At 37.1% G+C, this 58,167-nt stretch overlaps 1 protein-coding gene across 8 annotated transcripts; it reads right to left on the bottom strand.

Moving 5' to 3' along the window:
* Nucleotides 1-22,899: 22,899 nt before the first annotated feature.
* LOC127427649 (ran-binding protein 3-like) lies at nt 22,900-53,687 on the bottom strand. Of its 8 annotated transcripts, XR_007894965.1 has the most exons (20): nt 53,625-53,687; nt 52,366-52,449; nt 51,209-51,264; nt 51,083-51,119; nt 50,868-50,954; nt 50,450-50,521; nt 48,640-48,705; nt 48,369-48,461; nt 47,374-47,480; nt 44,842-44,952; nt 44,044-44,144; nt 43,868-43,943; nt 43,633-43,741; nt 41,869-41,993; nt 41,659-41,779; nt 29,753-29,895; nt 29,446-29,623; nt 26,250-26,354; nt 25,871-25,985; nt 22,900-25,369 (listed from the first exon to the last, which is right to left on the bottom strand). XR_007894965.1 is itself a non-coding variant. In XM_051675351.1 (18 exons), exons 2-18 carry the CDS (start codon nt 52,379-52,381, stop codon nt 26,311-26,313), a joined length of 1,542 nt encoding a protein of 513 aa, XP_051531311.1. In that variant the 5' UTR covers nt 52,382-52,449; nt 53,625-53,687; the 3' UTR covers nt 22,900-26,310. The 8 variants fall into 8 exon arrangements, 4 of the variants coding, with proteins under 4 accessions (XP_051531311.1, XP_051531312.1, XP_051531313.1 ...); XR_007894964.1 differs by having other exon boundaries at nt 25,871-26,354; XR_007894963.1 differs by having other exon boundaries at nt 22,900-25,985.
* Nucleotides 53,688-58,167: the final 4,480 nt, after the last annotated feature.

The raw sequence follows: 58,167 nt of genomic DNA, 5'->3' as shown, positions 1-58,167 counted from the left end.
TTCTCTGGGACCAGGAAAAGAATTTGGTTTATTAATGAATTCACTCACATCTATGGCAGACCGATTAATCTAAATGGTTAAAGTTGCTGTCTTGCACTCAGCAAGCAGATGATTGACCCTTTAAGCCGCATGTAAGTCTGATCATTAGAGCACTGATGTAATTACAGGAAAGGACTTAAGCTTTCACAAGCACCCGGCCTTAAAACTCATCAACCTATGTGCTTACAAAGGTGTACACAATTTGTGCTACTGTAACAAATGTAATAAAATGTACACACACACACATGTTGGTGTGGCTATCCTTATGAGGACTCTCCATAGACATAATGATTTTTATACTCTACAAACTATAGATTCTATCCCCTAACCCTACCCCTAAACCTAACCCTCACAAAAAACTTTCTGCATTTTTACATTTTCCAAAAACATAGTTTAGTATGTTTTTTAAGCGATATGAATTATGAGGACACTAGAAATGTCCTCATAAACCACATTTATAGCATAATACCCTTGTAATTACCAGTTTGTAACCTAAAAAAAATGTCCTCATAAACCACCCAAACCCACCCACACATACACACACACACATATTTTGTTTTTTTATATTTTGTTTTTATATTTTGTATATATATATATATATATATATATATATATATATATATATATATATATATATATATATATATATATATATACAGGTATATATCAGATTCAGAGATTTGTGCAATAAACTCATGTACTTTGACATAATGCATAATGCATGGTATATGGTTGAAATAATTTTTTAGCTTGCTGAAATAGAAATACTGCTATGAAGTGCTAATTTCATCCTAGAAGATATATAATACCCTCCTGTATCCACATTTTTGATCAAATATTATATGGAATTAACTCATGGTGCAAAACGACAACTGAATAGATTTATCTACTTTCCAATAATGTTCAGGCAATATCTCATGAGCAAGCGTGCTGTACTTAATATCAGCGTGATTGTGAGTGTAATATTGCTGTATTAGTTAATATCGGGTAACAGACATTTCAAACATAATATTTCTAATATATCTTTAATATGTCTTTACAACAAAATAGTTTGCTCTCAATGTTGCGAACCAAAGTAGTGGAATTGTACACAGAGAAGCGAAGAGATTCAAACAATGACACGTTTTAAGTATTGTAAAATCCATTAATATCTAATAATCTGTCACTCTGTGGTTAATCTTATTTGTTCTTTTACTTTCTTTGGAGTGATTGTAGTCACAAAGAGTTTATCTGACCTCAGTCACCACCCACAACCCGACACAGCCTTTCATTTCGAGCACTGTTGGACCCGGTTGACCAACTGCAATAAACATTGATGCAATGCATCTATATAACAATTTATGTATATTTATTAAAGTGTAAGTAATGGTTTGTTAATTTATTCAGATGTAGAATCACTGACTTAACAAGAACATATTATTTATTTTTATTTTTGTGCCAAAAAAGATCTAATATGTATTATATTCGATATATAACTGTTTAATAAACTGTATCAGCTTTAAAAGCAACCCTGTGTGATTTATGATTTGTTTATAATTTCACTTTGTGAAAAATGCAAATGCAATTAAACTACAATTCAAACAATAGCAACCCATTACTAAATAGTTCGTGCAATCATTTAAAATGTAAGCAGATGTTATAAGGGAAGATGGGGGAAGATGCTCCCCTTAAGAAAGTTTTACTGATAAATTGTAACATATTTTCATATGAGTTTAGGAAGTACAGGATGATGATGTATCATCCTAAATATTATTATGAGGGAAAAAGGAAACATCTGCTAATTTAGTTTAGTAAACACACACACACACAAAGAAAAACACTAAGATGACCCCCTGTAGTAAACATATCCTAGCTGTAATCAAATGCATTGCCTAGTAATACATTTGTTACAAATTACAAATATTACAAAATACATCTGATTTTTAATATTTAAAAACATCTGTTATTTACAATATTGTACATACTACATTAAATAGGTATTCGAATAAATACGAGTTGCATGATTTATCGCATGCTAGCTTCCTTGTCCAATCAATGTTATTAACCTCATAAATGTGCAAATAGAAACCCAGGGTTTACAAATGTAGTGTGAAAATCAAACCCCTGACTACCCAGGATAATATAAGTAGCCCAGTGTTTAAAAATTACCTTGGGTAAACAATTTAGAGTGTGAAAAGTCCATTAGAGGATGAAAATAGATCAATTAGATTGTGTTGTCTGTTCCTACAAAATGATTGTGAGAGGATTGATGCATTAAAATAACACTGTGATTCCATTTCTTTCTCAGATTGTCCTGAGCAATGGCGTTATGCCAAACCTGCCAACGATATCCCAAGAATTTTACTAAGCAGGAAACATGACTTTCAACAAGGTGATTTTACCAAATATTTATATTCTTTGCAAGGCATAAATATGGTCAACGAGTGCAAGATGTAGCGAAAACAGAGCACTGGTCCAATAGGCTAAGTACAATTTACATTAAAGGAATAGTTCTCCCAAAACTTACAATTCAAAGTCCAATACTCTATGAGGTGAGCTACCATGCAAGCTAATCGCATTTGAATAAGTGTATATATGAGGTGGGTCTGTAATGCAAGTGTTAAAATGTATAGTTTTTCAAATGATGCATTGGAGTAAAAATGTGTCGATATCATAACACCAGGGTCTGGATAATAGAGAGAGAATTTTTCACAAAAAAGTAATGATTTCAGTGAAATTGAATAAAACACAGCGGGGCAGATTCTCTAAACAGTTGCGCCACTTTTGCGCGTGGTATTTCAACACAAAAACCTGCATCTTATTCACTGACCACCCACAATCTATTTGAGCAGGCGCAGCCAGCACTGAAATTGCGCTGCATCTTGAGCATTTAAATTAAGTCATTTTCATTCCTTTCCATGCAAACACGCCTCCTTTCTATGTAAACTAGACTTATTGTAGATTGCGCTTGATTCACAAAAGTTGCCTGGCACAATTTAGATCACGCTATTAGCGCCAAATGAAAGTAGGCAGTAAAATAAAGTTTATTTAAAAGAGATGTTTGTGAACATTTTCAACTGATCATATCAGCAGAAAAATAATCATCAAATGATGAAGAAGAGCGTTTTAACTTGGCATATATCCAGATATGCGGTGTCATCAAGCACACGTTCTACCTGTTTAAGAAAGCGATGATCCAGGTGTCTGGATTAAAGTAATGCTGTACAGTCCCGGCAGGGTGTGTCAAATACGGTGGTCTGCGGCATCCTCCGCTATATTGCGCTCAGAATCGGAGCTCAAAATCAGAATTGCACATGCAAATTGCGCTCAGCAGCGATATTGTGGGCACGTTTGCAGTTTGTACCATTGCCTGATCTGCATAATTTCTTTAGTGAATCGGGCGCTTAACAAGGACAGAGAGCACATGCAAAAAACAGTGCTATTACCGGCCGCAATTCATTCTTAGTGAATATGCCCCACAGTTGTTGTAGCGCCTGTAGAATTTATTTCACCTGTAAACTGCAGGGAATTTTACCTGGAGACACGTATAACAAGTTTCGCATAATATATTAAGAGTCATGTTTTCACTATGAGACCAGGTTGGGTTAAATCTAGAGATCGACCGATATAGATTTTTTAAAACCGATACCAATTATTTGTATGTTTACATATCCAATAACCGTGTAGGATTTTATATGTAAATAATTAGTTAAAAAATATTGCCCGTGTTCGGCCACCAATAAATGTACGATAAATGACAAATGATCAGATTAAAATGATCTGATTACAAATTCTCCACCATTAAATATGTAATCCAACAGTCTCGTTGGATTTGCTCACAACTTATATGTAAGGAATTTTAGCACAAGAATGGAATTATGATTAATTCGGGGAATATTGAAAGAATTAAGGTTTACGTCTGATCACTCTGCGACCAGCGCTGAGTTGATATGACGCATCTGTTAACTCTTTAGTGTATTACAATTCTCACGGCCATTGAAAATAATATCACAAATATATTGAAATATTGTTTGAGCACGGAGCGTAGATCTTAAGAATCAAGTGACGAGTTACTTATCAAATTATTTGAAAGTCAGCTTCTCTTTGAATACAAACAAACTTTATTGAGAAAACTACAACATAAAACTAAACTAACACGCATCAGACAAATATGAACAGGTTAATGAGTGAGTTTTGACAGAGAATGAATGGAAATAATCTGTAACAGGAAAATGAACTATATGGAGTCTATAGGCCTTGCCTTAAAACCACCAATACTTAATTTAGTACTCTATGATTTGAGATCAGGTTACTCAAATTATATTAAAGAAACACCAGCACTTTCAGCGAAAGTTTGGAGGAACTGTCCTTGCATTACATTGTTTGAAGTCCTTGACGTCCTTTGGCTTGACTTGTGTGGAAGTTCTGAAAAAGTTGGAGGGTCAGTTTCGTCAGAAATCGACTATGCATGCTGGATTGATGATAGCAAATGATGATAACTCTTGGAACTCGATTTCCGAAGAGAAAGAGGTTACATTTTGGAGACAAGCAGGTGAGCGCTGAAGAGTGCAAAAGAGAGGACGGAAGGAAGAACGGAAGAGCGAGAGAGTGAGAGGTGGTCAGGCATGGATTTTTAACCCTTTCAGTTTGGTCCAACCCTGAAAAGGCTCTAAGCCAATCAAATGTGTCTTTACAATGTCACAAGATCACCTCTTTCCCTCATTTTGTAAAGGTGATTTACAATTATTTGTGTAAAGGCCTCTTAAAATTCCCACTCAAAAAGGTAAATGTTTTAATCATACATTTTATATTTTAAATTCTAACAATAAAATTAATTCACCCATTACTTTCCTCATGGAAAGACAAACCTTCAAATACCAGACATGATACATTTGCCCTGAATAATAGTTAACTATTTCGACATGGATAATACAAGATAAAAAAAAATCATAATCACTAATTTATCAGTTATAAATGTGATTACAAGTCATAACACATATTTTAAGGTTTACATCAGGCTATAATAATTTGTGTAAGATTAATTTTTACTAAAAAAAACAGACTGTGTTGTGGAGTGTAGAATGATACAATGGAGTCTTTTGATAGTGTTATAGTTCATACTATATATACACAGTTGAAGTCATTAAAACTAATTTAACCACTCCACAAATTTAATATTAGCAAACTATATTTTTGGCAAGTCGTTTAGCACATCTACTTCGTGCATGACAGGAGTAATTTTTCCAACAATTGTTTACAGACAGATTGTTTCACTTTTAATTGACTATATCACAATTCCAATGGGACAGAAGTTAACATACACTGTCACATATTGTGTGTAGTAGAGATGAGGTGAGGGATCAATATGCAGGCTTTTAATGAAGGCAATGATGAGGATATCAAACAACGTGAAGAACAAATTAACCAAATAAACTACACACTAATATATGAATGTTACACAGAGGAGAACTGACCAAGGAATGAACAAAACATGAGGGTATTTATACAAAAGTAACTAATGAGGGAATGGAAGGCAGGTGAGGATGATGAGAAACAGATGGAAGTGATGAGGGCAGTGAATCATGGGAGATGTAGTCCAGGGGGAAACTTCAAAATAAGAGTCCTAGGAAAAACATGAGGGAGAACGACTGTGAAATACACTAAGTAAAGTTGAAGTCAGAAGTTTACATACACCTTAGCCAAATACATATAAACTCAGTTTTTCACAATTCCTGACATTTAATCGTGGAAAACATTCCCTGTCTTAGGTCAGTTAGGATCACTACTTTATTTTAAGAATGTGAAATGTCAGAATAATAGTAGAGAGAATGATTTATTTCAGCTTTTATTTCTTTCATCACATTCCCAGTGGGTCAGAAGTTTACATACACTTTGCTAGTATTTGGTAGCATTGCCTTTAAATTGTTTAACTTGGGTCAAACATTTTGGGTAGCCTTCCACAAGCTTCTCACCATAAGTTGCTGGAATTTTGGCCCATTCCTCCAGACAGAACTGGTGTAACTGAGTCAGGTTTGTAGGCCTCCTTGCTCGAACACGCTTTTTCAGTTCTGCCCACACATTTTCTATCGGATTGAGGTCAGGGCTTTGTGATGGCCACTCCAATACCTTGACTTTGTTGTCCTTAAGCCATTTTGCCACAACTTTGGAGGTATGCTTGGGGTTATTGTCCATTTGGAAGACCCATTTGCGACCGAGCTTTAACTTCCTGGCTGATGTCTTGAGATGTTGCTTCAATATATTGACATAATTTTCCTTCCTCATAATGCCATCTATTTTGGGAAATGCACCAGTCCCTCCTGCAGCAAAGCACCCCCACAACATGATGCTGCCATCCTCATGCTTCATGGTTGGGATGGTGTTCTTCAGCTTGCAAGCCTCACCCTTTTTCCTCCAAACATACCAATGGTCATTATGGCCAAACAGTTAAATTTTTGTTTCATCAGACAAGAGGACATTTCTCCAAAAAGTAAGATCTTTGTCCCCATGTGCACTTGCAAACAGTATTCTGGCTTTTTATGGCGGTTTTGGAGCAGTGGCTTCTTCCTTGCTGAGCAGCCTTTTTAGGTTATGTCGATATAGGACTTGTTTTACTGTGGATATAGATACTTGTCTACCCATTTCCTCCAGCATCTTCAAAAGGTCCTTTGCTGTTGTTCTGGAATTGATTTGCATGTTTTGCACCAAACTACATTCATCTCTAGGAGACAGAATGCGTCTCTTTCCTGAGCGGTATGATGGCTGCGTGGTCCCATGGTGTTTATATACTTGCGTACTACTGTTTGTACAGATGAATGTGGTACCTTCAGAAGTTTGGAAACTGCTCCCAAGGATGAACAAGACTTATGTGTCAGTTTCTAGTAAAGGTGCAAGTGATTTAGAAGCACACATTAGCTCTGCGAAGCATAAAGAGTCAGCAAAAGGTGAAAGTTCATCAGGTAAATTAACGGTCTACTTTTTGCGACCAGGTCAAATTGTTATCACATTGCTTCATTTTCCATGGCCATTCTAAATAATAGTAATAGTAAATGAAGGTACACTCATGGCATCAAATATTTTATTTTAGTAAATGGACATTTAAAAGAATGTTGGAAATATTTATTTATTTATATATGTTTAAGTTATGCTAATAGAGTGTCTTTTTCAGTGTATTAAAGTTTGAATTCATAGTAACACTGTTTTGAACCCTATTCAACCTCAACCCAATTTTTTTTTTATATTTAAATTTAATTTATTTGTTATGTCATATTTATTTTACAAAGAACATATTCAGCAGAGAAAAATGTGCAAAAATGTTATATTACAATAATAATCACACCATGTTTTTTTTATATAATAACTACAACAACAATAATAATAGGCAAAATAATTTGACAACATCTGATTTCAAACGGAGAACATAAATGAACGACAAGGAAGTCTACCAGTATTGCATGTATGTAATCTTCCATTTTCAACTACAGTTGTAAAAAGTTTAGGTGCTGATAAAGCTGATTTTGTTGTTTGTTTTAATGAGCAGCGCATCTGCAGTGTATCTTACAGCAAATGACACACAAATCTCATCAATGCTCTCATTGTCACCAAACACAAAGCTATTTTAGAGTCAAGTTATTGTGAGTCAAGTATTTTGCCCCATTAATGTCTGCGTTTTCGCTAAACTTTTAATCGAACAGTGTCACAGAGCTGTATTTACACAGAGCTGTAATTAGGGATGCACCGATACCACTTTTTCTCTTCTGATCCGATTCCGATACTGGAAATGTCAGTATCGGCCGATACCGATCCCGATCCGATACCAGTGTTGTTTTTTTGCATAATCAGTTTAGAATATCTATAGATTATTGTGTGGCACTAATTGAGTACTCTTTAATATGTAAAGAAACACAAACCTCTAATTACACAATATTTCAATATAAATGTATAGCTTATTAAGAAACACCTTATTATTAACTAGTATATTGAATAATTAACAGTAATCAGTCCAGTCTTCAGTAGAATTTTTTTTTTATGTTTCAACTTGCATCTGGACTTTAAAAGATTTAGATCTCTTTTTTTTTTTTTTTTTTCAATTTAGTTGTAAGGCATCAGCCCACTTTTCATTCACACAGTTATTTTTTGGAACCCATTCAACTTAAATATTGTTATAAATTGTAAACAAATACTAATGATGACAATAATAATAATAAATTGTTATTAATATTATTATTATTGACTTTTAACTTTAAATACAACAGTAAAATATTTAAATTGTGCACTTTTTAAACCCTCATGCTTTTATTTTGACATTCTAAACGCTCCAGGAAGTCCTGTATGTGTCTGTTTGTAGGCAAGTTCACAGTAGTTTAATTCGCTTCTCATTCAAATTCTGGTAAAATGCACCTCTGTGCCGTTAGATCTAAATTTAGATTTAAATGCATATTATATGCGAACCGAACTATTGAGCATCTACATCTGAGATGTTGTTTGTGAGTAGCGCTCAAATATTGCGCACCGCTGTGAAGGCTAACAATAGCCGCGGGTGTGTGTGTGTAAACAGAGCAGCGCCATTCACTATCGGCTTTGAATAAAATTCATGAAATATATGACCTGCTTTAATGGTGTTTTAATGATTCTTTTTTTTTATTTTTATTTTTTATTATTATTTTTGGAGCTTGACATTATGACTAACACACAGTATCGGATTTGGATCATGCTCGTCAGACAGAGACCCGATCCGTTTAAAAACGTCAGTATTGGAGCCGATACCGATCCAGGTATCGGATCGGTGCATCCATAGCTGTAATCACATAGATGATGATTCTTAGCTAAATAAAGTTTAATAGTAAATTTTTATATAATTTAGGGAATTTTAAATAAGTGGATCTTGTCAAAAGCTGCGCTGGCATATGGTGGCAACTTTACAAGACTAATAAAACACAGCCAACTGAGAGTTAAATTAAACTGTCATATTTCCAACATGCACTCATCCAAGGCTCTTCGAGTTGATTAATGTGAAGTAATGTTTGGGACTTTGCAGGATTTGTCTTTACGTGAGCTCGTCTCCGTTTCTTAGCGCTTAAAACTACACACCAAGCATTTATGTAACACATCTCACTAGAGCATGAATGGCAGTTATGTTTAATAAAATTGTCACCTTGCCAGGTTGTGTGTGCACCTGTGGAGGACCGTGGCATCATCGTTCCCTGTCTGTTTTGTCAAAGCGGGTTTACGTTTTGCCCTTATGTGTTTCAGGTGTTGTTTGCATGCTGAATCAGCGTTTCCATGGGAACCCTGATTGTTTCCATGGGAACGCTGATCATTACAACCTTCAGCTGTGAGCGACACCTGCCCCGTGTTTGTTTCTCTTATTTAAACCCCCGCGTGTGTCATGTCCGATGTCAGATCATTTTGGTGTATTGTGATTGTTTGTTGTCTGTGGTCATGTCTGACGCGTTCTCGCTTGTGTAGTTGGAGCAGGCTCGTGTTTCTGTGGGTTGCCTGTCTGCTTGCATTCACTCTCATCAGTTGGAGCCCAGGACTGCGGAGCAGGAGTCCTCGATTTCTACCCGCGTCTCGGGAGATTCGTCTGGGCTTTGCTGCTTTGAGTTTGAAAAGGAACTTTTGTGTTTTGATTAATAAATCCTATTGAACTGTTTTCCTCTGCTTTTGGGTCCTGTCTTCCCCACATCATGACAATATGCAAGTCCATTTTTACCATAAATTCTCCTCCCTGCCTAGTAGGTGGCAATATGCACAAAGAATGTGAATTGCCGAAAACAAAAGAAGAATGTGAAAGTGGAGATTTATAGTAAAAAAATACTTTAATATTGATCAGTTCCTCACCCACACACATCATATCACTTCTGAAGATATTAATTTATCCACTGGAGTTGTACAGATTACTTTTATGCTGCCTTTTTGTGATTTTGGAGCTTCAAAATGTTGGTCACCATTCACTTGCATTGTGAAGAAATTTTCATTTTTGGGTAAACTGTCCCTTTAACTGGCCCAAATCTCACACACATTGGCCCAGGACCATAAGGCCATCCTTATTGTTGAGCCCTTTTGGGAGAGTCTTTTAACACTGGGTCTCATTTATGACTGGAAAAACTTTTCTATTTTTATATTGCTTATCCAAGGATAAGGTAGAGTTATGTTGTTCTTGCTGTGTGCAGAGGCAGCCTAATGCAGCATGGCCTATAATCTGTAATATAAATTAAACAATCCAGGCCTTATTTTTAAACATTTCAAACACAAAAGTTAATGTATCAACAGAAAGTGCTGTACTGATTGGCCATGTGCTGAGCGCCCTCGGTTGTCCATTGAGAGAATTGCAAAAGGTGGCTTCAGACTTTCTAGACTTTGTAATGAATATCCATAGTACATGACTTGTACCATTTTTTGGCTTGATGGATGATCACACTAGGTAACAAAACTCTGCTTCCAGGAACAGACTTAGGTAATTTGGACGCTAAACTACTTTGACCAGTGAGTGTGTTACGTTATCTTCTCAACACAAACATAATCAATCACTGCCAGAGCCGTCTGTTTGCCTTGACTCTATTCTACAATTATACAATGTCTGAATCAAACTGGTCACTCGGGTGAGCCCAGAGAGACTAAACATGTTGTGAGTCATTTCCTGTACCGCATCAAGTTTAAAGTACCTGCAATTAAAGGTTCTTTGTGCTTCGATTGTGTTTCATTTTAAAGCATTCTGTGTGACTCTACTCTGCATGAAGATGTTTTCAATCAAAACACTGAGCTCAAATGATCAAATTTTGACTCATTTCGTTGTTTCTGAGTCTCTCCTGAGTTTTTCCTATTTGCAATATCAAAAGCAATATTTTTTGGTTACCAGTGCCACTGAAGAAATGCCCTCTTCACAATCAGCCTTGATTAATTTATTCCATGAACAAAGGTGTCCAGTATTAGGAGGATTACTGAGATAAATCCAGTATTTAGCTGGTCGTGTGATCTCAATATGGCATCCCACATGAGGCAGCACAGCTCCATGTTTTTATTAGGCTACTGAAATGACTGTCCCATGTGTGTGTACATGACTTTAAACATATTTTCCAAAAGTACTATTCATTTCTTTGGGTGTAAATCTTTGTTAATGAGGAAAAAATGAGTAGACCTTTAACAACTGTCTACGTCAACATGCCTATGTACTGTTCTGAAACTTGGCCTGTCCAGTCTCAGTTAGGATAATAAAGAGAAATTTATATTCCTTGATTCTTATGTTTTCCAGTGAGTGAATGTGTGAACGTCACAATGCAATGCAGTCCAGTTTGCAAAGAGGCTGTTACAAACCTCTACGGTCATGTTGGAGAAAGAATCGGCACTGGCTTGTACATTTTTGTTTTTACTCGCCAGACTTTTGACATATAAGCATAATGCAACTGAGAAAGATATTAAGCAAACCCAGAAAGGGGTCTCTTCATATACAGTATATGACTTCATGCAATATAGTATGCAATATTGTACATTTTATTTTATATTTTGTCTTATAATTTTAATCACATTTTAACTTGCTAAAAATGTACAAAGTTCACATTCTATCAATTTATATGATGTCATGAAATTGCATTTTTAATAATGATACAAGCTATTGTCACTGTTTGAAATTGCATACACATTTTTAACAAAATATTCACAGGGTTGTTACCTAATATTGAAAATGTAATCTTGGGCCATTTTAAATTGTCCCACTTTTTTTCTTTTTTTTTTTTTTTTGGAACCCAGCCAACCTGTATAGCTATCATTATATTATAATATATTATGCAATAGTCAAATACAGTATTTCTGCCTAAAATTCTTCACACTTTAACACATTATTTTAAGGCTCTCTGATTAAACCACAAGCCCTTATTTCTAATGAAGGAACACTTTGAGATTTTGTTTCTTGCATTTTATCATCTCCACAGAAATTGAGTAGGTGGGCTTCTCCTCTGTGTCACTGTGTGTCATTAACACTGTGTGACTGAACCCACAATGACAAGGAATATTTGCCATTACATGGTCATTCAATTAAAGTGAAAACAGAGCACTTTGTGTTCACTGTTAAATTAATCAGTTTAAACCTTGTTTAAATTTTCACAGGAGTTTGGCACGAGCATCGGTATATGGTGCACACATCAGAGCACTTGAGACACGGTTAATCTTCATGCGCTTTCGTAGAGCTGCTCTGGTGATGTCCGCGGTGCGGTTTAGAATTCAACTAAATGACACAAATTAATTTTCCTGCACACTCATGAGACAGTATGCATGGAAAGTCGAGGCTGATCCCAGCTTCTTAATCAGCTGCTTTTTATTTAGTAAAAGGATCGCGGTTCTTCGACACTACACAACTCAATCACTGGTGAGTGAAATGTTAATATTTACTAGCCAGTGGCTAATAACGGACATATTTTAGTCACATAGCGCAAAATTTACTCGCATATGCAAGTGATTTACATGCAATATAGAGGGCTGTGTTATAAACTATATTGGACCTGACAGCAAACCCGCAGCCTGTGTGTAAGTGTAGCACAGCACTGTAATTAATTTCACATGCAAAGAGGGTGTAAAGAAGTCTCCTTTTCCTCCTTTATCTTACAACTGCTGTTTTATCTCATGGAAAGAAAAAAAAAACACCAGCAAATATTAAATCTCAGCTTTTCCCATTTCAGCTAATTCTTTGTTAATTGGAAGTGACTCATTAAAACACATTGCAGTTTAGCATATAAATCATGGTTGAGACTGTGGTGGAATGTGAGCAATAGGCTTCCAACCAGTTACCAGACTAATGGAACAGGAGCCAAATCTCATAAAACTGTGTTAAGATATGCTATTTAAAACAGTGTTTCTTTTCTAAAAGCTCTTGGATACATTAAATGCAGTAATCTAACTGTATCTACAACCCCAATTATGAAAATGTTGGGACTGTATGAAAAATGCTAGTAAAAACAAAAAGGAGTGATTTGTAAATTATATTCACCCTTTGCTATATTGAAAGCACCACAACAACACATCATATTATGTTTTTTTTTTTTTTTTTTTTAAATGTACAGTAATTTCAAATCAGATGATTGCAACACACTCCAAAAAAGTAGAGATGGGCAGTTTAAGACTAATAACAATCTGAGGCGATGTGAAACAGGAGATGGTGAGGCAATTGTGTCATAGTATACAAGGAGCCTCCAAAAACAGCCTAGGGATCGTTCAAGACATGTCAATTTGCCAAGAGATGCTTCAGCAAATAATCCAGCACTTTGAGAACAATGTTCCCCAAAGACAAATTGGAAGGATTTTGGGCATTTCATCCTCTACAGTGCACAATATAATTAAAAGATTCAAGGAATCTGGTCAAATCTCGGTGCGTAAAGGGCAAGACGAAAACCACTTCTGAATGCGCGTGATCTCTGATCTCTCAGACGTCTCTGTCTTAAAAAACATCATTCATCTGTATTGATATCATTAACATGGGCTTGGGATAACTTTAGTAAACCTATGTTAGTCAACACCACTCGCCGCTGCATCCACAGATGGGCTTGTTCTCATCTTAGATGGAAAGTAGAACAGTGTTATTTGGTCCGAAGGGTCCACATTTCCAAAATGTTTTTGAAAAACACAGCCGTCGTGTTATCTGGGCCAAAAAGGGAAAGGATCATACAAGCTGTTATTAGCGTCAGGTCCAAAAGCCAGTGTCTGTATGGGCCAGGGGTGTGTCGGTGCTCATGGCATGGGTAACTCACGCATCTGTGAGAACACCATGACAGATATGTACAACTTTTGGAGCAACATGTACTGCCATCCAGCACAGTCTTTTCCAGGGACGTCCCTACATTTTCCAGCAGGACAACTTCAAACCACATACTGTCCGGATTTCAAGTGCATGGCTGTGTAAGCAAAGAGTGCGGGTGCTAGACTGGCCTGCCTGCAGTCCTGACCTGTCTCCAATTGAGAATGTGTGGTGCATTATGAAGCACATTAGATGGCGATGAAGACCCTGTACAATTGTGCAGCTGAAGACCTACATAATGGATGAATGTGGGAAAATTCCACTTTCTAAACTTAACAAACTTGTGTCTTCAATGCCCAAATGCTTATTAAGTGTTATTAGAAGAAATGGTGATGTTTTACAGTGGTAAACACTCGACTGTCCCAACTTTTTTAGACCATGTTGCAATCATCTGACTTGAAATTACTGTACATTTAAAAAAAAAATAATTTAATTCACAGGGTAAAACATCATATTGTGTGTAGTGTAGAGCTTTTAATATAGCAAAGGGTGATTAAAATTTACAAATCACATTTTTGTTTTTATTAGCATTTTTCATATTGTCCCAACTTTTTCAGATTTGGGGTTGTAGAATATATATATATATATACGTACGTATATTACATTTCCTTATAATATTCAGCAGTGAGTTAAATAATATGCCTCCAAAAAAAAACAAAAAAAATATTTAACTGACTCCTTGGCTCTTGGCGATTCATCCAGGGAACATTTTCTGTGGTTCACCAGATTTGTTTATGTGGGGACGGTGAGGAAAGCCACAGTCAGTGGTGAGAGATGCTGCTCATGTACCTATTATGCTCATTGGACATGACTGAGTCAGTGTACACAAACTTACATTTCAACTGAATCCATAAATATTTTAAAAAGAAGCTAAATGTGGCACGGAGGCTTCAACCACCTTATTGTGTCTGAAAGAGCAAAAACGAGGAGCTAAATTTTTAATGGAAACACATTTGCACCTGAACTCCTGTAAATTTTCAGCTTTCTGAGAACCAATAGTTACTGGACATAAAATTTGTGCATGTGGATTTTGCTTGTTTGCATTGATGTCAGTTAATAAGTAACAAAAAAAATAGTACAGTTAAAAATGTGATCACTTTAAGCTCAGCGCCTTGTTTGAAGGGATAGTTCACCCAAAAATGAAAACTGTCACCACGTTATGATATTTTATTATTTGTCTCTGAACCTACTAGATCTTTGCCTTGCCTCCACAGAATTATTAATTCCTTTTCCAAGTTCTCAGGATACAAAGTTAATTGTGCTGAATCCAAAGCTTTGGCTTTGACAGCATACTGCCCAGTAACGGCTTTTCAGCCGGGCGCCTTCCAGTGGCCCAAACAGGGCATTAAGTATTTGGGGATTTTATTCCCAGCAAATTTGTCTGATTTAGTTAGTGTTAATTTTGACCCTTTAATAAAAAGTTTCGAGCGATGTCAGCAGGTGGGCTTCATTACATTTATCGATGATTGGTAAGGTTAATGTTAACCTGCTACAATCTCTCCCTGCAGATGTCCCCCTCTCTTATTTCAAGGAATTTGATAGCATAGCGAAGTCCTTCATTTGGAATGGTAAAAGTCCCAGATTGCATTTTAATACGTTACATAGGCCGATAGATAAAGGAGGGCTAGGCCTACCCAAGATTTTGTTTTATTACTATGCGTTCAGTCTCAGACATTTGGCTCATTGGTCACTTCCACCTGAGAGAGCCCCTCCCTGGTTTGTTATTGAACAGGCAGTTCTTGCCCCTATTTCGCCATTACAAAGTATCTCTATCAAACTAATCGGAAAAGTTAAGTTTCACCCCGTTATTTCGCATTTACACTCGGTATGGACTAAAGTGTCCAGATTGTTTAAATTGGACACTTATTTAAATGCTGCCTCGAGCATATGGCAGAACCCAAGACTGTGTATTGTCAAGTCCCCTTTCTGCTGACCTATATGAAAGTGGAGTGTTGAGATCATTTGAAAACTTGGTCCAACATTTTGGGATCCCCAGACCAGAGTTTTATAGGTATTTACAACTGCGTCAACTGCTTTGCACTATTTTTGGGAGTAGCACACATCCCCCTAAGGAGGCAGATGCTTTGGGAGAGGTGATTGCGGCTTTTGGAAAAGGTCATGAGGCATCAGTGTACTATTCCCTGTTAATTCAGAGTCTGGGGGACGGAGCCTTAACTTCTCTCAAGAGAGTATGGGAGAAAGATTTCAACTTGGCATTGGAGGAATGAGTGTGGGCTAAGATTCTTAAAAACGTTAAGTCTGCATCTAGTGATTCAAGGGTGCGTCTTATACAATTCAAAATTTTGCATAGATTTTATTGGACCCCCTCTAGACTGTATAGGCTTGGTCTTAAAGACACACCCACCTGCTGGAGATGCCAATCAGAGGATGGAGACATGGCCTGTGTTTTTTGGTGGTGTGTCGAGATCCATAAATTCTGGTCGAAGGTTCAGAATTTTGTGTGCGATGTGGTGGGCACTCAGGTTTCATTTTGCCCCAGACTTTGTGTTTTGGGCGATGGGGCAGTCATCGATGTGGGGGATGGCCATATAGGGAACTGGGTTCTGACATGTGTGATGATTGCCAGGCAGGTTATTTTGAGGGGTTGGAGGTCAGCTGGTGCACCCCCATATCTGGAGTGGTGCACGGAGGTGGGGAGGGTGGCAGCTAATGAGGAGGTGTCATCTAGAAGACGGGGTGGCTTGGATTAGTTTGTTCGGAAATGGGGCAGGTATTTGGAGTTTTTGGAGGGCTCTCGGGTGGGGTGTGGAGAGAGTAGTGTATTATAGTTTGTATGATTATTATGTGTATGTATGTATGTATGTATGTGTATATATATATATATGTATATGTATTTATGTTTGTATATGTATGTATGTATATTGACCACAGGGTTGTTTTTTGGGGGGGGAGGGGGGGTTGTGGGGTTTAAATGTTGATTTTATATATTATATATATATATATGTTTACATTTCATTGTAAAAAAAATTAAATAAAAAAAAACAAAACAAAACAAAAAAAAAAAAACCTGTCACCACGTTTATCATAGAAACTGTTGTCATAGATATTAGGCAGAATGCAAGCTTTAGTCACCATTCACTTTCATTGCATCTTGTTTCCATGTAATGGAAATGAATGGTGACTGAACATGGCCTTGTGTTCCAAGGAAATAAAAGAAAGTCATACGGGTATGGAATAACATCACTTTTGGGGTGAAATTTCTCTTGATGAGATAATTGCCTGTGCACATGAATGAAACCTAACTGATGTGATTTTTGTGGAATATTGTATATTTGTAAAGACTTTTCTACAAATGGATCTTAGATGTTTATTGTCCTAAAGCTGTTAACATGAGACACTTACATTTCTTTTGAAATGTTCAAGGGAAAGTATTCCTCACATTTCACCTAAAATTCTGCATTCATCTGGCCACACACATGCAAAAACCATAACAAAATATCACAACCTCACTGTTAAAATAAACTCAACTGAAGCTTTCCAAAATGAGTGAAGAATTTCAAAAGTGTGAAAGCCTCAGTGGGAAGTAAAACAAAAGCCATTTAAAGTAACTTCTCTGTGCAACTCCTATAATAAGTTTAATATTTTACACACTAAAATGTGTTTGTCAGACAAATTGTATTGTTGTTGTACCTGTTGATTCTCAGATCACTTAATCATTTAATTTTATACAGTATATGCTCATATAATTTACTTATTATGTAGGGGAGACTTGGGCTAGTTGTCACATGGGAAGTTGTCACAAGTGCATTATCTCAGTTTACTCTAGCAGTGGTTTTGTGTGTTGTTTCAAACATTTACATTTGAATATTGCTGTTCTCCAAACTAAAATTCCAATATCATATTTTTGCTATGACTTTTGGGTAAAGTAGTGAACACAATAAAACCACAGTGGGATACATTAAGGCAAGGGTCACCTATTCAATAAAGGTAGACCATATTTAATAAAGGCAGAACCAAAACTGTGTTCACAGGTCAAGGTTTATGTAAAATGAATGTATTTAAAGTGACCCAAAAATGAAAATTCTCATCATTTACTCACCCTCATGCCATCCCATATGTGTATGACTTTCTTTCTTCTGCAAAACAAAGATTTTTAAAATAATATTTCAGCGCTGTAGGTCCATATAATGCAAGTGAATGGTGACCAGAACTTTTAAGGTCCAAAAAGCACAAAAAGGCAGCATAAAAGTAATCCATAAGACTCCAGTGTTTAAATCCATATCTTCGGAAGTGAAATTACAGGTATGTGTGAGAAAAAGATCAATATTTAAGTCTTTTTTTTTTTTTACTGAAAATCTACACTTTCACTTTCACATTCAGCCACCTACTGGCTGGTGCTGGTCAAAGGTGGAGCTTGATAGTAATAAATGACTTAAATATTGATCTGTTTCTCACCCACACCTATTATATCACTTGTGAATATATGGATTAAACCACTGGAGTCCTATGGATTACTTTTAAATCAAATCAAATCAAATCACTTTATTGTCACACAGCCATATACACAAGTGTGATGGTGTGTGAAATTCTTGGGTGCAGTTCTGATCAACATAGCAGTCGTGACAGTGATGAGACATTTACCAATTTACAATAACATCAAATTAACACAACACAATTTAAACATCTGTTATACACATAATTACACACAACAATATACAAATAATAACATACACTGTACAGTATACAATACGCACTATATAGATACACATTATTCAATAAAAATAAAAATAAAAATATATAAAAAAGTATATATATATATAGAATGTACAGTATTGTACTGTATTGACATTCAGGCTGTCGGTTGATAGTCAGTTGTTAAGAGAGAACATAATATAATAATAATAATATAATTTATGACAGTCCGGTGTGAGATATAAGAGTAAGGGTAATAAAGTGCAGTGCTGATGTATTTTGATCGTGGGAGATTTTATGCTGCCTTTATGTCCTTTTTGGACCTTCTGAGTTCTGGTCACCATTTACTTGCACTGTGAGGACCTACAGAGCTGAAATATTCTTCTATAAATCATTATCTGTGTTCTGCAGAAGAAAGAAAGTCATACACATCTGGGATGGCATGAGGGTGAACTATCCCTTTAATGACTGAGAGGTTGGGGCAAGCTGTCACATGTGTTTTAAATGTTATAAATGTATACAATTTATTCAATACAAATTTTGCTGGTTAAAACAAAGGCTTGATATTTCTGTATGTTACCTTTCACATTTTTGTTTCATGAATTATGTGTTTTGTCATTGTTTTACAGTTTAAACTTTGCTGAAAAGCCTATTGGGGCAAGTCATCACATCAGGTCAACTTGTATCCATCCATCCATCCATACTTGAAGGTCTGTGCCTATGCAGAAATTGATTTTGAAAAATACAAAATGAGAACTATTAAATGAAATGAAAAGTATGACAACTAGCCCCAGTCATCTCTATTTTATTTACAGTACCTTCAGAAATTATTCAGTCTCTAACTGTGTTGCAAACAGAATGCATATTCAAATGCGATTTTCAAATAAGATCCATAAAAGATTCTCTATAATATTGTAATGATGTAGATTTATTTAATAGTTTTGTTCAACTGCTTGATTACATAATAAAGGTGCTAAAGTAAGGAACTAAAACAGCAGATCAGATAATGCTATTGTGGAAAACAGCTGGTGGTTAGAAATACACTTTTAAGATCTGGCCACATTAGGTGAATGGCTAAGAAAGCCACTTCTCAAAAAGATCTACAGTATATTAGATTGCACTTTAAGTGTATTAATCCCATAATGCAATATCTGAAACCTGCAATTCATGGTTTGTTTATTATATGGTAATGGCCCAGAGCAATACTTTAAATATCATAAAGATTATGAAGGTTTATATTCTGAAGTACTTCCTGAAGGAATTAGTTATGATTATACTATAATAATAATAATAATAATAATAATAATAGAAATGCAAGGCTTAAATTCCCATTAAAATGTTAGTTTATTAATATTCATTTGAAAATTATATAAATATAAAATTTTACATATAAAATTATATGTAGTGCAAATGAAGGGAAATTACTACAATGTCTGGGCACATTTCCTTTACAGGAAAAATGAGCTCTCAGAGCAATTAGGACATTTTAATAGGAATCAAAACTACTAACATTTTCTGATATTCCTTAAAAAACATTATCCTCCTCCTTATGAGTTTATTAATTGTTTAAACCAATAACAAAAACACAAATTAACACAATAACATGACTAACTTAAGGTCAGTAAAAGTATATTTCTCTCAATCCTGAACATAAGACTACGATTCTTACTGAAAATGGCAGCATGAACAAATGTTCCATTCTTTTAACTTAATCTGTAACTTGATCAACCAACAAATGCAGTACAAATCTGTTGAAAACAAAGTCCACTGCCAAAGAGGTTCATGTGTTTCTTAACAATGTAATTTTAATACTGGCCTAATCCAGCTAGCACTTCTCTCTGGGCCTCAGATACGGCCATATTAACCATGAGGAAAATTCCTGATGACAGACAGGCTAAAAACATTTTGCTCAAATGGCTTAGCAGTTGCAGTTTTACTAATCGTACAGCTTTCCCATATGAAAAGATCAAGTGTTACTGCCCTCCAAGACGCATTCAAGGCAGACCACCTCAGGACTTGTTATATATTATATATATTGCATATATTGCAAAAAACAGAAGATCGAATTTATATGTTTTACGAAAACACGTTTATTAGGGCAAGTGCAAATAAAATGTGCATGCTCAAATACCTACCATAACAACTTTATAGGAATGATATGTGTTCAATACAAGTTAAGCTCTTCAGTATATGGACAGTATCTGTGATGTGCTGTTGATGACCACAGAGAATTTAGACTCGTCCCTTAGTTTGTAAAAAACAAAAATTGTGTTTATAGTATAATGCACTTACAATGGAAATCTTTGGGGCAATCCAGAGGGTTAAAAAGCAGAAATGTACCACTTATATTTTTTTTTGAAAGCACTTGTATTTATTATTTTGGACATAAACGTGTTCTTTGAGCTGTAAAGTTGTCTAAATTGTCCTTTAAGCAGTGGGACTACTGTTCTTGTCAGATTAAAGGGATGAGGATAATCATTTACTCACCCTCATGCCCTCCCAGATGTGTATGACTTTCTTTCATTGGCTGAACACAAATTATGATTTTTAGAAGAATTTCTCAGCTCTTTTGGTGCCAAAATTTTGAAACTCCAAAAATCACACCAGTCAGCATTAAATAGGACTTAAATATTAAAGTTTTTCTCACCCACACCTATCATATCACTTCTGAAGATATAGATTAAAAACACTAGAGTCGTATGGATTACTTTTATGATGTCTTTATGTGCTTCTTGGAGCTTCAAAATTTTGGCACCCATTCACATGCATTGTATGGACCTACATAGCTGAAATAGTCTCCTAAAAATCTTTGTTTGTGTTCTGCAGAAGAAAGTAAGTTATACATATCTATGGCATGAGGGTGAGTAAATGATGAGAGAATTTTCATTTTTGGGGTAACTACCCCTTTAACTTCTGGTTATGGATTTTACTCTACATAAACATTAGGGCTGGACATTGATACAGATTTACAGATTCGATTCTGTTTCACAAGCTCTCGATTCGATATCGATTCATATGGATATACATTTCAGTTAAAATATCCATATTGATTACATATGAAAGAAATTATCACCCAGCTGTAGCTGTTAATCATTCAGGGGACCTTCTATTAGGTACATTAAGAAAAAAATATATCTCGCAAATTATCTTTTATTTGTTTATCATCATTTTGATCATATTTTAGCTTTTTATAAATGTTCAAACCCATGTATTCCATCAATAAATATGATAATGTATTGCATATGTTACATGTTTATTGTTTAATGCATAATTTAAAAATCTTTTGTTATTACATTGATTTGTAAAACACATGCTATAAATCACTACTGTCTCTATAAGAAAACTGGTAGTCTGTAAATGAGAGCATATTAACAAGAGAGGATTCAAATGGCTTCTTTGTAGCTCATCCTTGCTGTTCGTGATTAGAATTAAATGTTTATTTTTTTGTTTTTGATCAACAAGTGAATAAGAACAGAAAGGGTTTTCAAAGAGACATTTATCAAAGACAAATGGATTGTGTGGATCTCGTCTTTGGACACGCATTACAGGGAACAACATTTACTCTCAACATGCAGTGAAAGTTTTTCTTTACCAGTATACTACTCAATCACAAGTGAGTGAAATCTTTACATTTACCAGCCAGTGGCTATTCCCAGACATTTTTAGTCACATAGTGCAAAATATGTCTCACATGCAAGTGATTTACTCACATTGTAGAGATTTGTGCATATAGTAAAAGAACGATCTTGAGATTTAAGAATCAGTTGTGCTCAAATGAAGATCACGATGCATCAGAAATTTTTACCCAGTATTTTACCCAATATTTTTACCAAGTCCTAATAAACAGTTGCCTTCTTGATTACTGGCTTTACATGACCATAAAAGGAATTGAACGATTGGGTATTTCTTTGCACAGACAAGGTTAGTAAGCAATTCTATCACATTAGTCTCATGTGAACATGCATAATGTTTAAGTTTTTTGGCTCTAGTGTGTATTTTAACATTTATCCTGGTACAATGCCTTACCCTATGAACTTTCATTGTAAGTGCATTACTGCACAGTCAAAATGATTTACTATATTACTTGACAGCATACATATCCATAGAGCTGAAGCTGCAATGAACCTGAAACTTTCAGAGACATACAGGGCACAAAAATTGTGTGTTTATGTGGAAATAAATTTCACATTTCAGGAACCACCAGCTAGAGTACAGAAAAAGAAGGAAGAAACTTTATGAAACAAACCGTCTGATTTAAATACAAAGGCTATGTAGGTTTTCACGAGGCAGAAGAATTTGTCTATTTAAAGCAGCAACAGATTTCAGTGCAAGACCTTTAGATGTGAGGGTTGAATAGTAAGAAGTGTTTGTAGAGATCCTTCTAAACAAAATACGACTAAGATGCTGGACGGCCAAAGAAAACTTCTAGGGAAAAAAGGACAAGATTATTTGAACATTCCAGGTTTAGGTTTTATAATGGTTCAACTTGCCACATGGTTCATGGAAAACAGCAATGTCTATTACTGACCACACTGACAACAACATTTGACAATCATTACACTTTTCCAAATTATGATTAGAAAAAAAAAAGAAAGATAATTATCCCAGTGAAGTCAACAGATGCTTAAGTCCAACAGCAGCCTAGCCCTTCTAAATCATCTCGAAATCACTTCCATCAGAGTGAAATTGTATATTAAAACCACAAGACCAGTGCAGTTGAGTGGTTCTGGACCAGAAATAGCACCCGTGTGTTCACAGTCTCTCTGAGGTTTACACAAACAAACCAAAATGGAACAAAAAAAGACCAGGAGTGTGTCCTGCAACACACAATGTAAACATTTACAGCAATCAACTCTTCCTACGCAAACATCAGTTTCGTAAACCTTTAGCTCTGCCAATTTGCATGCTGTCATATTGATGGGAAACATCTAACAATAGAAAGCTTTTATGGACATATAGAGGCCCCCCCAAACATAATTGTACACTAAGGTCACACTTAAAAACAAATTAATGTCTTTGCAATTTATAACTAAATATCAAACCAAGTGTCCTTTTTGTAAAGAACTATAGCACCAAACACATTTGCAAGCAAAACATTTCATAAAAAGTATTTATAAATTACAATACAATATGTAGATTGTTAAAAATGGAGACAAAAACTATTTCGTTAATGTGATACACATAATGTAAAACTACACCTGTGGTTAATCTGCTAGAGCACTTGTGTGAACTGACTTCATACATCCACTAAAATCACAGTAGGACCAGTTGGTTTAAAGTACAGGGAAGATTGAATTAACTGGAAAATGGAAAAGCTCAATTCTAAAGGTCTAGCATAATTTGTCTCCAGATGCCACTTGGTTTAATCTTGTTATCTAATGCAAAGCCATTTAGACACTTTTAGGGGCCAAATGTACACATTCATTCTGAAGTGGAGCAACAGAATGTAATGTTAAGAGCAAGAGAAAGGACAACATAAATATGAATACAAAACAACAATAATTAGGTGCTATAGTTGGTAAAAAGTAAAATAAAAAACACTAAAAATCAATGGAAACGGGACTAAAAAAATACAACTTCAAATTTCCCTGCTAAATTTGTCTACTTAACATTTTGACCGACATATCTACATATATCTCTCGTTTTATTTTGTACAATATTTTAATTAAAATATGTTTTCACATGAACAGCTTTTTAGAGAGTATACTACTATAAAACTACTTGGGTAACCTGTTCCACTGGTTTAAACACATTTAGGTGAAAAACAGCTACACATTACTGAAGGATATTCATGTCTACCCTTTCTTCTTAACAGTCAGACTGTCAGATGCTATGCATCCTGCTCTTCAGCTGCACAAAAGGTCCCTCCATCTACATGGAGAACTGGTGCATCTTATTTAAACACATTTCAGGATACATGAATAGAAACAGTCCCACAATGTACTACACATTGTTTTCCATTGACACATTTTGTATTATTAAAATATGCTACAAATGAATACCAAACACTGGCAGTGTATTGGGCATTGTTCAGCAGCATACATTATTCAGTGGGGGAAAGCCCTTTTTTGACTTAACTGCGTGAGAGTCACACAAGTTGTTTGGCAGTAATGTGCCTCATGAGTCACGAGTCTGATCCACACTGGATGATCAGCTGCCTTCAATAAATGAAGATGAACTAGGTTTAGTTTCTTCCAAAAAATCTTGAAAAAGTATAATAAGTGAATCTCACAAATAATTGTTTGAGGCATATTTCACAACAGAAGCAAAAGAAAAATGAAATAAATCAATAAATAATAATAATTTAAAAAATCATCCTTTCCGGACACAATTATATTATCATTACATGTTTTTTTTTTTTTTAATCAGCATAAACTAAAGGTAGTACAACAAATACTACTGTGATGTGTATATATACTTTAGAATCAACATATTATCTATATGTTACATTACAGTTATAAGACTCATTTTTTGTCACATTAGGTTACTCAGAATGGGGGGAGGGGGCAATGTGATTAATTGCCATAAAATTGTTTAAATGTTTTATTTAAAATAAAAATATTTTAAAACATTTGCCGATTTTCAAATAATTAAATAAATTCTAATCATTTATAATTAATAATTTATTTTATTTTTGGGGTGAAATACTAGATTCATCCAAATAGACCTTTTGTAAAACCACATACACAGATGCGATTCAGTTCTTTCCAAGAAAATATTGCTCAACCTTTTTTTAAAAAAAATCCCTAAAACCCTAAAAACCTACAGATCTGTAATGTTGTTAACAAAATTCCCATCGATACAGTGAGAACCAAGCTTATAATTTACATTTTGCTGATCTAATGGTGGAAGCTCCTCATTCAACAAAAAAATATTTACGATGAAAACCACTGTATCCCCACCACACAAACCAACCTGTAACAGACAATATGCAACTTATTTTTTTACAATAAGAATACACTTCTATAATAAGATATTTTGCTATAAACTTTTGTCTCCTAAACTATGTACAATACTAACTCTAATATACAGAACATATTAATAAAAATATAATTACTATAACTGTACTACACTGTACAACTGTTCCTTTTGTGTGAGAGCTGTGGCCTTAACATGAGGTTCACTCCTCTAATAACCACCATTTAAACTAAGAGTCCAAGTTGGAGTTACAACCATACTTTAATGATGATTAAAAGCAAAAATATATCTGATGTGCAGCACAAGTTAAATGAAGAGACAGAACAAATGTGAACTAAACGGGTTCTACCTCAATTCAGGGCTGCATTGTGAAGGTTCTGATTCTGAACTATTTCTAGACCTCAAGGTAAGAGCAGTTTAATTGGCAATCTGCTTTCAAAATTGTACATTCTACAGTGTCACACAAGTAAGCTACAGAATAATATAAACGTGACTTACGGATCCCATGATTTATCTTAAGTAAGAGATATTATGTTTAAGATCTAATGCAGTGCAGCTTCATAAGGGAGGATTTTAACGATGCAGGTGGAACTGAGCAGAGCATTGATGGAAGCTGAAATGGGAAAATACACATCCGTGTTTTGTACTGTATGAAAAAAATATCAAACCTCACACAGAAACAAACTGCTCGCATTTAGAATGATAATGTGACTGTTCACTCAAACTAAAACTAAGAGCTTCTTGTTCTCATCAATATGATGATGTTGAGAGTGTTACATGTCCAGTTCTATAAATAAAAAAATAAATAAAACCAATCTAATAAACTAAGGAGCGCACAACTACAGTATACCCACGGATTAAGTTTAGAGATAAACACCTGCATAGTAAGAGGACTGCAGTGAGGCATTGTGGGCTTGAAATCAGTAGCAGATTCAGCACTAATTGTCCCCTGTGGATGGATGCACACCTGCCTCTGGATTACCTGATGAAGAATAGGCACATAACAGTTTGCATAGTTAACTGGGTAGTTGACAAATGGACTGGAAGTTTTTTTTTTTTTTTTGTTAAACTTCATATATATTTGTAAAAGTTAGATGCTGTAATTAGTCACCTTTTATTTTAAATGTATCCCCACTTTTAATTAACTTTTTTTCAAAAAAGATTTCCATTTGGTCCTGAGGTGTCAAATGATTCTTTTTAAAAGTAAAAAATATTATATGTAGCCTCTCAATTAATGAGGTCATAAAAGCTGCATGCATAATTATAAAATAATTAGCAAAATGCTGTATAAATTAGTTTTAGATGTAGTATAGCTGGTCACATTGGCTATACAGTTACTGTTAGACTTCCAAATGCTAGCATTCTCACAAATAAGTAAAGCTTTAAGTTATTTAATGCTTATTACTGCTGAAAATTCTCTTTCTCTTTTCTTAACTAAAGAGCTTGAAAATGTCTTATTTACTTGATGTTGGGGTTTTGGTTACATGTTTAAAGATCTCCAAAACATGTTTAAAAACATGAGTTTCTGTATTTCACAGTTCATGGGGAATCCAGTCACAGTCACAAAGCTGAACAATTTCCACATTTTACTCCAAATAAATAAACTAAAAATCACTACTTGTTAAAAAACTAAAACGCAATTTGAATTATTGAATGTTTATAAACAAAAACAAAGTAGAAACTGAACTTATCTTAAAGGGGTCATGACATGAAGATTCAAATTTTTCTTGACCTTTTGACATGTAAGAGGTCATTGTATTATAAAAACATACTGTAACTTTCAGAACTCAAAACTTCCTTCTAACTGCAAAAAGAGCATTTGTTGAAACCAAGCTGCCAAAATGACTCTCTTCTTCCTCCACATTGTGATGTCATACTGTGGTAGACATTTGCATCTGACCACCTCTACAAAATCACATTAACTCCTACTTTACCTCATTACTTCCGTAGCCCCGCCCAGTTGTGGTGAGCAGTGAGATGGCAAGGAGTGAGCAGGTCTCTCAAGACCAGAGAGACAATCATTACAGTGGGCGTTTACTGTCAAGTCTTAAAAGAGAAGCAAAACCAAAACTGAGCGTTTCTTACAGAGAGTCAGAATGAGGGTGGAAAATGATCATGTTTTACAAATATATGACTGTTTTTTATGCAAAAAAAAACTTTACTAATATTACAAATGAACTAGGGATGCACTGATACCACTTTTTCTATTCCAATCTGATTCCGATACCTGAAATCTCAGTATCGCCCAATACTGATCCCGGTGTGATTCCAGTGGGTTTTTTTTTCCATAATCAATTTAGAATATCTATCTCTAATATCTCTGTGATACTAACTGGGGGTACTCTTTATATGTATAGAAACCTAACCTTTAAAGGGATAGTTTACCCAAAAATGAAAATTCTCTCATGATTTAATTACCCTCATGTCATCCCAGATGTGTATGACATTCTTTTTTCTGCAGAACACAAATTATGATTTTTAGAAGAATATTTCAGCTCTGTAGAATGCAATACAATGCAAATGAATGGGTGCCAAAATGTTGACGCTCCAAAAAGCACATAGACATTATAAAAGTAATTCATACGTCTCCAGTGTTTTAATCCATATCTTCATAAGTGATATAATAGGTGTGGGTGAGAAACAGATCAATATTTAAGTCCTTTTTTGTTTGAAAGTCTTCTCCCTGCCCAGTAGGGGACAGTATGCATGAAAAATGTGAATCACAAAAAAACAAGAATGTGAAGGTAATCTGTTTCTCACCCACACCATATCATATCACTTCTGAAGACATGGATTAAAACACTGGGGTCCTATGGATGAATTTAATGCTGCCTTTATGTGCTTTTTGGGGCATCAGACTTTTGGCACCCATTCACTTACATTGTATGGACCAAAAGAGCTGAGAAATTCATCAAAAAAATCTTCATTTATATTCTGCAGAAGAAAGTCACAAATCTGGGATGACATGAGGGTGAGTAAATGATGAGAATTTTCATTTTTGGGTGAACTATTCCTTTAACTACGCATTATTTAAATATAAATGTACAGCCTATTAAGAAAAACTTTATTGTTATCTAGTCTACTGGATAATGTTGCAGCAAAATTAACAGTGATTGCAGTGAAAGTCTTCAGTAGAAAAGAAACCAGTTTTCTTTGCACAACTTTTTCAACTTGTATCTGGACTTCAGATTCAGATCTTTTTTTGTTCACTTTAGTTGTAAGATATCAGTCCACTTTTTATTCACAGTTATTTTTTGGAACCCAGTCAACTTAAATATTGTTGTAATTTGTAAACAAATAATAATGATAATAATAAATGACTGACTTTTAGAATGTTATAATACAAGAGTAATATATGTATATTTCAGGCATGCACCTTTAACTTTAAAACCCTCTGGCTTTTATTTTGACGGTCAGAGTGTCTCTGTTTGTGCTAGTTCACAGCAGTTTAATTAAATTCTCATTCAAAATCTGGTGAAATGCTTCTCCAGCACCATTCTCAATGCATGTTATAAGTGAACCGAACCATTAAGCTTTTTTGTTTGTGTGTGGCACTCACATATTGCACACCGCTTTGAGAGCTGCGAGCACATCAACAGCATGCATGTGCAATGTATATGTGTCAACAAAGCCGTGCCATTCACTCACGCGCTGCACACGCATACTATTTATTTACTTAAACACAGCCTTTTGTGATTCATCGCAGGTCTTCAAGTGGCTTTGAATAAAATGCACAAGTCAGATGACCTACTTTAATAGTGCCATTATGGTTCTTTTATGTCATTTTTGGAGCTTGACAGTAACAAACATGACTAACACACGGTATCAGATTTGGATCGTGCTCATCGGACTGATACCCAACCCGTCGAAAAACATCAGTATCAGAAACGATCCAGGTATTGGTGCATTGCTAAAATGAATCTCAAAGAACATATTAAAAAAATAAATAAAAAAGGCATGTCATGACCCCTTTAAAATAGAGTTTTGTTCTGCACCACCTTATCAAATGTAGAGGTAGTTGCTACAACACCACACTGAAAGCACTTATCTTTTGCTTTGGTATGAAAGATTACCTGATGCAGGTGTAGCTACTGCAGGGGGTGTGCGGGACTCATCGTCATCGCTGAAGCAGATGACCTCACCCCCAGGAAAAGCTGGTGGGGCATTAGACTCTTTACCATCGATGTTCCGCAGTGCCAGAATACGATGATGCAAGGCTGCATACAACTGGGCAGCATCCTTAGAGCTGGACTGAGACAAGAGATGAGACCACATAAGACCAAAACACGAACAATAACACAAAACTTGAATGAATCTATTCACAGTCTGTCATTACAACTCAGATCTGTGTCAGGCAAGTAGTTAACTGACAAATCTTACAGAAATTAGGAAGACTTTGACGCCCTGCTCCTCTTTGTCCATAGCTGATATTCTTAGACTCTTCTCACTGGCTTTATCCACCTGCATCTGAGACCAAAGCTTTGTGTTGAGGATCACTCGAAGACTTCCCTGAGTCCTCATGACTGCAACACACAAACAAAAAACAACACTCGGGTCAGCTCTCAGTAAACAGAAACACTAAGCCATGTGCACAAAAATCTGATTTTTTGGCTGACTCAAATCCGTTTAGGTTTTTGTAGTCTGAACAGGACAAAAACACATCAAATCCGATTTTTACATTACGATTAAAATCAGATTCAAGGATGTGTTTTGGAATTCCGGTTTTTCCGACCTTAAAATGTGACCTGCATGAAATATGGAGGGGGTGTCAATGTCCTGTCCATTCTCGATAAGCATTTTTCACCCCCCCCAAAAAAATATTATATGGATAATATTTTAACTTGAAATGGGTCAACTTTGACCTGAACACAACAGTAGGGTTAATGTGTGTTCACAGAATACTGAACTGGGGAACTTAGGAGCCTGGGAACATAGGACCCTGGGAACATAGGTAGGCTCCCATCAGGACTTCAAGTCAAGACAGGTTTATTTTAATTCATCAAGAGAAATAAAATGGTTGGATATAAAACAGGTTTGAACCATTGCCTCAGTTGCTCACAGGTTAAAAATCGCTAGCTGCAATTCCAGCATTACTGACGTGATATTTGCAGTGAAATCGTGAAATTTATCTTCACATACTGTATATCTAACCGTTCATCTGTATAATCATAAAACCCTGCAGATACAGTGCAGATATTTGAAAATGTTCAGTCTAGACCAATTTTCCCCCCGTTTAGATCGGAAAAATAACTTGGGTTACAGATGTAATAAAAATGGACATGAGTTTTTGGGCCCACTCTCTGTAAAAACTGAATTTAAATGCACAATCCAGAAATAATACTAGCCACACGATTAAGAGGGGTCAGCACTCCTAAGAATATGTAATATTAAATTTACCCTAACTGATTCAGTGTGTAGCTTCTCATTTCTTAAACAACCATGTCGGAAGACGTATCCTGTAGTGTTGGGTTCGAGTCCACCTTAGACGAGTCCAAGTCAAGTACGAATCTTTAAACAATCGAGTCCAAGTCCAAAAGGGGCCGAGTCAGACTCAAGTCCGAGTCTTTAAACAATCGAGTCCGAGTTGAATCCGAGTCTTTAAACAATCGAGTCCGAGTCCAAAAGGGGCAGAGTCGGACTCAAGTCCGAGTCTTTAAACAATCGAGTCCGAGTTGAGTCCGAGTCCAAAAGGGGCCAAGTTGGACTCAAGTTCGAGTCTTTAAACAATCGAGTCCGAGTTGAGTCTGAGTCTTTAAACAATCGAGTCCGAGTTGAGTATGAGTCCAAAAGGGGCCGAGTTGGACTCAGGTCCGAGTCTTTAAACAATCGAGTCCGAGTTGAGTCTGAGTCTTTAAACAATCGAGTCCGAGTTGAGTCAGAGTCCAAAAGGGGCAGAGTCGGACTCAAGTCCGAGTCTTTAAACAATCGAGTCCGAGTGGAGTCAGAGTCCAAAAGGGGCCGAGTCGGACTCAAGTCCGAGTCTGTAAACAATCGAGTCCGAGTTGAGTACGAGTCCAAAAGGGGCCGAGTTGGACTCAGGTCCGAGTCTTTAAACAATCGAGTCCGAGTTGAGTCTGAGTCTTTAAACAATCGAGTCCGAGTTGAGTCTGAGTCCAAAAGGGGCCGAGTCGGACTCAAGTCCAAGTCTTTAAACAATCGAGTCCGAGTTGAGTCCGAGTCCAAAATGGGCAGAGTCGGACTCAAGTCCGAGTCTTTAAACAATCGAGTCTGAGTGGCGTCAGAGTCCAAAAGGGGCCGAGTCAGACTCAAGTCTGAGTCTTTAAACAATCGAGTCCGAGTTGAGTATGAGTCCAAAAGGGGCCGAGTTGGACTCAGGTCCGAGTCTTTAAACAATTGAGTCCGAGTTGAGTCCGAGTCCAAAAGGAGCTGAGTCGGCCTCAAGTCCGAGTCCGAGTTGAGTACGAGTCCAAAAGGGGCCGAGTCGGACTCAAGTCCGAGTCTTTAAAAAATCGAGTCTGAGTCCAAAAGGGGCCGAGTCGGACTTAAGTCCGAGTCTTTAAACAATCGAGTCCGAGTGGAGTCCGAGTCCAAAAGGTGCCGAGTCGGACTCAAGTCCGAGTCTTTAAACAATCGTGTCCGAGTTGAGTCCGAGTCCATAATAGGCCGAGTCCGATTCCGAATGAATCTGTTCATGAATCTGAATTCAAATTGTAACCGTAAAATCGACATCAATATTTTAAGCTTATTTTAAACTTCACAACTAAGAAAACACAATTGTCAATATAAATGTAACAAAAACACCTCTATATTTTATGATTAGATTCCTGCTGAACAAAATTCAAAGTAGTTTCAGAATGAAAGCATATGCTTTAGGAGTATGAAGACAAAACTGTCCTTCAACACAATTCTTATTGTGTTCTGTTGACATTTCAATTATTTTGTTGCTTTTTGCCCTCCACTCAAACACAGACTAAACAAAGTGAAAGCTCAATCAACAGCATTTGTGGCATAATATTATCACAAAAATTAATTTTGACTCGTCCCTCCTTTTCTTTAAAAAAAGCAAAAATCTGTTACAGTGAGGCACTTCCAATGGAAGTCAATGGGAAAATTAAAGTGAAAGTGGCAGAAGTTTAAAGGCAGAAATGTGAAGCTTATAATTTTATAAAAGCACATCCATTAATTCTTCTGTTAAAACTCATGTATTATTTGAGCTGTAAAGTTGTTTAAATAGTCATTTTTACAGTTGTTTTAGGTTGTTGACATTACCACATCATGGCATGAAGTTGAAAAACTGGTAATAACTTTACACAGAAAAGGTTAGTAAGTGATTTTAAGTGATGTTTACGTGCAGATCCTTTATGTCTTATGGCTAAACTTTTGAAACAGTGAGTATTTTAATGTTCAAAATTAGCAACATTCGCTTCCATTGTAAGTGCCTCAGTCACATCGATTTTTGCTTTTTTTAAAGAAAAGGAGAGACATTATGCCACAAATGCTGTCGATTGAGCTTAACTTGTACTGAACCCGGAATACTCCTTTAAGTGCTTGTACTTTGTAAAAAGTGCAGTTTAGCTGTCTGAATGTGACACTTGTCTGATTTACCTCCGTTCTCGTGGGGAAAAAGAACATTCAGAAAACACCCTGCTTACTTCTTTCAGCTCGCTGTTGAAATGCATTTTTGCATTATTTTGGGCATTTGCGCTGACTGACAGGCCGTTTCAGCGGATTTGCTGAAGACTAGAATTAATGTATCTTCAAATCAACGTGCGACGCAACAAAATATATTTTCTTCTCCACAAACGATACCAGAGACAATAGCGAAAAATTTAATAGTGAGATTTAATTTAAGAAGAAAGAAATCAGTGACCCCACCAAAAACCGGGACTGTCCTGTGTAATAAACCGGGACGTTTGGTAATCCAATCTATAATTAAAACATTTCGATGCCTATTAATAACTTCATATTTCATTGTGCATTTTATTGTGAAAAAACTGTAAAAGAACATATTTTAAGAAGCTCGTAAATGCTTTTAAAATAGAAAAACAATAAATAGGTGCTGTTTATCTGTTTTTCAGAGTTGCAGGCTGCTTTAGTGTGTGTCTGTGTGTCAAGAATTATTGTTAACACTTTACAATAAGGTTTTATTTGTTAATACATTAAAATACCATGAACTAACAATTAACAATGTTTTACAGCATTTTTTTTCATCTTTGTTAACGTTGGTTAAATAAAATGTTTCATTGTTAGTTCATGTTAGTTCCTAGTGCATTATCTGTTAACATATACAACATTTGATAAAAATTAACATTAACAAAGATTAATAAATGCTGTAGAAGTGGTTTTAATTGTTACTTCATTTTAACTAATGATTGGGGCGGGGGGGGGGGTCTTCTCTGCCGCCCACTTTGCTTGGTACATTTTCCTGCTTTTTTGTGCTTAGCTGATCACATGCCTGCACATTTTTCTTAATGCGCCTCAGTCTGAACTGTCAGATCGTATTTCATGTGTTTTTTCTACATTCGTCTTCCGCACTGATTGTTTCCTCAGGTTTTGCGATGAGAAGGCATCTACTGTAATGTGAGTTCAAAATGACCGTTTTATTACATCTTTCAGTTCTCCGAAATGGTTGCAGTGGAAAGTAAAGTCTTTGAGGGGAACAGGGCATAGGGATGATCACTTCTGAACACTTGAGCATTTTGAGGGCTACAATACAGGACGGGGGTTCCCTTCAAGCATCTCACCATCCGACCCTTTAAGCATGCTTCAATACGGGACATTTCGCTGCCTGCTAAAATACAGGACAATAGGCGTCCCATATAAGATGTCATAATTCTGCTCAAAATAAGGGACGTCCCTCACCTAAAACGGACAGCTGTAAACCCAAGCACCAACAAACATTGCATATGCCACCTCTCCTGTTTCATAAGCTGTCTGTGATGAATGCTGTCTGTTTATATTTGAACACAGCCCTCATGAAAAACATAATCAATGGCAAAACTTTCATTGCTAAACTCTAATGCATAGTGAACATACATAAGTTTGCATCGTTACTATGACAACTAATGTGAATGTACAAGCAAAAGCGACTGCAGTCTGAACAGAAAAAAAAAAATCTGATTTGAGAAAAAAAAAAATCTCATTTTCCCTAGTGTGAACAAAGCCTGAGGATTCTTAAAGGGGTCATGACATGCCTTTTTATTTTAATATGTTCCTTGGTGTTCACTTATAATATTAGTATTTATTTTTTTACATTTAATATTTAATAGAATTTTTCTTATAATATTAGTACGTTTTTTTTGCACAAAAAAACAGTCATATATTTGTAAAACATGATCATTTTCCACCCTCATTCAGACCCTCTGTCAGAAACGCTCGGTTTTGGTGCTGCTTCTCCTTTAAGACTTGACAGTAAACGCCCACTGTAATGATTGGCTCTCTGGTTTTGACTGACCTGATCTCCTTGCCATCTCACTGCTCGCCACTGTTAATCTCGTCAACGAAATCACTGACAAAAACGTTCGTTGATGAAGGTTTTTTTTTATTTCGATAACGAAGACGAGAAAAAGGCGCATCATGATGATAATGAAATGATTTTATTCAATCATACTGTTGACGAAAATATGACGATAAAAATGATACTGAAAGATATTAACAGAGTAAGATATAAACAGAAGGAAAAACATCTTGAGAATCTGTATAAAGAAGACAATAGATATGGAATCATTTAATCTGTTAATCCAGTATGTGAGATTTATCAATATATCCACAACATTTATGGAACAATTTACATCTGCACAGTGAAGCAAATGAACAGTTGAACTTGAACTAAATGATGCGCTAGTCAGAATATGCATAATTTGCATTGCGTAACTTGCACTGTGAATACGCGGTTTCTATAAGAAACGTGCTACACGCAATGAAAAATCCTTCCACGGAAAATGAAAACCATCATGTAGAGCAAAAGCCATACAAATAGGCAAGTTTATACAAAGAACGTTTTATTTTTCTCTACATGATGGTTCATGCCGCTGACATCAGTTAAAGGTAAATGGCTCTTAAAAATAAGATGGTTTCTTTGATATGTCCCACACAAAAAGTTTAAATAAACAGGAAGTCACTGATTCTTGAGATAAGGGACCGGGTTGAGATAAGGTTTTGAATCTTAGTTTTTATTTTTTTTAATCCTACATTTATTTGAAATGGATATATTTATCAACAAAGGTCTCAGCTAACAAACCATGTAAGGGAACAGGTTTTTATAAAAACACTTTTTTCTTAAAACTGACATTTATTCACTTCATAACACATCTTACTGTGATTTGTTTTGATTGACACTAAATAGCATGCTATTTTAATTTAATCCATCCAACAAGAGTGTAAAGTCTTCTTTATCTAATAATGCTGTTCAGGAAAGAGTTAAGTGATAAAAAAATACATTCTATTCATTTTTTTGTTTTTTCTGTTTCCACACTATTCTGAAAATGCTGACGGAGTTGACAAAATGGAATATTTTTCCATCTTAACCATGTGTTGTACACTGGAACCATTTTTCCTCAGTCGGAGCTGCCTCTATAACTTAAACTCAAATGCCAAAATTATTTTACAATTCTTTACAGAAATGATGACAGTGGGATGACGGAGCTGACATGTTGAAGCTGTGACCACACAGACTTCAACATTGTTTGTTTAAAATATTAAAAAACATAAAACTTACCAGAACGGGGGCCTGGGTAGCACAGCGAATAAAGACGCTGACTACCACCCCTGGAGTCGCGAGTTCGAATCCAGGGTGTGCTGAGTGACTCCAGCCAGGTCTCCTAAGCAACCAAATTGGCCCGGTTGCTAGGGAGGGTAGAGTCACATGGGGTAACCTCCTCGTGGTCGCTATAATGTGGTTTGCTCTCAGTGGGGCGCGTGGTGAGCTGTGCGTGAATGCCGCGGAGAACAGAATGAAGCCTCCACAAGTGCTATGCCTCCGCGGTAACGTGCTCAACAAGCCACGTGATAAGATGCGCGGACTGACAGTCTCAGACGTGGAGGCAACTGAGATTCGTCCTCCACCACCCGGATTGAGGCGAGTCACTACGGCACCACGAGGACTTAGAGCGCATTGTGAATTGGGCATTCCAAATAAAACAATTTTTTTTAAAAACTTACCAGAACGTGTCCTACTGTTGCATCCACCATGAGCATGAAGTGGTAAAGGGGTACTAGGAGTTATAGCTGACCATGACATTGTCTGATTTTTTCAGGATTATAAAAATCAGACGGAGTTGATGTAAAGTGAGGACACAACTTTGATAGGCAGTTTTTATTTTTTTTTTAATGGAAAATATAAAGTTTACTTTATGTATTGTTTCATATCTTGCAGATCCATACCTTTCATTTCATATTTATATTTATAAATTTTGTTTGGCAGTTTAACATTGTGACCTCTTGCTGAGGACAGGTTAAGATTCATTTGCTTCCAAGTATAGAGCATGCATGTAAAACAATTAAAATAAAATTATTTAAAAATATAAGTAATAAATGCTCTGAGTATACACATTTCCTTTAGATTTAAATTTTACATTATTTATTTTATTTATTTTTTTTTACATAAGAGAGGACTTTTGTATGTAGGACATGTTTTGTCCCTTATCTCAAGATCAGTGAAATATGTCAACACAAAAAAGAAGTCATTTTATAGGGTCTTTAAGACCCATATTTGAAAAACGTATGTTTTACATAGTGATAAACAAAATGCTTTGCGAATATTTGTAAAATAAAGGTTTTATGTGATGATAGATTTATATAAAACGGTCGGGCTGATTAACTGGTCGATACTGAGCTATTTTGAGATTAACAGCATTGTCTGATAACCATGCACACTTGGTCAATTAACAGGAGTATTAGCTCCCTCTTGTGACATTTCCAAACTGCAATCAGCCTTGTCAGTGGATGATAATCGGTTTTCAGTTTGTTTTTCTTTGTTTTTTTGTGAATTGTCAGTAAACGTTGTTTAAAATAAGTGTATACATTTAATTTCAGCAAAAATGTGTGTACATTTTATTTTTTATCATTAAATTACATTAAATATCCTGTATATTGGTCATTCGTTAACCCAACTCTAAATTGACAGACCTATAATTCTATAATATTAACAGCCAATGGAAAACCCAAATGGGTCAACCGATGGTTCATGTTGCTAAATTATGCAAAATGACGACTTCATGAAGACATGAAAACCACAGTTACGAGTGATAAGATGGCACGAGATGCCAGCTGTAGAAGTGGTTTTAATTGTTAGTTCACGTTAACTAATGATTTGGGAGGGGGGGGGGTCTTCTCTGCCGCCCACTTTGCTCGGTACATTTTCCTGCTTTTTTGTGCTTAGCTGATCACATGCCTGCCCATTTTTGTTAATGCGCCTCAGTCTGAACTGTCAGATCGTATTTCATGTGTTTTTTCTACATTCGTCGTCCGCACTGATTGTTTCCTCAGGTTTTGCGATGAGAAGACATTTACTGCATTCCAAATGGCAATAATGATGGCCATGCTGTATAGTTACAAACAGAATTTTCAATAAAAATTACTTAAATGTGAGTTCAAAATGACTGTTTTATTACATCTTTCAGCTCTCCGAAATGGTCGCAGTGGAAGGTAAAGTCTTTAAGGGGAACAGGGCATAGGGATGATCACTTCTGAACACTTGAGCATTTTGAGGGCTACAATACAGGACGGGGGTTCCCTTCAAGCATCTCACCATCCGACCCTTTAAGCATGCTTCAATACGGGACACAAAGCCTTCAATATGGGACATTTCGCTGCCCACTACAATACAGGGCAATAGGCGTCCCATATAAGATGTCATAATTCCGCTCAAAATAAGGGATGTCCCTCACCTAAAACGGACAGCTGTAAACCCAAGCTCCAACAAACATTACATATGCCACCTCTCCTGTTTCATAAGCTGTCTGTGATGAATGCTGTCTGTTTATATTTGAACACAGCCCTCATGAAAAACATAATCAATGGCAAAACTTTCATTGCTAAACTCTAATGCATAGTGAACATACATAAGTTTGCATTGTTACTATGACAACTAATGTGAATGTACAAGCAAAAGCGACTGCAGTCTGAACAGAAAAAAAAAATCTGATTTGAGAAAAAAAAAAATCTCATTTTCCCTAGTGTGAACAAAGCCTGAGGATTCTTAAAGGGGTCATGACATGCCTTTTTATTTTAATATGTTCCTTGGTGTTCACTTATAATATTCATATTTTTTTTTTTTTACATTTAATATTTAATATAATTTTTCTTATAAGATTAGTAAGTTTTTTTTGCACAAAAAAACAGTCATATATTTGTAAAACACGATAATTTTCCACCCTCATTCAGACCCTCTGTCAGAAACGCTCGGTTTTGGTGCTGCTTCTCCTTTAAGACTTGACAGTAAACGCCCACTGTAATGATTGGCTCTCTGGTTTTGACTGACCTGATCTCCTTGCCATCTCACTGCTCGCCACTGTTAATCTCGTCAACGAAATCACTGATGAAAACGTTCGTTGATGAAGGTTTTTTTTTTATTTCGATAACGAAGACGAGAAAAAGGCGCATCATGATGATAATGAAATGATTTTATTCAATCATACTGTTGACGAAAATATGACGATAAAAATGATACTGAAAGATATTAACAGAGTAAGATATAAACAGAAGGAAAAACATCTTGAGAATCTGTATAAAGAAGACAATAGATATGGAATCATTTAATCTGTTAATCCAGTATGTGAGATTTATCAATATATCCACAACATTTATGGAACAATTTACATCTGCACAGTGAAGCAAATGAACAGTTGAACTTGAACTAAATGATGCGCTAGTCAGAATATGCATAATTTGCATTGCGTAACTTGCACTGTGAATACGCGGTTTCTATAAGAAACGTGCTACACGCAATGAAAAATCCTTCCACGGAAAATGAAAACCATCATGTAGAGCAAAAGCCATACAAATAGGCAAGTTTATACAAAGAACGTTTTATTTTTCTCTACATGATGGTTCATGCCGCTGACATAAGTTAAAGGTAAATGGCTCTTAAAAATAAGATGATCTCTTTGATATGTCCCGCACAAAAAGTTTAAATAAACAGGAAGTCACTGATTCTTGAGATAAGGGACCAGGTTGAGATAAGGTTTTGAATCTTAGTTTTTATTTTTTTTAATCCTACATTTATTTGAAATGGATATATTTATCAACAAAGGTCTCAGCTAACAAACCATGTAAGGGAACAGGTTTTTATAAAAACACTTTTTTCTTAAAACTGACATTTATTCACTTCATAACACATCTTACTGTGATTTGTTTTGATTGACACTAAATAGCATGCTATTTTAATTTAATCCATCCAACAAGAGTGTAAAGTCTTCTTTATCTAATAATGCTGTTCAGGAAAGAGTTAAGTGATAAAAAAATACATTCTATTCATTTTTTTGTTTTTTCTGTTTCCACACTATTCTGAAAATGCTGACGGAGTTGACAAAATGGAATATTTTTCCATCTTAACCATGTGTTGTACACTGGAACCATTTTTCCTCAGTCGAAGCTGCCTCTATAACTTAAACTCAAATGCCAAAATTATTTTACAATTCTTTACAGAAATGATGACAGTGGGATGACGGAGCTGACATGTTGAAGCTGTGACCACACAGACTTCAACATTGTTTGTTTAAAATATTAAAAAACATAAAACTTACCAGAACGGGGGGCCTGGGTAGCACAGCGAATAAAGACGCTGACTACCACCCCTGGAGTCGCGAGTTCGAATCCAGGGTGTGCTGAGTGACTCCAGCCAGGTCTCCTAAGCAACCAAATTGGCCCGGTTGCTAGGGAGGGTAGAGTCACATGGGGTAACCTCCTCGTGGTCGCTATAATGTGGTTTGCTCTCAGAGGGGCGCGTGGTGAGCTGTGCGTGGATGCCGCGGAGAACAGAATGAAGCCTCCACAAGTGCTATGCCTCCGCGGTAACGTGCTCAACAAGCCACGTGATAAGATGCGCGGACTGACAGTCTCAGACGTGGAGGCAACTGAGATTCGTCCTCCACCACCCAGATTGAGGCGAGTCACTACGGCACCACGAGGACTTAGAGCGCATTGTGAATTGGGCATTCCAAATAAAACAATTTTTTTTAAAAACTTACCAGAACGTGTCCTACTGTTGCATCCACCATGAGCATGAAGTGGTAAAGGGGTACTAGGAGTTATAGCTGACCATGACATTGTCTGATTTTTTCAGGATTATAAAAATCAGACGGAGTTGATGTAAAGTGAGGACACAACTTTGATAGGCAGTTTTTATTTTTTTTTTTATGGAAAATATAAAATTTACTTTATGTATTGTTTCATATCTTGCAGATCCATACCTTTCATTTCATATTTATATTTATAAATTTTGTTTGGCAGTTTAACATTGTGACCTCTTGCTGAGGACAGGTTAAGATTCATTTGCTTCCAAGTATAGAGCATGCATGTAAAACAATTAAAATAAAATTATTTAAAAATATAAGTAATAAATGCCCTGAGTATACACATTTCCTTTAGATTTAAATTTTACATTATTTATTTTATTTATTTTTTTTACATAAGAGAGGACTTTTGTATGTAGGACATGTTTTGTCCCTTATCTCAAGATCAGTGAAATATGTCAACACAAAAAAGAAGTCATTTTATAGGGTCTTTAAGACCCATATTTGAAAAACGTATGTTTTACATAGTGATAAACAAAATGCTTTGCGAATATTTGTAAAATAAAGGTTTTATGTGATGATAGATTTATATAAAATGGTCGGGCTGATTAACTGGTCGATATTGAGCTATTTTGAGATTAACAGCATTGTCTGATAACCATGCACACTTGGTCAATTAACAGGAGTATTAGCTCCCTCTTGTGACATTTCCAAACTGCAATCAGCCTTGTCAGTGGATGATAATCGGTTTTCAGTTTGTTTTTCTTTGTTTTTTTGTGAATTGTCAGTAAACGTTGTTTAAAATAAGTGTATACATTTAATTTCAGCAAAAATGTGTGTACATTTTATTTTTTATCATTAAATTACATTAAATATCCTGTATATTGGTCATTCGTTAACCCAACTCTAAATTGACAGACCTATAATTCTATAATATTAACAGCCAATGGAAAACCCAAATGGGTCAACCGATGGTTCATGTTGCTAAATTATGCAAAATGACGACTTCATGAAGACATGAAAACCACAGTTATGAGTGACTGTTAGCAGGCATAGATAACCCAGGCCTGTTACAGGTTAGTACTACATTACCCAGTCTGGACTGTAAGGTGCCGTACTCAGCAGATGCCATATCATTGAGCCTTAGCACTCCACATCCTCTTTCCACCCAAGACTGAGACACCATCTCAAACACAAACAACTTGCACTGCATCTGAAAACACACACCACACCACCGCATCATCTTCTCATGTGTCTTTATCATGCTCATGTGTATTGATTTGATCTGAGGGTTGCTCTTACCTGTAGCACATTGCTCTCAGACTCCTCTCCTGTCTTGACCTCCACTCGCTCTAATAAACACTTCTGAGTTTTGTGTGCTTCATGCCGTGCTGCAGACTCTTCCAGAGACTCTTTTGTGTTGTCACCTACAGCGCATTAGAGAATATTTTGCAAACTGCAGCACAAACTTTACTTACAGTATGTCTTAAAGGGATAGATAACAAAAAAAGGTAAATTGTGTAATTATTTACTCATCCTCATGTTGTTCCAAACCCATATGACTTTCTATCTTTCAAGAAATAAAAGATTTTAGAGAATGACAGCCTCAGTCACCATTCACTTTAATGGAAAGAGCAGCATCAACATTCTTCAAAATTTCTTCTCGTGCTCCACAGAAAAAATACAATTTTAAAAAGCATGAAGGTGATTAACCCTTGTGCTGTGTTCCTCATTGGCTACCACTCCTTGTGTTTCCAGGTCAAAATGACCAACCCAAAATGATTGTTTATAAATTTCTCATATTGCAAATATTATCACAAGACACTGCATTATATCTTTTTTCTTTCTAGTCTTTTTTAGTAATTATGATCCTTTTTTGAACTTATTTTAAAAATATATATATTTTTTTTATTGGTAGACAGATTAATTAAACTGAGCTTATACCTGGGCCAGTGGGAGACACTCCCTGCAGGAAAACAACAACAATAATAATTACGTAATAAATTAATAACAACTTACCTGATCTGAACAAAATAGGTGTCGCTTTAAAGCCTAGAGTCTGTCCTTTACAATGCATATAGCTGATCCTACCAATTCTTAAATAATGCTTTTTAATTTGCGGACAAATAAGAACTGTTTCATTTTCATCATTTGCAAATTTGTTATCATAACAATTATATTCAGAGTTGAGGTGAAACCATTAAAAAGATGAGATAGCCATGCATTATATATAGTTGGAAATTAGTAGAATGAGCAAATTTGTTTCACTCACAGGCCAAACAGCAGTGAGTATTAATGTACAAAATTCTCATTCACACATAAATATAATAAACAGAAGGGTTTTTTTGTCACGTTTTTCCTTATAAATTCCCGAAACATACATATAACACAGACAATGACGTATCGTAACAAAGCAGACTATTCCGATTCAAATGAGCCCAAGCACAACATAATCTGGTAAGAAGATCTTGAAATATTCCTCAAAGAGTGTGCATGGAAAGACGATGCATACAGTGTGTGTGTGTAGTTGTAGGTGTGTGCATGTACATGTCTGAGGACTTTGTGTGTGCAAACACACATCCACATATGTGCTCATCTAAAGGATTGGGATGCTCCTGAACACTTAATATTTCTGCATTTTGTAGTCTAATCACTTCATTTCCAATGGCCGGCCATTTTTGACAGGGAACACAAGTGTAACAAAAGTTAAATAAAAAACAATAAAATGTAAAGAAAATGGTCCATTTTTTTTTTTTTTTTTTAAGATACCATATGTGAACAAAGTCAAGTGACAAGTATCACATGACAAAACATATTTCGGTAACATGGTTTCAATGTTTGTTGGCGTTCTGGGTTTTACCCCACAGTGAAATGTCACTGGTCTAGTATCTCAAGTCACACAACTAAACATTAAACATGAAATATCTTCGGGATGGCTGTAGTTTTGTTGATTTGTGTGTTATATCATTTGAAGTGAGGACCGAAAAAATTGATTGTGTGCTGAAAACTTGTGACTTCACACCTCAATCTCAAGTTTGTTTCTGTGACAAAGTCTGGAATACGTACTCTTCTCCAGGCTGTGATCTTGTGAGGAGGAAAGCTGGCTGAAGAACCCGATGTCTGGCTGTGGCTCGCTGCTGCCCCCTGTCGGTTCAGAGCTGCATTTCGGCAGTGCCTGTAGTCGTGAGATGAGGGTGTGACTGAGTAATAATCAAGGTCTGGAACTATGATCTATGATTTGCTTGAGCAAGCCAAATTCTGTCAAACACTTCAAGGTTTAGTAAGGAATTTATTGCTTTACCAAAACACGTTCCAACATGTTCTGTCCAAAAACAAACTTCGCACAGTTGGCATTTCTGTTGTCAGCTTTCTGATCACTACAAGAAAGAATATCGGTGCCAAGATCTGTTACAGGTTTATGCCTAAGGAGACCTGTAAAAAGCCTTTAAACAAGCATAAACATTTACACTGCAGTACCTGAAACTGATGTACTGTAAGAAGTAATTTGTTTCCTCTGAATTTTCTGCTGAAGGACAATCTGTATTTTCCCTCTCAGACAAGTCACAGCTTTTACCCACCTGTAGAATAAAGAATCGAAAATCTAACTTAAAATAGGAAAACCACCACAGTCCATTCTTTACATTTAAATAATTAAAATGATCCGCAATAATAAAACATTAAAGATACCATGAAATCGCTTATCAAGCGAGGTTTTCTTTCCAATGTGTACTTTTTCCTATTTAAACAGATAGTTGGGGCTGAAAAAGGGAAAGACTTGTCCTTTTTTTTAATGACCAACAGAATTAAGTTGTGAACCACGATTTGCTACTTGCTAATGCTAGTTAGATGTAAGTGGTATTGAGCACCAAGTATACTTTGGTTTTGACACTAACGCTAGCATATTCATCCAAGGCAAATTATGTACATTTCGCCATGAACAGAATGCTGAACACTGAAGTATGATTTGGGCTTTAGGAGGAGGAACATTCTTATTCCAGAGAGTATTTTATGGGACAAAAAGGTAAGAGTACAGGAGACATCAATACTTTTTAGTAAGTTTTCAGGATAGAGAAACACTGTCGATTCTAAATACGTATTATTGCTAATAGTTTTAGGCACACGCTAAAATACACATAGATGACCTCAAGGCCAGAGAACATGGACTAAAACTACAAAACTTGAATTTTGATTTCATGGGGTTTAAAAATCAGATTTGCAGAAATTTCAATGAATGAGTTAATAACACAGAGAATGTCAGATTCAGTTGAATCAAACCTTCGCTCTGTCCTTCATATTCTGTCCAAATACAAACGTGGACTCAATCAGGGCACCATGTTCTATGGGTTTGTCGCACATTTTTTCACCAAAGGTTCTGCTGTTCTTCACCTCAAGAGACAGAACAAAAGGCAATTTAAGTTTAAACGTATTGCCAGATTGCATGTATTCTCATCACATTCATGAGATTTAACTAGAGTTACTGGGTCAGCCAAAATAACTAAGACATTTAGAACTAGATGTCAGTTTCTCTGTAAGCCAAAGCCTTGTAAAATAACACTAGACACATCTGCCCTTTGGACCGTATCCCATGCTGTGTTCAAGCATGCAGATGTTGGCAAATTGCAGAACAGTGGTTCTCAACTGATGGGTTGCAGATCTGTTTTGCTAGGGTCATGATGAACAGCGTAAAACAATCCTAAATGCAATGAATACAATGCAACTAACCATACAATTGTGCATAGTTAGGTCAGCAAAATAAATAGGCTTATCAACTTTTAAAAGGGAGGTGAAATTTACATTAAAGATGCTCTTATCCAGAGTGACTTAAAAATTGCTTTAATGTCACATATGAGACTGATGTAATCAACGGATTACAAACATGCAATGCTATCTGCTAGAAAAATACAAACAAGTGTTGCAAACAAGTAAATCAAACCTAATATGGATACAATACATCCAAATGTTTAACACATCATTAGATGCTGTTGTCAAATGTGTGTCCAATCAGACTCTACAACATTTTGCAACTATTTTAACTGGTTAAGCCTGCCAAATTAGGCCACTGCCATTATGGACATATGACATGCTTTCATATATTTTGATAATCGATTAATCTGTAATTCAGTCAAGATTATTGAAGGGGAACACTTCATTAGGTTGACAAGCATGTGCTCAGGAAAGTGTTTGATATAAAGTGCACATACAGTATGCTTTGGACAACTTGAGTCATGCACCTTTTTAGCTACAGCTTCCTCTTTCTATTTTTTAATAGAAATGTATTTTTCACTACTGTAATATGACGTCTCTGATGGAGGCTTTTCTAGTCACAGTGCGCATATCCAACTAATCAATAACGAAGTTTGTTTTCAAGTAATTTTTATTTGTATAGCGCTTTTCACACTTTTCACTAGCTGTTGCAGCCCTAGTAATATTACTAAACCTCCATGTTTCACAAAGAACATTTTTTGTTTATTTTTGTACAATAAACACTTTGTCCAATGTAAAATCTGTGTCCTGAAAAAAAAAAATCCCAGTTGAGTACCACTGATGTGGATTCTATAAAGCACAGAACATAAACATTATGACATACACTCACCAACCACTTTATTAGGTACACCTGCAGTGTGTTGTAGTGAGCAGAATAGCATCTCAGAATGCACAACACGTCGAACCTTGAGGTGGATGGGCTACCAAGTCGGGTTCAGCCAAGAACAGAAAGCTGAGGCTGCAATGTTTCTGTTCTTGGCTGACAGAAGTGGAACCCAACGTGGTCTTCTGCTGTTGTAGTCCATCCACCTCAAGGTTCGACGTGTTGTGCATTCTAAGCTGCTATTCTGCTCACTACAATTATACAGAGGGGTTATCTGAGTTACCGTAGCCTTTCAGGTCAGTTCAAACCAGTCAGGCCATTCTCTGTTGACCTCTCTCATCATCAATCAAGGCGTTTCCATCTGCAGAACTGCCACTCACTGGATGTTTTTGGCACCATTCTGAGTGAACTCTAGAGACTGTTGTGCGTGAAAATCCCAGGAGATCAGCAGTTACGGAAATAATCAAACCAGCCCGTATGGCACCAACAAGCATGCCACGGTCGAAACCACTGAGATCACATTTTTCCCCATTCTGATGGTTGATGTGAACATTAACTCAAGCTCCTGACCCATATCTGAATGATTTTATGCATTGCACTGCTACCAAATGATTGGCTGATTAGATAATCACATGAATAAGTAGGTGTACAGGTGTTCCTAATAAAGCAGTCACTGATGTAGTACTATCATTATTTTGGCATTTCTTTTTTTTTCCAAAACAGCTTACAAGAACTTAGTGCTTCTTGTCACATAGTACTTGACACCAATTATTTTAAGAATGATTTGCCAACACCCCTAGAGTCACGAGTTTGAATCCAGGGTGTGCTGAGTGACTCCTGCCATGTTTCCTAAGCAACCAAATTGGCCCAGTTGCTAGGGAGGGTAGAGTCACATGGGGTAACCTCCTCGTGGTCGCGATTAGTGGTTCTCGCTTTCAAAGGTGCGCGTGGTAAGTTGTGCGTGGATCGTGGAGGGTAGCATAAGCCTCCACATGCGGATTCTCCGCGGTGTCATGCACAACGAGCCACGTGATAAGATGCGTGGATTGACTGTCTCAGAAGCGGAGGCAACTGAGACTTGTCCTCTGCCACCTGGATTGAGGTGAGTAACCGCGCCACCACGAGGACCTACTAAGTAGTGGGAATTGGGCATTCCAAGTTAGGAGAAAAGGGGATAAAAAACATGACTAGGAGTACAGCGTGAGTCAGTCATGCCTTACCGATGACATGTCATTATCCTCTATGCCAGCATTCGAGACCTCTGAGTTACTTTCACCTTCTGCTTCTGAGGAGTTTGTCAGTCCATTTGCACTTCTATTGCTTGTGTCTGTGGAGAGATTAAACAACAGAATTTAGTGGTTTCAGATTATTCAGGGTTCGTACAGCTTTATAAAGAGTGAAATTCAAGCACTTTTACAGGACTTTCAAGGTACATAAATCATCTTTTTTTTGTCTGCACCTCGAAGCTTTAAATATTATCCAGTTCTAAATGTTACTTAACAAAAATGCAATGCTAAACAATCATCCTATGTGATTTCAAACACTGCCCAATCTATCAAAAATTAAAGTTTCAAGAATTCCTTTACACCCACAGCTTAGACTTAATACTTAATTTTATGATCACAATCAAAGACTTGCATTAACACAAAAATACAGTTGGCAACACTGGTTAACTACAGGAAGTGGTTTACCGTGGGGAAAAATAAATCCTAGTTACTGTAATTACCCATTACATTCAATGTGTGGTTTTTTGCACTTCAAAAAAAAGCAAAAATTCTAGAACTGATATTTTTCACCAGCCATTTAAATAAAGGCTAAATGAAGACCGGTTTGAAAAATACAAGCAATTTAGTGACAAGATATGAGATGCATGTGTAATCTGCACATGTGCAGCAGAAGTAAATTCAGTATGATGGAACTGTTTTCCTCCACACAAGTATAAGATGCGACTGCAATTATCAGACCGATTAAATGTCATTTTAACTGATGTATTGAATATTATGAGTGATTTCAGCTGTTCTAACAGCTAAAGTATGTAAGGGATAATTGTACAGCCAGGCTTAGAACATAAAACACTGCTTAACAAAACAATTTTAATTCAAGCATATTTCAAACCTTGAAAACATAACTTTGAAAATATATATTTTTTTTTTTACCAATTTTTACTGATATTTTTCACTTGATCTATCTGAGTTGATATTCATTATAAACTCACCGCTCCGAGGGAGAGTTCGGGCCGGTGGGGCTTGCAGCACTGGAGGTCGCAGGATGCTGCGCTGAGCTTCTTTGGGTTTGGGGTTCGGGACACCTGAAACAAATCAAACATGATTGCTAATAACACAGCAGGAATGGTCAACAGAAATGGAACCCCTCTGGCTGCAACTGTCAGGTCCTGAGAGTTCATATGGTGAACCTTATGACAACATCAACACTGGACATTAATCAACAGTCTGTGAAAAACAACAGATGTTTGAAGACTGACTCACCAGCACTTGGAGCCTGGCCGTGGATCAATGTGGGGGGCTTCAGACGAAACCCCACCGTCTTCTCCTCTGATTCAAAGAAGAAAAACAGAGAGGCAAAACCACAAAATTTAGATCTTTAATACGATAAAAGGTGAGGACATGCACAAGTACAGTGCATCCGGAAAGTATTCACAGCGCTTCACTTTTTCCACATTTTGTTATGTTACAGCCTTATTCCAAAATGGATTAAATTCATTATTTTCCTCAAAATTCTACAAACAGTACCCCATAATGACAACGTGAAAGAAGTTTGTTTGAAATCTTTGCAAATTTATTAAAAATAAAAAAACAGAAAAAAAAAAATCACATGTACATAAGTATTCACAGCCTTTGCCATGACACTCAAAATTGAGCTCAGATGCATCCTGTTTCCACTGATCATCCTTGAGATGTTTCTACAACTTGATTGGAGTCCACCTGTGATAAATTCAGTTGATTGGACATGATTTGGAAAGGCACACACCTGTCTATATAAGGTCCCACAGTTAACAGTGCATGTCAGAGCACAAACCAAGCCATGAAGTCCAAGGAATTGTCTGTAGACCTCTGAGACAGGATTGTATTGAGGCACAGATCTGGGGAAGGGTACAGAAAACTTTCTGCAGCATTGAAGGTCCCAATGAGCACAGTGACCTCCATCATCCGTAAATGGAAGAAGTTTGGAACCACTAGGACTCTTCCTAGAGCTGGCCGCCCGGCCAAAATGAGCGATCGGGGGAGAAGGGCCTTAGTCAGGGAGGTGACCAAGAACCCGATGGTCACTCTGACAGAGCTCCAGCATTTCTCTGTGGAGAGAGGGAACCTTCCAGAAGAACAACCATCTCTGCAGCACTCCAACAATCAGGCCTGTATGGTAGAGTGGCCAGACGGAAGCCACTCCTCAGTAAAAGGGACATGACAGCCCGCCTGGAGGACTCTCAGACCATGAGAAACAAAATTCTCTGGTCAGATGAAACAAAGATTGAACTCTTTGGCCTGAATGGCAAGCGTCATGTCTGGAGGAAACCAGGCACCGCTCATCACCTGGCCAATACCATCCCTACAGTGAAGCATGGTGGTGGTAGCATCATGCTGTGGGGATGTTTTTCAGCGGAAGGAACTGGGAGACTAGTCAGGATCGAGGGAAAGATGAATGCAGCAATGTACAGAGACATCCTTGATGAAAACCTGCTCCAGAGCGCTCTGGACCTCAGACCGGGGCGAAGGTTCATCTTCCAACAGGACAACGACCCTAAGCACACAGCCAAGATAACAAAGGAGTGGCTATGGGACAACTCTGTGAATGTCCTTGAGTGGCCCAGCCAGAACCCAGACTTGAACCCGATTGAACATCTCTGGAGAGATCTGAAAATGGCTGTGCACCGATGCTCCCCATCCAACCTGATGGAGCTTGAGACGTCCTGCAAAGAAGAATGGGAGAAACTGCCCAAAAATAGGTGTGCCAAGCTTGTGGCATCATACTCAAAATGACTTGAGGCTGTAATTGGTGCCAAAGGTGCTTCAACAAAATATTGAGCAAAGGCTGTGAATACTTATGTACATGTGATTTTCTTTTCGTTTTTTATTTTTAATAAATTTGCAAAGATTTCAAACAAACTTCTTTCACATTGTCATTATGGGGTATTGTTTGTAGAATTTTGAGGAAAATAATGAATTTAATCAATTTTGGAATAAGGCTGTAACATAACAAAATGTGGAAAAAGTGAAGCGCTGTGAATACTTTCTGGATGCACTGTACACTTCCAATTACATTTGAAAATCCAAGTATTACCAGGTTCTGAGTCTGAGTTTGCAGTTGGTGATTGACAAGAACTGGATGGCATGAAAACATTATTCTTAGAAACTGCAAAGAAAAGAATGTGTCAAAACACCCTTAATAAACTGTACAGATCTGTGATCATTGCATGGCTTTCTAGAATATGTGATTCTGATTGGTCAATCGTGGCATTCTGCAGTCAAATATTTGTGTATAATGATGACTAAACCGTATAATTACAGTCCTAGGTAACCGATCTCCAAACTCAAATCATTATTTCATGTCCTTTTATTTATTTATTTGGTAAGCAGTCATGTAAGAAACGGGATAATGTACAGTTAGCCGGTCATTATCTCAAGGCAATCGGGTCCCTGACGCAAAGTGGAAGTACATTATCCCACACTTATTTTCTAGATGTAAATCCCCGGATTACCAGAGTGAGCGGGTGGGAACTGTGTGAAAGACGATGTTCTTCCTCTCTTAGCAGCAGGGCAGTAACTGCCATCTTCTTTATCAGAGTCTGGGACAAAAACAGAGAGAGAAATATAGATTACATTATAAAGATGCTGGAAGTAGCATTTTTGTCCAGAAATATCTCACACTTTACATCAATGTTTTCCGTAGACAGCAAAAACATTCAAAGCTCACCCTCTCCATCCTCTGTGCTGGATCCCTCCGCTGACCGCTTGAGAGAGAATCAGTGTTTTAGAGCCAATATTGGACAGGTGTGATTAGGTCTGAATCATGCAGTAAGCACAGATATGCTGGTCTTACCTTTTGTGCTGTATCCTTTTGGAACACAAAAACTGGAGGAGCAACAGCAGGTTTCTCTGAAAGTTCAAAGATTTTGAATTTTTCCATCATACTGAATGGACACAATACTATATATGATGCATTTAAAAAAATGAGCAATAAGAGACTTTTATTTCTAATGGTCCTTGCTATGAATCCACCTGAGAACTGGATGTATAAATATGTTAGTTTAATACTTCAGAATAAGTAAGCCTCTGCCCAGTCATTGCATTGTTCATGTATACAAGACTAATTGTTTTCATAAACAAAGGCCAGAAGCTGAAAGAAATCAGTTCAGAACAACTGATTATACATCCTCACAGGTGGACTCAAAAACCGAAAACCCAACTGAAACACTTCTGGCATCATTTGCCTGTGTCTATTTTTATCTTATCGTGAGGACAGCTCCCCTTGCCGAGTTGTATGACTGACTTTCTATAATTTATATTCCACAGATCTCTGCCAGTTACAGGCTTTGATGCTCCAAATGACCCATGTAAACCAAACGTTCAGCCGAGTATTACTGAGTGAATGATTCTGAGAAAGCAAATCAGACTTTACTAAATCGCCAATAACCATCCCATTAAGGGAAAAGTTCTGAAAATTCTCTCATCATTTACTCCCCCTCGTGAAATCCCAGATGTATATGACTTTCTTTCTTCTGAAGAACACAAATAAAGATACAAATAAATCTCCACCTTTGACCAGCCTTGACCAGTAGGTGGCAATATGCACAAAGAATGTGAATCAGCAAAAAACTAAACAAAAATGTGGAAGTGAAAGTGGAGATTTTTATGGACTAAATGGACTTAAATATTGACCTGTTTCTCACCCACAGCTTTCATATCACTTCTGAAGACATGGATTTAACCACTGGAGTCATTTGGATTGCTTTTATGCTACATTTAGGTGCTTTTTGGAGCTTCAAAGTTCTGGCCACAATTCACTTGTATTGAATTAGCTTACAGAGCTGAGATATTCTTCTAAAATTCTTCAAGTCATACACCTCTGGGATGGAATGAGGGTTAGTAAATGATAAGATAATTTTCATTTTTGGTTGAACTATTCCTTTAACATAACTAAAGTTGATGCAAAGATATCACCACTTAATTTGTTTGCCAACGCAAAACACAACTCACCATTCTCATCTGCCATGCTGCTGTCTGAGTCCCACTTTAGGATGAAATCAACCTTCTTTGCCCCAGACCATTAGAGAGAAAACACTAAACAAAATATGGCACCAAAGTGAATTAAAAAATGTATTATTAATATTCTCCCTCCAGTAAAACTGTATAATACCTTCCATAAATCATCACCAAACATTATTTAACACTTAACAGATCAGTTGGTCATGTAAATTTAAATATGAATATATGGAAGTTTCATTACATTTAAATATATTGAGTTCACTGTCTATCTAAAGTTATGCACATTTACCAATTATCCATTGCATAACACAATAAAGTTTGTTAATATGTTATTAATATTCAACGTGTCCCACTGCCAGTAAAGATCAAGAGGAAGGTATTTAAAATGCATGCATAATCTCATGAGTGTATATGCAGTGAATTGGGTAAGATCTACAGGTATCGTACTCTTATAATCTCTAAATCCATAACTAACTGTAATATCACAGCTGACTAAGATGACAAAAACAGAGTATATGAATGAATGAATGAATTAAATATACTTTATAGCAAATGGTTCCCTCATGAGAGGTGAAAAATGTAAGAAAGTCATAGCAGGTGTTCCAGATGTATATTTTCAGTTGATTTGTTTGTTGTATTTACATCTTTTTTAGTTTAAGTTTCTAAGCTTACAGTAACCATTTAAATTTATTTTAATAAGGACAATTTAGAAACAATTCAGAAAGCTTCAGAAAAGGTGACTTTAGCTGAAAGGTAAGTATAGTCTGCATCCCTCATGCTGTTCTCTAAAGCGAATGAGTTTTGAAATGTTTTAAATATGGGGGGAGAGAGAGCACCAACTCTTGCCACAAACCACCTGAATGAAATCTTACAATATACAGATGGAAACCACCTACAAACAGCTACATTTAAAATACATGACACTATGATCATTCATATGCGCCTGTCAATATTCAAATCTAAAGAGCAGACATTCACACAACTGTTAATAAACATAAAAAAAAAAATAATATACACACCTGTAACTGAATACAAATAAATCTACCTGCATGTAAACATTAGTTATATCTCTGAAGGAGGCCAGTGCGTTCAGACGCTCCGCTAATCCTGCTCCACTAAACCCACCACCATAAACAAACACACAGTCCTTCAACTCCAAAAACTCTCATATTCATCACAACATGATTCATTCCACACATTAAACTTCTGTGAGAATTTACACGGGTATTTCTGACACAAATGACACTTACCCTCTTCTCACAACCCGGCCATTTTACTTCCGCTATCTACCCACAATCCTTCTGAGCTCTGATGCGACTGGCTAGCGCGCGCGTGGCGCGCATAACACACGTGGTGTAATATTTTTTTACAGAATAAAATGTTTACGTTTTAATAATGTAAAAAAAGAAAACGTGAAAAACAGATGCAACGCGTAGTTATCTAGAATAATTAAATATAGTGAAAAAGACAAATAATAATAATTGTGTATTATTGTGGATTTGTCTATTGTCTATTAATCTAAAGAGATTAATTATATTGATTACATTTACATTGTTACATTGTTCTGGCCTGTTTAATTTTATATATATATATATATATATATACTTGGAAAATGTAGTTTGGCCTTTGTGTGCAGTATAACCGGACCATAAAGCTGTTGTCATCACCAGTCACTGTTTGTGGCACAAAAGTGTCTTTTTATTCTTTATATCTGGTTTTATAGTTGCCTTTTACGATTTTCTGTATAGTGTGCTGCTTCAGGCCATTGTAAAAGACTTGCGTTCGACATTTTGTGAAACCACATTAAAAGTCACTGTAGAGCCGAGGAGGGCGGGGCCGGGCTGGAATGAGACACACCCGGTCCCCAATCAGCCTGTTGGGGCGCCGAGGGATAAAGGTGGCCGGGGACGACAGTTCGAGAGAGAGAGAATTGTAGGCAGCTGTACTGTGTGTGGTTTTTGGTTGTGTGGTTTGTTTAAATTGTTTATTAAGTTATTATTTATATTATTAAGCCGGTTCTCGCCTCCTCCTTTCCACTGAACCCCCTTACACTGGTGCCGAAACCCGGGAAGGAGGAGGGATTCCCGTCGCAGGGTCCTCGACACTGCCGTCCACCCAGGGGAGCGCCGCTGCCGTCCGACGGGGGACAGAGTAGCCCGACCACCCAGACGCGGGGAACGGCCGCCGTCCGCGAGGCAAGTGGGGACGGGACACCCTGACCGCCTGGAGCGAGGGAGCCGCTGCCGGGGGCGGAGGAGTGCCCTGCCGTCCCCCGGGAACGCGGAGGGGTCGAGAGAAGACCGCCGTCCGCGGGGGGAGGAGGGAAGCGACTCCCCGACCGCCTGGAGTGGTTGGGCTGCTGCCAGGGGCGGAGGAGAGTCCCCACGGGACGCCGGGAACGCGGAGGGTCGTTCTGTCCGCTGGGAGTCGGAGGTCTGACTCCGGTCCGCCCAGGGAGGAGCGGCTGCAGTCCGCCTGAGAGGGTGGAGTAGTGATCAGGGACCACGTGACGGCGCATCAGAGAACTGGTGAGTTTCTTTTTTTTTCCTCTCTCTCTCTCTCTGTCTGTCTGTGTCGCTCCGTGTTGGCCTTTCCCTCGCCATTTTGTGTTGTGTGTTGGTGGTGGGGTTTTTTTTTCCCTCCTGTCTCCTCCCAGGTCGAGGAAGGCGGGGAGGACCCGCCGGCAGTCGGGGCATAAGGCACGCCCCCCCCCGGGGGCTCCTCGGCCTGAGGCAACGCCGGGAGGAGTGTAGAGCCGAGGAGGGCGGGGCCGGGCTGGAATGAGACACACCCGGTCCCCAATCAGCCTGTTGGGGCGCCGAGGGATAAAGGCGGCCGGGGACGACAGTTCGAGAGAGAGAGAATTGCAGGCAGCTGTACTGTGTTTTTGGTTGTGTGTTTTGTTTAAATTGTTTATTAAATTATTATTTATATTATTAAGCCGGTTCTCGCCTCCTTTCCACTGAACCCTCTTACAGTCACAATTTTTGTTAACTTTTCTAAGTGAAGTACGTTAAGATTTTTAATCTGACTTGTTTGTTTGCCGTTTTCAGCAGAATGTTCGCTTAACCAACAATAGTTATAAAATATTTGCTAAATTATAGTAAATTTTTCAACTGCAAGATACTAAGTTACTGTAGTGTTTGCATACCTACAGACATTTCATGTTGCATTAGATTGTGACAAATGCCTTGGTCAACACTTGTTACATTATTACAAGATTTATCAGTGTAACAAATGCACCCTCCTTTTACTTTCCACCTGGACCAACATGCTGTAAGACTGCAATTCATATTATGTATGCATTAAGTTACATTTAAAACAGTTATAAACTGCACACGCTTTGGCAATCCATTGGTTCTCACTAGAATTTCTGGTGCCAACTGATTTTGTATCTGATGGCTGTTGGTGTTATGGATCACCATAAATGTTTATTTTCATTAAGGTTACATTTTGTATGGTAACTGGACTGTGCCTAATAACTTTTATAAAATAAAAGTTTAACCAAACTAATTGTCTCTGAAATAAGTAGCATATAAACTCACTGCACACTTTATTAGGAACACCTGTATATAGTGCATCCGGAAAGTATTCACAGCGCTTCACTTTTTCCACATTTTGTTATGTTACAGCCTTATTCCAAAATGGATTAAATTCATTATTTTCCTCAAAATTCTACAAACAATACCCCATAATGACAATGTGAAACAAGTTTGTTTGAAATCTTTGCAAATTTATTAAAAATAAAAAACGGAAAAAAAAAAATCACATGTATATGTATTCACAGCCTTTGCCATGACACTCAAAATTGAGCTCAGGTTCATCCTGTTTCCACTGATCATCCTTGAGATGTTTCTACAACTTGATTGGAGTCTACCTGTGGTAAATTCAGTTGATTGGACATGATTTGGAAAGGCGCACACACCTGTCTATATAAGGTCCCACAGTTAACAGTGCATGTCAGAGCACAAACCAAGCCATGAAGTCCAAGGAATTGTCTGTAGACCTCCGAGACAGGATTGTATCGAGGCACAGATCTGGGGAAGGGTACAAAAAAATTTCTGCAGCATTGAAGGTCCCAATGAGCACAGTGACCTCCATCATCTGTAAATGGAAGAAGTTTGGAACCACCAGGACTCTTCCTAGAGCTGGCCGCCTGGCCAAACTGAGCGATCGGGGGAGAAGGGCCTTAGTCAGGGAGGTGACCAAGAACCTGATGGTCACTCTGACAGAGCTCCAGTGTTTCTCTGTGGAGAGAGGAGAACCTTCCAGAAGAACAACCATCTCTGCAGCACTCCACCAATCAGGCCTGTATGGTAGAGTGGCCAGACGGAAGCCACTCCTCAGTAAAAAAAGCACATGACAGCCCGCCTGGAGTTTGCCAAAAGGCATCTGAAGGACTCCCAGACCATGAGAAACAAAATTCTCTGGTCTGATGAAACAAAAATTGAACTCTTTGGCCTGAATGGCAAGCGTCATGTCTGGAGGAAACCAGGCACCGCTCATCACTTGGCCAATACCATCCCTACAGTGAAGCATGGGGGTGGCAGCATCATGCTGTGGGGATGTTTTTCAGCGGCAGGAACTGGGAGACTAGTCAGGATCGAGAGAAAGATGAATGCAGCAATGTACAGAGACATCCTTGATGAAAACCTGCTCCAGAGCGCTCTGGACCTCAGACTGGGGTGACGGTTCATCTTCCAACAGGACAACGACCCTAAGCACACAGCCAAGATAACAAAGGAGTGGCTCCGGGACAACTCTGTGAATGTCCTTGAGTGGCCCAGCCAGAGCCCAGACTTGAACCCGCTTGAACACCTCTGGAGAGATCTGAAAATGGCTGTGTACCAATGCTCCCCATCCAACCTGATGGAGCTTGAGAGGTCCTGCAAAGAAGACTGGGAGAAACTGCCCAAAAATAGGTGTGCCAAGCTTGTAGCATCATACTCAAAGACTTGAGGCTGTAATTGGTGCCAAAGGTGCTTCAACAAAGTATTGAGCAAAGGCTGTGAATGCTCATGTACATGTGTGGGTTTTTTTTTTTTATTTTATTTTATTTTTTTTTATAAATTTGCAAAGATTTCAAACAAACTTGTTTCACGTTGTCATTATGGGGTATTGTCTGGAGAATTGAGGAAAATGTATTTAATCCATTTTGGAATAAGGCTGTAACATAACAAAATGTGGAAAAAGTGAAGCACTGTGAATACTTTCCGGATGCACTATACCTACTTATTGATATTTAATCAGCCAATCATGTGACAGTAGTGCAATGCATAAAATCAGACAGATACAGGTCAGGAGCTTCAGTAAATGTTCACATCAAACATCAGAATGGGTAAAAAATTTGATCTCTGTGATTTTTCAACTGTGGCATGATTGTTGGTGACCGATGGGCTGGTTTGAGTATTTCTGTAACTGCTGTTCTCCAGGGATTTTCACGCACCACAGTCTCTAGAGTTTACTCAGAATGGTGCCAAAAAACATCTAGTGAGCGGCAGTTCTGTGGACGGAAACACCTTGTTGATGAGCGAGGTCAGTGGAGAATGGCCAGACTGGTTCGAGCTGACAAAGGCTACGGTAACTGCAATGACCCCTCTGTACAATTTAGTGAGCAGAATAGCATCTCAGAATGCACACAACACGTCGAACCTTTAGGCGGATGGGCTACAACACCACGTCGGGCACTTTATTAGGACCATAGTGTTCATAGTAAGGTTCTTGGTGAGTGTATATTTTTACTCAATGCTGTTAACATGTCTGGTCTCCAAACAGGGACTGAGAATGAATGTG

This window comes from Myxocyprinus asiaticus, chromosome 37 (genome assembly GCF_019703515.2).
Source record: "Myxocyprinus asiaticus isolate MX2 ecotype Aquarium Trade chromosome 37, UBuf_Myxa_2, whole genome shotgun sequence".
Lineage (NCBI taxonomy): Eukaryota > Metazoa > Chordata > Actinopteri > Cypriniformes > Catostomidae > Myxocyprinus > Myxocyprinus asiaticus.
This window is presented reverse-complemented; position numbering and strand designations above follow the sequence as displayed.

Bases quoted from the DNA above. Each gene is read 5' to 3' on its own strand.
- LOC127427649 (XM_051675351.1), bottom strand. The intron at 43,742-43,867 runs GTAAAGCAATAA...TCACGACTACAG, and splicing joins ACATGTTGGAACGTGTTTTG to GCACTGCCGAAATGCAGCTC. The intron at 29,896-41,658 runs GTAATGTAGTAC...TGTGTGTTGCAG, and splicing joins CACCTTACAGTCCAGACTGG to TCATGAGGACTCAGGGAAGT.